This window comes from Manis pentadactyla, chromosome 5 (genome assembly GCF_030020395.1).
Source record: "Manis pentadactyla isolate mManPen7 chromosome 5, mManPen7.hap1, whole genome shotgun sequence".
Taxonomy (NCBI): domain Eukaryota; kingdom Metazoa; phylum Chordata; class Mammalia; order Pholidota; family Manidae; genus Manis; species Manis pentadactyla.
This window is the reverse complement of record NC_080023.1, coordinates 161,732,645-161,804,733: the sequence shown is the minus strand read 5'-3', so window position 1 is coordinate 161,804,733 and position 72,089 is coordinate 161,732,645. Positions and strand designations below refer to the sequence as shown.

The 72,089-nt window shown below is 45.1% G+C and overlaps 1 long non-coding RNA gene across 1 annotated transcript; it reads right to left on the bottom strand.

Annotated features, from left to right (window-relative positions):
• Positions 1-48,772: 48,772 nt before the first annotated feature.
• LOC118920828 (uncharacterized) lies at positions 48,773-65,183 on the bottom strand. The gene is made up of 2 exons (XR_005028089.1): positions 64,799-65,183; positions 48,773-49,019 (listed from the first exon to the last, which is right to left on the bottom strand). It is a non-coding gene; the product is annotated as an uncharacterized LOC118920828 (long non-coding RNA).
• Positions 65,184-72,089: the final 6,906 nt, after the last annotated feature.

The window sequence follows — 72,089 nt, the reverse complement described above, 5'->3', positions numbered from 1 at the left end:
GTCTGAAAGCAACCATGTTCAGGAGCCACTGAGAAGGAGAGAAAAAGGATGCTCCAAGGATTTTGGAGTTCACAATTTTGTGTATCAACACACCAACTTGGGTCTTGAAACTTCATTTTAATTTCCACCCCATGACCCAGTACGTGTGCCAATCACTCTCACTGTCTCTTCAATCCAAGGGTGGTCAATGAACGCCGGACCAGGCTCTCTCCGACTATATGCGAGAGTGCCCACTCCACAGTCGCCAGCCAGCTGTGCCGCTGGAACTGACTTGTTCAGCTGGCCCTCCAAGTAAAGTCATTTAAAGAGTGCAATGTACCATTGAGAGCAATTTGTTTCCTTAAGATTTAGTGCCCCACGTGAAGATTGATTTTGAATGGAAAGACAGAAGCTACTGCAAGGTGAATGATTTTAAGTTTAACATATTCCTCCTCTCTAGAAGCCAAATGCATTAAAATTAGGTGCAAAGTGCTTCTAATTTGTCAATCACTCCTTGGATAATTCTGTTCCCGCATTACCAGGGAAATTGCCCAAGAGACCTGGCTTTTGGCACCTTTCATCTCCACTATTCTTTTAACTTGATCATGGCTGCAATATGCAAATGTGGCTCTACTGCTGGGGCCTGGGTGAAGGGAGACCCAGGATAAAGACGGCCCCTGCATTAGATTTGGCAAGAGGGCAGAAGTGTGACAGGCCTCCTAAGCTGTGTCACATGTCAGGTTGTAGGACAGGGCACTCGGTGAAGCAGTAGACACAGAAGGCGTCCCTCCTCCACCCAGGAGCTAGCGAGTCCCTCCTGTCCGTCGGCCAGCTCTGACCCAGTGTCAGACTCAGCTGAGCCCCTTGGCACACAGGCAGCCAGGGACATCAGAGGGGCCCGAACATCAGAGAAATGCGAAAACCACAGCTGCCCCAGGGAGATACATGCTGCCTCCGAGGTGATCACAGGACACTGAGACCATTGAGGAGGGCACGTCGCCCAGCCGGAGGGGGTCAGGCAAGGCCTCCAGAGGAAGGGGATGATCTTTAAGAATGAGCGGTGAGCCAGACTGTCTGGGTGGCATAGGACACTTTCAGAAGGAAGACCTGGCATAATTCAAGAGTCACACCTGGCATTTGTCAGGTATTCTGACATTCCAGGCATTGTGCTAAGCATTTTACATCTTCTCATTCAGTCCTCACCATGACACTACACAGTAGACTGTTACAATGTAGGGATTATCACTTACGCAAATACAGATGAAGCTTTGAAAGATTAGATAAAAAGCACAAGATAACCCAGCTTTTAAGTGGAAAAGTCAGGATTCAAATCCACTAAGCCTGATACAAAGTCTATGTAAATATATTGCTTTCCATAGACATGGATTATTGGGAGAACTCATAGCTGGAGAGGAGGGAAGTGGTCCCATGGGGTGGCGGAAGCACAGGCAGACCTACAGATGGGGCTGTTCTTGGAATTAGTGAGAGAATGTATGTAAGGCTCCCAGCACAGGACCCAACCTGTAATAAATAATCAATTTTAGGGACAAGGAGGAAGAGAAGTGCTTGCAACAAAGTTCAGGGCAATGGAGCCAGATTCTACAGCAAGTTGGGGGGGGGGGGCGGGTGGCAGGGTCTTAAGAGTCATGGGCATCATCACCCTGAAGGCAGCAAGGACTCATCCTGGGGAAGGAAGCGACGTGGGTTTGGGCATAGAAAAGTGACCACAGTGAAAAGCAGAATTGTGAGAGAGACAGGGGAAGCCAAAGGATCTTGGAGGCTGTGGATGTGCCCCAGGAAGGACTAGAATGGCGGAGGCAGAGCAGGAGCTGGTTTTCAAGGCTTCTCAGGAGTGAAAACGGACTTCACTAGAGATTGCAAGTGGTAAGGAAGGGAAAGATCCTTGCCTTGGGGGATTAGGTGAAGGGTAGGGCCATTCCCAGGACAGGAAATGTGCTGAAGGGAATAGTGGATCCTACTGGGTTGCAACATGGAAGTGGCTTTGGGATGTGCATGTGGGGTTGTCCAACAGGCCTTCAGAAACACACAGAACCCAACACACCTGACTGGCATGGAGTGAAATGAAAATGCCCATCCCTACATGGCTCCAATAGCCATTCAGGCCAACCCAGACTCTGCCCACAGAGCACGAAAGGTGGCCTCTGACACAACCTTGTCCCCTTTGCTGCCTTAGTCCTGGACGCTTGCCCCGGCCGGCTCCTCAGGGAACGGCCCAACCTGCTTGCACTTCTACTGACTTCTGGCTGCTTGATCTGCCCCCTGTCTCCCAGCCACAGACTTTACTTCCTGTCTGTGTAAACTTCAGATTCCCTCTTTGGCTCCCCCATCTTAGGACCACCACCCTAAAAAGACCTAGCACCAACTCCTTATGGTCAGTGCCTTTGGGAATCCTGACCTGGTACCTCAACAGATACAAGAATGGAGCGAAACACGAAGTGGAATAGGGCCTAAGGCCATCAGTTTGATTCCTACCTGAAGTCAACGAAGCCCCAAAGTGGGCTGCCCATGCCCATAGCATGGTCCAGTGCCACATCTTCCATGAAGCCAATCTCTTCAATCTCGGGATGAACCTGGGCATCAATGCTCCTAGACTCAGATTTGGAAATTGTCATGGTTTCTGGAGGGAAGATGTGCACAGGGAGAAAGTGAATTGAGCTTTGCCTATTGCGCCACCTGCTGCTTCTGCTGGGAAATGGCAAGCTGGAGCCGCAAGACCGAGCCCACGCCCTCCACGCTGCTCCAGTCTCAGGCCCATCTCCTGTTCTGTTTTCTTCCTGTATTTTCTAGGAAAATTTAAAACACGCTGCGGTTTAAATATCTCACTTATGCACACACCATGTCTATTTTTCAACATGTCACAATCCTAGGAGGATTCCACAAGGGACTGCCTCCCTGTAATGGACAAGATGGTGACAATTCCTATGTAGGTTGGTGAAGTTGGAGATGCGGTTACAAATACAGCCAACATCCCATGAATACAAGAATGAATGAAACTCCATTTTAGATTTGATATTCAGATTTTTTGGCTATTGAGGTAGGCTCCTCTTGAGAGTGCTCCAGTCTTGGAAACATCCAAGCAGAGACAGAATGGGCAAGCAAACGTGATGCGGAGGGGGTGAGCCATGCATAAACTGTTCCAACTCTAGGAATGTATCTTTCTGTGACTTGTCCAAGGTTGAAAGGCTAGAAAATGGCAGAGCTGGGCCTGGAACCCAGTTCTCCCGCACCCTGGTATCTTGGTGGCAGGGAGATTACTGCCAGGCTACAGGCATTCACTGACCACCACCAGCAGCCCCCCAAAGAAGGAACTGCTGTGCACAGCCAGCATCCTGCAGCACATCATGATTACCATTACCCTGAATTACTGACAATCATTATGTTTTGGACACTTGATTCACCAGTATTAACTCTAGAGGAATCCTCTGTTGCTTTTGTTCCCAAAATACTGCAAATTATTGCAAGTTAGTGAAGGAATGGAAACTGGTCAACGTGAATTGGCTAATAAGCAGCTCCTTACTCTCCATGTGAAAAGCAAGAAAAAGCAATTAAAAACAAGAACCCTAGCCCACCAACCCAGAGACTGCTGGGAAATGAGCCTGGCTAGTGCTTTATTAGAGACAATTGGCACATGGACACATCTGTGTCGGTAACAAAGCACCTGGCATTGCATGCCAACCAGCAAGGCCCCCATCCCACCCTGAAGCCCAGCCTGGGAATGCTTTAGGCCCACAAGGGGCTCTTGTCCCTGAACTGCTGTATCATTTTTTTATGTGTATAGTAATGGGCTGTCAGTGGAGTCATCTTTCCAGCCCTCTGTTCCAGCAGAGGCTTTGCAAGGAGAGATTTGATCATTCCTGGCAGCAAAGTGAGCGCTCCAAGCAAGGCGTGAAACAACAAAGAGGCACATATGCAGCAAAGGCTCTCGGGTGGATTCACTGGCAACGCTGATGCTCAGGCACATCCCCTGATAAAAACCTCATCTTCCTTTAACCACCCAGGAAATTAGCACCTCTAAAACCAGGGAGGCTCATTAGAGAGGAAGTTGGAGGGGCCATGAGAGGGACTGTCTCAGCTCTCAGCCATACTCGAGCTGAGGCCTGTGGCTGAGGCAGCAGCCCTGCAGAGTGTATAGAGGTGTTTATAATCATCTGGAGGGGTGTCCTGCAGTGGTGTGTGCAGGGATTAAGCTGGGAGGGTCGGGAAGTAGAGATGGTGGACAGTGGAGATGGTAAGAACAGTGAACTGGGTTGGGGGCCCTCTGCAACAAGGCCAGGTGCCCCAGGTGGTCCGTGCAAGCTAGTGATTGCTAAGGAGACCTCTTCTGGGGCTATAATTGGCAGCAGAACTGTTAGACAGAAAAAATATTCATGATCAAAAAGGGGCAAGCAGAATATTCAAGAATGGAGCTCAGCAAATGACTGGAGGTACAGACACAAAGACCCCCTGCAGAAAGAGGTCCTGGTGGGGGCTGAGTATCTGAGCCCAGTGAGGTGGCTGACATCCAAACAGACACTCAGATCAAGCAAGGAATTAGAATGCAGCAGGGAAACAGAGGCACGGGCCTACTGCTATGAATGAGGGAAGACAAGCAGCTCAGGAGATGGCAACAAAGTAACTAATGTTGTTCACATCAGAACCTGTCATGTATTTGTTCTACATTTTAATTAAAATATACATAAAGAGCACAAATCTTTAGGGTCAATTAATTTTTAGCTTTGTGTACATCCATGAAACCACCATTCAGATCGAGATATGGTCCATGTCTAGAGTACACTACCCTGGAAGTTTTCCCATGTACATTCACAGTCACAAAGGAACCACTATACTGACTTCTATAACACAGATTAATTTTCTTCCCTTGTTTTTGAAATTCATATAAGTTCAAAATTACTCTTTGGTATGTACTCTTTGGTACTAGATTTTTTTATTCAATATAACATCTGATATCCATCCATGTCATTGCATGTAATAGTAGTTCTTTCTTTTTCATTGCTGCATAGTGTTCTAATGAATGAATACAGTCTATATTCCATTCTATGTTGATTGACATTTGGGTTGTTTTCTAGTTTCTGTCTAGTGTGAATAATGCTGCTATAAACATATTCTTACCTGTCTTTGATATTGGTGTATGGTGGACATAGGCCCTTATTTTTCTTAGGTATGCACCCAGGAGTGGAATTGTTGGGTTATAGGGTAAGGATATGTTTAGCCTTACTAGATATAGTTTGCTGTTGTACTTTATATCTTTGTAGCTCTATCTACTCAACATGTCTGTGCCCTCTGCTATGTGGATTGACCCTTTTATCATTCTATATCTCTCTCTGTCTCTGGTAATTTTCTTTATTCTAAAGTTTACTTCATCAGACATTAATATAGCATTTCGCAACCTGGCAAAAAAAAAAAGACTGTCATTGTGACAGTTACTGGGAAAAGACATTCTCACACATGGTGGTAGAGATATATAATAAAACTTTTTAGACTACAATTTTGTAGTAGCTACTGAAAAATGTAGATTTTTCTACATGCCCATTGACCCAGTGGTTTTAATTACAGGAATCTATCCCTCAAAAAAATAATTACACACATGCAAAAAAAAAAAAAAGCTGAATGTACAAGGACGCTGATTGCAGCATTGTTCACAACACTGCAAAAATAGAAACAACCTAAATGGCCATCAATAGGGAATGGCTTCATAGACTAAGTTGTATTCATATTATAAAGAAGCAATGTGGTGAGAATTAAGCCAATTTCTTAGATGATGAATAGATGGCTAAGAACTTTTGAGAGGAAAGCAGAAAGTTGAAGAATGGTGAACCTTGTATGATACTATTTTTTCTTTTTAACCATAAAACAGTACTCTACTTTCCTAATTGCCTTTGTGTGTTGGCATGTGTGACTACTACACATAGAAAGGCCTTGAAGGGTAAACACCAAACAGAGATGTGGCAGGAATGGAGATAAGGGTCCTGAGATTAGGCTAGAAGGCCCAAGAGAGCTTTAACCTAACCAATACTGCTTTTTTTTAATAAGGAGGAGGGATTTTTTAATGCATTATTTGTATAATTAAAAATTAATAAACAGTATCCATGTTGATTCCTCAGTTTGACAAATATTCCATAGTAACCTAACACGTTAACATTGGGGGATACTTTACAAGTGTACAGGAACTCTCTGAATTATCTTTGTAGCTTTCCTATAAAATGTAAAATTATTCCAAAATTAAAAGTTTATTTAGAAAAATTACTGAAGATAATTAACTGAAATACAAAAAAGGAAGTGTAAATTATAAGACATTTATATTATATATTGCTATGCAGCCACAAAATATAAATCAATAAAATAATATCCTGCCATAGAATGATCCCCCAAGATGTAATAATCAAGAGAAAAAAAGTCAAGCATCGGAACAATGTCTACAGTACAGTCTCAATTATGTGCAAAATTAAATACAGTCTATGAACCTGCCTGGTGTATAAGTAAATAGAAAAAGGCATGAGAGTCCATATTCTAAACCAGAAAACCTCTTCTAGAAGAGCCAGATAGCAAATATTTTCAGCTTTATGAGCCATCTGGTCTTTGTCACTAATTCAACTCTGCCTTTGTAACATGAAAGCTGTCATAAACAGTATGGAACTCAAGGGTACGGCTGGCTGTGTTCCAGTAAAACTTTATTCACAAATGTAATCTGCAGGATAGATTCGGCCTGGGGGCCATAGTTTGCCAAGCCTTGTCCTAAACTGTTAGAAGAGTAAGGAGCGAATTGTTTATTGCTAAAATAATTTGCCAAAAAAATTAATGTATTTTTAATAAACAGAGTCGTTTAAAATATTATTAATAAACAGAGTGTCTTAAGCCAGCAACTAGCTTAAAACAGCATTCAATAAATTTTGCATCCTATCCCCTTCTCTGACCACCACCATCCTAAAGCTGGAATCCCAGAAAGCCCTCATGGTTACCCTGCCAAGCGGTTACAATTACTTTATCCATCCTAGGGTGCCATTAGGTTTTGAGATTATGAACAAGCTTCCTGTGGAGGCAACAAGTAAACAGCAGGTGCCAGAGCTCAGCACTGAAATGAGCTCTAGCTCCCTGCTTTCCCTTCCATGAGGCTTCAGAAGAGGCCCCACCAGGTACAGGAATCTTCCAGAAATCTCCAGGCTCTCTCAGGGAGAATGGCTGAGGAATGTGCTAACTGGCAACCAGGCTGAATGACAGTTATGTTCGGGAATGATTTGCAAATTGCATTCTCCTGGAGCTTATTAGGGGACTCATTAACAGTACAACAGTACATTACTTTCTGAAATTTCGATCTAAGCAGAAAATTTAAATTATTTGCTAAATGACCTGATAAAATTGAATAAAATGTGCTGAGAAAATGAAAACTGCAATAGATCATCCTATGGATTTTGGCCAAAATAATACCTATTTCCTGTCATTGACAGGCAGCCCTGAGCCCTTTGTGCAGCCTGGATGGACCTAGTGCATGGCTCAGAGCCTCAGTGATCCCATCTGCAGAATGGCCCAACAGGCAAGGACTGAACTGGATGCCACCGGGGGGCTGATGACACGATGCAGTATTCCAGGCTGAAAGCATATTTTGCCTCCCACGTGGCCAACCCCTTAAACCCACCCAGCTCAGGCCTACCCACCATTTGTTGCTTCAACCACTTCAGCCACCATCTAACCGATCTCCTTGTCACAATTTCTGTCAGAATGCTCCTTGTAAAATGCAAGTCTGACTTTGCTACCCTCTAGAATGTTTTCAGAACCACCCAACTGTATCAAGATCCAAACTCTGTAGCAGTGATTCCCAATGTGGCCCCTAGACCAGCAGTGTCACCTGGGCACTTGCTAGAAGTGCAAGTTTCCAGGCCCCACCCAGACCTGCTGAATCACAAACTCTCAAGGAGGGGCCCAGCCATCTGAGTTTTCACCTCTAGAGATTCTGAGGCAAACGGGTTTGAGAGCTGCTCTAGGGTGTGGCACAGAAGAGGTGTTGCAGTCTGTCTTTGCTCTTTCTACATCCCCTCCCCCAAGTCTCACATGTACCCAACCATGTTGCCTTCTGACCCATTGCAAAGCGACTGCGGTTTGCATGCGCTGCTCCCTCTGCTGGGAGGCCTCCCCCTTTTGCCTGGTGGGCGCCACATCCTCCAGAGGTGCAGGAGTAAAGCATCAACATATTTTCCCATTTGAAGAGCTGACCTTCTCCCTTGCTCTCACCATCCTACAAGTCGGCTGGTCCAAAGAGCAGCCTTTCCCGAGAGCCCCCAGAGCATCTTTTCTTCCTCACCAGTCCCCTCCGAGCCTTCCAGATTTCCCTTAATGTCTGTTTGCTGCTGGATGCCCTGTCAAGTGTGAGGAACTGGGGGGCCAAAACAGTATCTTCTCAGGACCTCAAGTGGAGCCTGGGAGGGAGTTAGTGCTTAGAAAACACTTGCATTAAAAAAAAAAAAAAAAAAAAACACCTTATCACCTTGACCAAATGGGAAAAGCCTCTAAAAATCAGTCCCATTCACAGACACATTTGGTTTTACATGATCCCAAGGAAAGATCTTCAAAACAGCAAGACCCCTCTCCCCACCAGTGGGAGGGTAGTTCAGCTCCATGCACTGCATGCAAACGATCAATGCTCACTTGTGTTTTTAACACAAGCTAACAGTTCACTCAGCTGGAAAAGATGTGGGTGCAGAGTGTTGCCAAGCGGTAGAAGCAGGGTTTGCAGCAGCTAGCGGGGACCCAAATGTTCAGCAGCCACCCCTTCTGGGTGCTTGAGGCACAGGTGACACAGTTATCAACATAGATACATCTGCACTCATTCCAATTGGCTTAATAAGAATCAAAATCAGCTCTAAATGGAAATATCTAACCCACTTAATTCTTTAATCTTTTTTGAAAACTAATGGCTCTCCTGGAGAACATGTCTGGTTCATAAACCCCAAAACTTTTGAATTGGTACTAACCCCAAATTCTTGATAGTGGGGTGCCTAGAAATATTGGGGGAGGTCATGGGCACCTAAAACCACAGCCTAAGAACTGAGGAAGAGGTTTTTGAAGCCACCCATTCAAATTTCCCATTGATGAAACCTCCACAGCTACATTCTCAACAATGGGCCAACAGTAGGAGCCGAAGCTCCCCAGCTTCCCAAAAGGTAATGTACAGTTTGGCACTGTGTCCTAAATATTCTGGAATGTCTCATCTTTGAGCTATGTGGAGAAACCTTAAGCATCATTTAACTCAGTGCTTATGGACCCAGAGACCCCTGAGCCACTGTCCAAGAGCTACTGTCTTGGTCAAAAGACCACAAAAATCAGATATTTGCCAACAATAAGGCTACCCAGGCTGTTATTAAATTAAACATTGTATTTCTGGAGAAACAATAATCTCTCAAAACATGGCACCCACAGAAAAAGGAAAGTTGAGTAAAGGAGGCCCATTGTGTTGAGGAGATGGATATCAACGATCTGGTTTAACTTGTCTCTTCTTAGAGATGAGGAAAGTAAGACCCCAGTTGAACAGGTGACTCACAGCTAGACGGAGAAGCAAGCAGCAAGAACTCAGGTCAACTATCTCCTAGCCCCAGTGCTTTTTCAACAATACCCCAGCTGTCATTCATAATATTAGTGAACCCATAGGAGAGCAGTTCTCAAAGTGTGGTCCCTGAGAACCGGTGTCCCCTGGAACTTGTTAGAAGTCTGGACCTGCTGAATCAGAAACTCTGGGGATGTGGTCCAACAGTCTGTGCTTTAACAAGTCCTCCAGATGACTCTGATGCGCTGAAGTGTTTGAAAGCCACTGCCATAAGGAAATAATATCTTTCCCACCTGCTGTTTTTCTCAGTCCAGCTTGAAGGAAGCGGCTTGTCACAGCACTGGATGAACAAATCATAGATCATAGTTTGTAAGCTAGAAACCAACTTGGTAAATAGTCCAAACTGTCTCTCTGCACATCGGTCCCCTTATTGCATCCCTAATAGGTGGCCACCCATTTTTGGCTGGATGTCCTCAGGACTAGAAATTCACCACCCGCTATGTCCTTGCCTTTACTGTAAAGCTCTTAGGTCAGAAGCTTCTTCCTAACGGCCATCAGAGCTCTGTGCCCCTGAACTCCACCCTCCCCCTATCTCAGCCATGTCCCCTCTGGGTGGCCCTGCCAACCCTGCAAACATCACCTTCACTGAGGCCTCCAAGATGACCGTTCCACGGCTGCCCCAGTCCCACGGAAGAGCAGTCACTGGGGAAAGTTGTTGAGTCTGTGCTCAGTGTCTCCCTTTCTGGGGGACTTCATTTAAAGGAAAGTAAGATTAAGGAAAAGGGAGGGAGAGAGAGAAGGAAGAAAGAAAAGAGGAAGGATGGAAGGGAAGCCGGAAGGGAGGGAGGGAGGAAGATGGAACTGCTTTTTTTGAACACTTGCTTAGTATTTGGCATTTAACCCATAAAACAACACTGTGAGAGAATAGAGCTTATTCGCCACCATTTTAAAGATTAGGAAGAAAAGTTCCATGAGCACAGTCGGTGGCCATCCTCAGCGTTGCCTCCCCTCCCCGGAGATCCTTTCCCGCCTCCCATTGGCTGCCTAGTGGTTCAACCACCCAGCAGAAGCGGAACACCACTTAGTCTGTTCACAAAAGAGCTGGGAATGGTTCTCATTGGCCTAGCTTAAGTCACATGCTCATCTCTGAACCAATCGCTATGGCCAGGTGAGTGTAATGCTTTGCTTGGCTAGGCCAGGATCATGTCCCCTTGCCTGGTCCAGGGGGTGGGAGGAGCCTCAGTTAAATAAAAAGGGAGGGTGCTATGCAAGCAGAGGAGGGAGGGAACAAGTGCCAGAGAAACAGAAAAAATAAGCACTTCTACTGCCCTCGGGCTGTGGATGATCTGAACAGAAGGGATTCCCATAAATACAGTGAATGTCTCCTGCCTGGTTAAGCTTTTTCTGTTTAAAAAGTCATATATATAAACACTCTGCATTGAATATTGAAGTGCAATAGTAATAGTTAAGAATGAGCCAGAAAGGGAAGGTCTTGAACAGAGAGAAGCTCCAACCAGCACAAATTTATTGTTAGTGCCCATAACCCTGTTCTCCAGTGCCAGGATTGCTCAGTTCTCCTCACGCAGGTGAGTTGAGACTTACCAACTCTCCCACAAAGAAGATATATAACCTTGAGGCTCTTTCCGGTTTATTCTTCCTACATAATTAATCACTCTCTGAGAGTTTTTTAATTTCTTAGATATTTCCAAGATGCTTCATTGGTTAAAGCTCATTGATATCACTTGTGCCCAGAATGCTCAACACTGGCTCAGCTCTGGCCTCCAGCCCCACTGGTATTTCACAGGATGCACCAGTATTGCAGCTTTACAGCTCAAATGCACAGCCAAAAATGCATCTTACAGAAACTGCCAATTCCACGACAATACCAATTACTTGTATCTAGTTACCACATATTTGAAAACTGTTTCACAACTTAGAGCATTTAAAACCACACAATTCTTAATGTTATGAACACATTTTTACTAAATTTCAACTATGAACAGTCATGTTTGAATCTTAAAATTCCCTCTGGGCTTAAACAGAAAGCAACTTGATAATTCTAGATTCATTCTTAGGCTTTAGAAAACATTGGCATATTTGAGCTCTGGTCTAGCATTCCAAGTTTCATAACAGATTGACAATAAAACCCTTATAGGAGACTTCTATTTAATCTTTCCCTCACTAAAATAAGATGCTTTTTAAATTGTTACTTAAATTGTAGACCAAAGGAGGCACTTAATACCTCCTGATTGCTCCCTCTCAACTCCCTTGCCTCATATTTGCTTTGGATAAATTGAGAGAAAAGGAAACAGAGGAGAATGGACCATATTCATTCATTTATTCATTCATTCATCAACAGATTTTTTGGGGGGGAGGTGGCCCTGGGCTGGATGCTGAGACTGTATAATTGTAAGCAAAAGAGATTCATTCCCTCTACCTTCATGAGGTTTATGGTCCAGGGATCAGCAAACAACAGACTGTAGCCAAATCTAATCTGCTACCTGTTTTTGTACAGTCTTCAAGCTAAGAATGGTTTTGTACTTGCTGATGCTGCTGGTCCAAGGACCTCATTTGTAAAAAGATAACGTAGTGAAGAACTTGCAGAGGGCACATTATGATTTCCCTGCAAAGAGACGGTGCTGGTAGTCATGATGCCACTGCTGTTAATCATGGTGCTATTAGTAGTACAACGTTCTAGAACTTAAATTTTACACCATATGCAAGTTTTCTATCAAAATAGTTTCTAACTCGTTCAGACATTGGGAAGATTGTATGCTTTCTGCATTACCACATGGAAAAAAAATTGATGTACTTAATTCTGCCATATGAGTCAGGAACAATTTTGTTAGCTGGAAATATGACTATATTAGAGGCATGCAGGTTTCTGCATCTCAAAAAATAACAATACGTAAGTGCTCCTTTAAAAACCACATTATAAAATTTCTCATTAATATTTATTGTTCATTTAGGGCCTAAAGAAAATTTATGGGAGAAAAACTTAAAATGGAGAAAGTTCCATCCTGAGACCTTGATGTTACTGATGAGTTTGGAAATGGCCACTGTGATGTGATTTTGGTGTTAGAAGAATTTGAATAGCTCAGGGAATTCAGAGTTCCCTGTGGGCATAGTTTGAGGACCAAGAGCACAGTGTGGCTATGCCAGGCCAGTGGTGCAGGTTGAACTCTGTGAGACACAGCACCTTGGCAGGTCCCTCCATGCAGAGAGCTGGAGCTGACCATGTTACTTGGCTGAAGTTCATATCCACGGTCAGACAGCCCTGTCCCCACAGCTCTCTATCCACAGGTTACAACTACTTCCTCCCGTCTTCCTCCCCCTCAGGCTCCAATCTCTTTCCCCACTACTCACCCCAGGATATTGCCTATTCCTTGTGATTGCTCTACACCCTGCCCACACCTTTAGGAAGAATTCTTAAACTCTCTTCAAACTACCCAGCTTGAGTGTCACATTGGTTTCCCATTAGGACCTACCTGAAACCCAACACAGAAGTTCTCAAACTTTTCGTCTACAGAATCCTTAGTGTTGTCTGTAATTTTTTCATGAAATCACCAGGCCAACAGAAATACCTAACAATTAGGTTTATTGAGTAGTTAGGTCCAAATAACCTAATAAGTATTTATGCCCTAACATAAAAATAAGTCAGTAGCTGATTTTTTTAATGCACATAAATTGAAAGAAAAATATTTTTATATCATTCTGAAATAACTATAATTACTTAGTAATGGGGTTTGTGTAACCTGTTGACACTGTAGAACTTCTCAAACATTGAAATCAGATTGGACACCTATCACCTTCATTGAACATTCCACGCTGGTTTACACACTTGATTTTTATCACAGTAACAATTGAAAACCCAGCTTTGTAAAGATATGATGTCATCAAAAGGAACACAGCTCAATCTAATGTTGAAACCGTGTATTACCTTGAGCTCGTAGTTAGCGTGATGGCCAAAGGATGTTGAGTTTCCCTCAAAACGCTGAGAATATCCCAAGGTGCCCCACCAAGTTTGCTGCGGTGCGCCGGGACCTGGGCACACAATTGGGGAACCACAGACATAGCATCATTCTCACTCTCTTGGATTCGGGTGTACTTTATTGAGTAGGAAAGGAAGAAGAGCTGTGGTCAGCTTGACAGGCATTGAATCCAGGAATGTGTCTGAGCGGGGCTGTGTGTGGTGTGTGCATGTGCACACACGTGCCAACAGCTGCCTTCGGGTCATCAGTAGAAAGGAACTACGCCATGATGGGCTGACCCCGCCCACTGGCTTGACTCCTGCACGTGACCTTGGCTCCCAAAGCTGGGAGTACCCCTCCCTCACCCCTGTGGCCTGTCAGGCCCTCTCCTCTACCTGCTGAGAGGTCTGGAACAGCAGCATCTGTGTCGTTCCTCTGTAGGTCTCTGTCTCTGAGAAAAGCCAAGCAGCCATTTGGCTCTCCTGTTCACTGCTCTCAACTTTTTCTCTTGGTCTCTTATCTCCTCCGTTCAAAGCCAATGTCTGTTACCACTTTGCAGGCAACATGGCCAAAGATGAAAGATTCTGTCACTATTTTCCCTACATAACAAATCACAAAGCTGCTTTATCCCATTCCTTGATTGCCTCTGTTTCAAGACTCATTGTTTCTAACTATCAGAGGCACATATGAATTTCCTCTTTATGCCTTTTTGTTTCCATTCCCTGCAAACACGTAGCCATTTATTCATTTTTATCAGCGCAAACATCGGTAACACTTCGGAATAATCGGCTCTACTATGATAGCTCATTTATTATTCATTGCAATAACCTTCAACTCACTCCACATCAATAAAGCAGAGAGGGCACCAGCTCAGCCCTCCCATTCGTGGGCTGGATGCATGCACTCAGCGCTGCCATGGGGAGCTCTCTGCTCACAACACAGGCAAGATGCCTGGACCTTGGACTGCGCACCTCCAGGTTCTTTGGGAAGCAGCTGAAATAAATCAGATGATCTGGGGCTCATGGCGAACCTCCCCATGGATTCTGCACTGTTTCCACTAATACCAGGCTGAAAAGAGAGGGAGCTTTTGTGTCAGACAGCCTGAGTGAATCCCAGCCATGCTGTTCACTAGCAGGTGTCTAATGAGCGAATGCCTTACCCTCTCTGAGTCCTAGTATTCTCACCTGCAAAGAGGCTATTACTACCTACCTCTTGTGAGCCTTGTTATAACAATTAAGCAAACTGTGAACTGCATGATGCTAGCACAGAGTAGGTGCATCGCTATCATTAGGGCCCCTGAGTCCCCCCAATACTAAATCCAGGTTTGCTGGCAGTCTTCGTGGTTACGGCTCCTGCCGCAAAGCAGCTGTACACACTGACTTGCAAGTCAGACACTGGATTTCTCGGGACATTTCCTCACTTCCTGGGTCACTGACTTTGTACAAGTCACTTAAACCTCTCTAAGCCTCTATAAAAGGAGGCTGATAATAGCCCTCCCACATAGAGCTGTTATGGGGATTAAATGTCTCAGTACGCAAGAAACATTAACATGTTGCCTGGGGCATGCTAAATATACAGCAAATGCTCAATGAGCTGTTTTTACAACCATTATTAATACTTGCCAAAATTCCAGGCCAAATCCGTCTCGAAGTAAAAATGGGTAATAATCTCAGTATCTGGGGTATTTCTCTTGCTTTGACTACATGTACCAGTGAAGACTCTAAGCGTTCAAAGTCTCCTCCATAGTGGCGGTGTCCCTGGAAGCACATCTAATCATCTCAGCGGCTCTGTCTTTCACTGCAGGGTGGGCTCTGCTGTAACGATTTCCAAGGCTAGCAAAGCCACAACACTGACCTCTACCCCTGGCTCAGAAGCCACAGTGTGTCAGAGCCAAGAAGTATGGGAGGTCCTCTGCCAGGCCAAAGCCACCAGCATAGCACTTTCCACACAAGAGGAAGACTCCCATACCCTGGCCCCTGGGCCACACGCCAACACACGGGCCCCTGAGAGACCCACCTCTCGCTCCCAGCCCCTCCCAGAGCTGAGCTGAGGCTTCCTTCAGGGCAGCTGCCCATGCTCTGCCATTCCTCCACCCCTGCCTGTGTTGGGTTCTGCTGACTCCTTGCCAATGTGCAAAAAAACAAAGTGTATCCATGTGAGCCACACACACAGCCAGCCAGGATGAGGCACTGCAGAATGTGGGGAAGAACCTGAGATCAGGACTAGCATGGATCAGCACAGAAGGACGAGTGCTGACTCCCTCCCGGGTGCCCCCGGCCCCTGCTCTGACCAGCTTTGGGAGGCTAGGCGGAGGAGGCCCTAGGAGCCTCACAGGCCACTACTCCCATGATAAAGTTGCTCAAGCCTAGGTGTTTAGAAAAGAAGAAACTGCAGCTTCCTCAGCCCCATTAGGAGATGAAGAAAGGGGTGTATATTGCCACTGAGTGCTGCATAACAAATTACCCTCACACTCAGCAGCTCAAAACAACAAAAACTTACTATTTCATAGTTCCTGTGGGTCAGGGATGCAGACATGGCTTAGAAGAGTCCTATCTTCAGGTCCTCTCACAACACTGCAATCAAACTGTGTCATGGTCTCATCTTAAGGCTCGAGTGGAGAAGGAACCACTTCCAAGCTCACCCACCTGGTCACAGGCAGGATTCAGTTCCTTACCGGCTGCTGGCTGGAGGCCTCCTCAGTTCCCTGAACCATGGGGTGGGCCATGGTAACTGGCTTTGCCCAGAGTGCATGAGACAGAGCATCCTAGACAAAAGCCAGAGTCTTTTTTTTAAACGTGTATAAATGTTTCTTTTCTCCTCTTCACCTGTAGCTGTGTGTGAGACATAAACAAGGTAACAAGTGAAGAGCTTAGTTTATGGTAGGAACTCAATAACAGTTAACTCAATTCCTTCTTCCCTAGACACAAGAATCCTGACTGGTAAGTCAACTCAAGGAAAAACAGCTGGATGCTAGCAGCCCCAGGGACCTCTGTTTCCCCATGGCAGTCTTTTTATAAACCTAATCTTGGAAGTGACATCCTGTCCCTTTCGCCATATTCAATTTGTTAGAAGTGAGTCAGCAGGTCAGCAGGTCCAGCCCACACGCAAGGGGAGGGAATGACCCAAGGGCATGGGTACCCAGAGGCAGAGATCAGTGGGAGTCTCCTGGGAGGCCACCTCCGCAAGGGCAGCCTACAAAGCTCCCTGGCACAGAGAATACAGTTGATGAATCATAATTACCAACTAGCTGTACAAGCAAGAAATTGCCAGGTTTGTCCCCCAGAAGCCCTGTACCACAAGAAGGGAACTTGAATGAAGGGTCTGGATGATCTGACTGCTGGAAAAATCTCTTCTCAACCAAAATGTAATCTGGTGACCCCTGGCTCCTAAGTGAGCATCAGCTTGGGAGACTGACTCATGTGGGTTCCCCACCTGCCCACAGGGAAATAAATAAAAGATGGGTGTTTATTCCAGGGCTGCCATCACAAAGTACCTCAGGCTGAGTGTCTTAACAGAAATTTATTCCCACACTTCCAGCCACTGGAAGTCTGAGATCCAGGTGCTGGCAGGTCTGATTTCCTGAGGTCTCTTTCTGAGGTTTGCTGAGTGTCTTCACGTGCTCTTCCCTCTGTGTGTGTCTGTGTCCTACTCACTCTTCTTATATAGACACGGGTCATTGGATTAGGAGCCATCCTAATGACCTCTTACAGACCCTACAGCCAGAGTCACATGCTGAGCTACCAGGAGTCAGGAATTCAACATACAAATCTCAGGGGACACAGCTCAGTCCCTAACAGTGGGCAAGGTGCTTCCAGGGGTGTCGAGTCCCTGGAGCTCACAGCACCCCGCGGACCCTTGGAAATGTTGGCACACCAATTCTGTCACATGAACGCAGGACTTTCCTCCTGCCGCTGAGGGAGTCCCTCCCTGTCAACAGCCCCATCTGTCTCACACTTAGGCAGTCAGCACTCATGCTGGGAACGGCAGGAGAGATGCCTGAAGAGCATCACAGAAGGATGTGAGGGAAGCTGCCCTCCCCCTGCCTGGTGGGACACCCGCCTGTGTTCCTTGGCCCAGGAGGCCACCCAGGGGAGGAAAGTGCTCCAGGGAGCAGTGTGATTGGGACAGAAGTGGTTTGAATTACAAGAGGGTGCAGGGCAAGGCCCATGAGCATTCCCATGCCCGTGGGGGCAGCCACGCCATTCCCAGGGTGGGGCAGACAGGCCTCACAGAACCAGGCTTCTTAGGCCAGAGACGATGCTCCCACACTCCTCAGTGGGGGGCTAAGAAGTTCGAAGTGATTGCAGCAGTGATTATAATTATGACGGCCTCTGGAAAGAGAGCTGGAAAAGGATTCTCTAAAAAGGCATCGAAGAGGCTGAAGAAGGAGCAAAAGGCTGGGAGACAGCCTTGGAGAGGGCGGGCAGGGGTGGGTGTGTGCGTGTGTGTGTGTCAGGAGGTGGCATCAGCAGACCTGCTTCCTGCCCAAGGACATTTCCCCTGCTGAGCCAGCCCTGCAAAGAACAGAGACAGACGCTCACCTGAGATGTAGCCTGGAGCCACACAGCACTTCAGCCTAGTTCCGTGTACCGGGCCTGCCAGCCTCACGTCAGGGCCTCAGGCAGCAAACGGAAGGGGAAGAAACACACTGACACCCGTGTTGTAGGCACTGCTGTGCTTTAACACAGTGCAGCTCGGTTTGATCCTCATCACAGGCGATGCAGGCACGAGCCCATCTTGCAGGGAGAACGCTGCAGCACAGAGAAAACTAAGTCACTTTTGCCCAAAGCTCCATGGTAAGGAAGGGGCAGTGCTGGGACTGAACCCAGGCAGTGCAGCTTGAAGGCCCACAGTCTCAGCCTATGTCGCCTTCCCAGACTGCGAAACTCAAATGAAAGGAATCACGGCATGTAGAGGTCAGGAGACCAGGTGTCAGACCCCATGCTCAGCAGAGGCCCGCAGCGTCCAAGGCCTCAGGGTGGGTCTGAGACGGGACTTCAAGCTGTCAGAGGCAGCAGCAGCTGCTGTAGAAGAGGGCCTAAGGAAGCCTGGAGGGCCCCAGGGAGGCCTCCTTACACCCCCTTGGCCCATCTGTAGCTGCTCTGTCTTCAAGTGGATCCCCGCTCCTCTCCTCTGCCCAAGCCCTGGCTTAGCCAGACTTACTTCCTCCATTCTCAGGGCAAGACCGCCATTTACAGCCCCACAGCCTATGCATCATTCAGCAGCAGCAGGGAGAGGCACTATTCACATCACAGTTTAATTATGCCAGTCAGCCCTGCTCAGAAGAAGAAAGGAGAGCTCTGTATGAAGCATGGAGGTGGGGGTACCCCAGGAGAGGCCCATTAGCCTTTGCTTTGGGGGCCCATTTTATCCAGTACATATGGATGAAAAGCAGAGAAATCATGGGGCATGGTTGACCCTTTCAAATGTTGTATAAAAACAATTCCATGCAGAAGGGGTGGAGCCAAGATGGCGGTGTGAGTACGACAGTGGGAATCTCCTCCCAAAAACATATATACTTTTGAAAATACAACAAATACAACTATCCCTAAAAGAGAGACCAGAAGACACAGGACAACAGCCAGACCACATCCACACCCGCGAGAACACAGCGCCTGGCAAAGCGGGTAAGATACAAGCCGTGGCCCAGCGAGACCTGAGCGCCCCTCACCCCAGCTCTCAGCGGGAGGAGAGGAGTTGGAGCAGGAGGGAGAGGGAGCCCAGGACTGATGAACACCCAGCCCCAGCCATCTGGACCAGAGCGCAGACACAGTGCATGCGTGGGGTCCTGCATACTAGGGAAACAGGGCAGCAAGACCGGTGAGCGGGTCCCCGCAGCCGGTGCCCCTGGGACAAAGAAAAGCAAGTGCTTTTTGAAAGTCTTAAAGGGACAGGGGCCCCACAGCTGGACAGAAGCATCCTGGGACACTTAGCCCAGCAGCTGGAAATCCTGGGGAACTCCAGGCACCCTAACCCCCAGGGCAGCAGCTCTGAGACCCCTCACGGTGATAAACAATCCCCACCCCCACCCCGTCTGTTCCCACTCTGGGGTCCCGCCATAGCAGAGCAGTGGCCTGAGGCTGGCCATGCCCACAGCAACGGAGCTTCCTCCACAGCGGCTGGGCAAGAAACAGACCCAGTCTACACGCAACTGCCCAATACAAGCCACTAGGGGTCGCCGTTGTCCCAGTAAAGAAAAGCCAGGAGCAAGTGGAAAAGGTCTTGGCTCTCCCAGCTGACAGACGAGTCAATAGCTCACCATTGCACCTATCAACATGAAAAGGCAAAAAAATTTGATCCAGACCAGGCTAACCCAGACACCTTCAACATCCTCTACTGAGAAGGAATCTGGGGAGGTAGATTTAACCAATCTTCCTGAAAAAGAATTCAAAACAAAAGTCATAACCATGCTGATGGACTTGCAGAGAAATATGCAAGAACTAAGGAGGGAGAATACAGAAAAAAAACAATCTCTGGACGGACTTCAAAGCAGAAAGGATGAGATGCAAGAGACCATTAATGGACTAGAAAACAGAGAACAGGAACGCAGAGAAGCTGATGCAGAGAGAGATAAAAGGATCTCCAGGAATGAAAGAATTTTAAGAGAACTGTGTGACCAATCCAAAAGAAACAATATTTGCATGATAAGAGTACCAGAAGAAGAAGAGAGAGAAAAAGAGATAGAAAGTGTCTTTGAAGAAATAATTGCTGTAAACTTCCCCAAAACAGGGGAGGAAATGGCCTCTCAGACCACAGTAACACACAGAACTGCCATGACAAGGGACCCAAGGAGGGCAACACCAAGACACATAATAATTAAAATGGCAAAGATCAAAGACAAGGACAGAGTATTAAAGGCAGCAAGAGAGAAAAAAAAGGTCACCTACAAAGGAAAACCCATCAGGCTATCATCATACTTCTCAACAGAAACCCTACAGGCCAGAAGAGAATGGCATGATATATTTAATGCAATGAAACAGAAAGGCCTTGAACCAAGGATACTGTATCCAGCACAATTATCATTTAAATATGAAGGAGGGATTAAACAATTCCCAGACAAGCAAAAGTTGAGGGAATTTGCCTCCCAAAAACCACCTCTACAGCATCTTAGAGGGACTCCTCTAGATGGGAACACTTCTAAAAGAGCACAAAAGAAACACCCAACATATGAAGAATGGAGGAGGAGGAATAAGAAGGGAGAGAAATAAAGAATCATCAGACAGTGTTTATAATAGCTCAATAAGCGAGTTAAGTTAGACAGTAAGACAGTAAAGAAGCTAACCCTAAACCTTTGGTAACCACAAACTTAAAGCCTGCAATGGCAATAAGTACATACCTTTCAATAATCACCCTAAATGTAAATGGACTGAATGCACCAATCAAAAGACACAGAGTAATAGAATGGATAAAAAAGCAAGACCCATCCATATGCTGCTTACAAGAGACTCACTTCAAACCCAAAGACATGCACAGACTTAAAGTCAAGGGATGGAAAAAGATATTTCATGCAAACAACAGAGAGACAAAAGCAGGTGTTGCGATACTAGTATCAGACAAAAGAGACTTCAAAATAAAGTAACAAAAGATAAAGAAGGACATTACATGATAAAGGGCTCAGTCCAACAAGAGGATATAACCATTCTAAATATATATGCACCCAACACAGGAGCACCAACATATCTGAAACAAATACTAACAGAATTAAAGGAGTAAATAGAATGCAATGCATTCATTCTGGGAGACTTCAACACACCACTCACTCCAAAGGACAGATCCACCAGACAGAAAATAAGTAAGGACCCAGAGGCACTGAACAACACACTAGAACAGATGGACCTAATAGACATCTACAGAACTCTACATCCAAAAGCAACAGGATACACATTCTTCTCAAGTGCACATGGAACATTCTCCAGAATAGACCACATACTAGGCCACAAAAAGAGCCTTGGTAAATTCCAAAAGATTGAAATCCTACCAACCAACTTTTCAGACGACAAAGGTATAAAACTAGAAATAAATTGTACAAAGAAAGCAAAAAGGTTCCAAAACACATGGAGGATTAACAACATGTTCCTAAATAATCAATGGATCAATGACCAAATTAAAATGGAGATCCAGCAATATATGGAAACAAATGACAACAACAACACAAAGCCCCAACTACTGTGGGACACAGCGAAAGCAGTCTTAAGAGGAAAGTATTTAGCAATCCAGGCATATTTAAAGAAAGAAGAACAATCCCAAATGAATAGTCTAATGTCACAATTATCAGAATTGGAAAAAGAAGAACAAATGAGGCCTAAGGTCAGCAGACAGAGGGACATGATAAAGATCAGAGAAGAAATTAATAAAATTGAGAAGAATAAAACAATAGAAAAAATCAATGAAACCAAGAGCTGGTTCTTCAAGAGAATAAACAAAATGGATAAGCCTCTAGCCAGACTTATTAAGAGAAAAAGACAATCAACACACATCAACAGAATCAGAAACAAGAAAGGAAAAATCACGATGGAACCCACAGAAATACAAAGAATTATTAGAGAATACTATGAAAACCTATATGCTAACAAGCTGGAAAACCTAGGAGAAATGGAAAACTTCCTAGAAAAATACAACCTTCCAAGACTGACCCAGAAAGAAACAGAAAATCTAAACAGACCAATTACCAACAATGAAATTGAAACAGTAATCAAAAAACTACCCAAGAACAAAACCCCCAGGCCAGAAGGATTTACCTCGGAATTTTATCAGACATACAGAGAAGACATAATACCCATTCTCCTTAAAGTTTTCCAAAAAAATAGAAGAGGAGGGAATACTCCCAAACTCATTCTATGAAGCCAACATCACCCTAATACCAAAACCAGGCAAAGACCCCACCAAAAAAGAAAACTACAGACCAATATCCCTGATGAACGTAGAGGCAAAAATACTCAACAAAATATTAGCAAACTGAATTCAAAAATACATCAAAAGGATCATACACCATGACCAAGTGGGATTCATCCCAGGGATGCAAGGATGGTACAACATTCGAAAATCCATCAACATCATCCACCACATCAACAAAAAGAAAGACAAAAACCACATGATCATCTCCATAGATGCTGAAAAAGCATTTGACAAAACTCAACATCCATTCATGATAAAAACTCTCAACAAAATGGGCATAGAGGGCAAGTGCCTCAACATAATAAAGGCCATCTATGATAAACCCACAGCTAACATCATACTGAACAGCAAGAAGCTGAAAGCTTTTCCTCTGAGATCAGGAACAAGACAGGGATGCCCACTATCCCCACTTTTATTCAACATAGTACTGGAGGTCCTAGCCAAGGCAATCAGACAAAACAAAGAAATACAAGGAATCCAGATTGGTAAAGAAGAAATTAAACTGTCACTATTTGCAGATGACATGATATTGTACATAAAAAACCCTAAAGACTCCGCTCCAAAATTACTAGAGCTAATATTGGAATTCAGCAAAGTTGCAGGATACAAAATTAACACACAGAAATCTGTGGCTTTCCTATACACTAACAATGAACTAATAGAGAAATCAGGAAAACAATTCCATTCACAATTGCATCAAAAAGAATAAAATACCTAGGAATAAACCTAACCAAGGAACTGAAAGACCTATACCCTGAAAGCTATAAGACACTCTTAAGAGAAATTAAAGAGGTCACTAACAAATGGAAACTCATCCCATGCTCTTGGCTAGGAAGAATTAATATTGTCAAAATGGCCATCCTGCCCAAAACAATATACAAATTTGATGCAATCCCTATCAAATTACCAACAGCATTCTTCAATGAACTGGAACAAATAGTTCTAAAATTCATATGGAAACACCAAAGACCCTGAATAGCCAAAGCAATCCTGAGAAGGAAGAATAAAGTGGGGGGGATCTTGCTCCCCAACTTCAAGCTCTACTACAAAGCCACAGTAATCAAGACAATTTGGTACTGGCACAAGAACAGAACCACAGACCAATGGAACAGAATAGAGACTCCAAACATTAACCCAAACATATATGGTCAACTACTATTCGATAAAGGAGCCATGGACATACAATGGGGAAATGACAGTCTCTTCAACAGATGGTGCTGGCAAAACTGGACAGCTACATGTAGGAGAATGAAACTGGATCACTGTCTAACCCCATACACAAAAGTAAACTCGAAATGGATCAAAGACTTGAACATAAGTCATGAAACCATAAAACTCTTAGAAAAAAACATTGGCAAAAATCTCTTAGACATAAACATGAGTGACCTCTTCTTGAACATATTTCCCAGGGCAAGGGCATCGCTTGTCATCAGAGAAATACAAATTAAAACCACAATGAGATATTATCTCACACCAGTAAGGATGGCTACCATCCAAAAGACAAAGAAAAACAAATGTTGGCGAGGTTGCAGAGAAAGGGGAACCCTCCTACACTGCTGGTGGGAATGTAAATTAGTTCAACCATTGTGGAAAGCAGTATGGAGGTATATCAAAATGCTCAAAATAGACTTACCATTTGACCCAGGAATTCCACTTCTAGGAATTTACCCTAAGAATGCAGCACTCCAGGTTGAAAAAGACAGATGCACCCCTATGTTTATCGCTGCACTATTTACAATAGCCAAGATATGGAAGCAACCTAAGTGTCCATCAGTAGATGAATGGATAAAGAAGATGTGGTACATATACACAATGGAATATTATTCAGCCATAAGAAAAAACAGATCCTACCATTTGCAACAACATGGATGAAGCTAGAGGGTATTATGCTCAATGAAATAAGCCAGGTGGAGAAAGACAAGTACCAAATGATTTCACTCATATGTGGAGTATAAGAACAAAAGAAAACTGAAGGAACAAAACAGCAGCAGAATCACAGAACCCAAGAATGTACTAACAGTTACCAAAGGGAAAGGGACTGGGGAGGATGGGTGGGGAGGGAGGGATAAGGGCAGGGAAAAAGAAAGGGGGCATTACGATTAGCATGTATAGTGTGGGGGGGCACAGGGAGGGCTGTGCAACACAGAGAAGACAAGTAGTGATTTTACAGCATCTTACTATGCTGATGGACAGTGACTGTGAAGGGGTATGTGGGGGGGACTTGGTGAAGAGGGGAGCCTGGTAAACATAATGTCTTTCATGTAACTGTAGATTAATGATACCAAAATTTAAAAAAAAAAACGATTCCATGCACATAGTCATGCACCCTACACATTGATCAAGCACCTTCTATGTGCCAAGAGACAATAGAAACCTACACAGCACAATTCTCATGGAGATTGCTGTCTAACAAGTGAGACTGGTATCAGACAATGACATAAATAAATGCAGAATTATAACTGTAGTTAAGGGTAGAGATGGACGGTGACACAGTCCAATGAGAGCCTATTAGAGTAAGCTCTTCCCTAGTCAGGAGAGTAAGGGACAGCCTTTCTAAAGCAGTGACACTTAAGACAAGGTCTAAAGAATAAGGGGATCAGGGGACAAAGATCTCACTGGGCAGAGGGAAAGTGCACTCAAAGGCTCTATAGCCAGAAGGAGTGTATGAGTTAGTTCCTACTGTGTAACAAAATCACCCCCAACACAGAAGTTGAAAAACATAAGCACTGGCATTGCTCACAGGTCTGTGGGCTTGCCCACGTGTCTGCTGTCAGTTGTGGGCCATGTAAGTGGCTCTCCTGATCCTAACTGGACTGCAGACTGGCCTGGCATAACCTCGGTTGGGGCATGACTCTGTTCCACATGGTCTTTCATCCTGCAGCAGGCTGCCCAGGGGCCAACAGAGCCAGAACCAGAGTGAGGCAAACAGGGTGAGTCTTACAAATGTGCGGTTAGATCCCATCTTTATTTTAAATATTTTGATGTTTATATTTTATATATATATATATATTATAAGTATTTTGATATTTTTCTCAACATAGATTTACTGCATTCATTTGATTTTTTTCAAATATTTAAGTATCTGCTACCTTGATTACTGCGTTTTTTGATACCCCCATAAATTTTGCCCCTAAGGCAAGTGCCTCACTCTCCTCACTCTTCTCCCAGCCCAAAAACACAAGCAGCACCCAGTTGCTACCACAAGGAAGACAATTATCTCTACCAGAATAGACATGGGAACTTTCTGGAGGAGGCAAAGCTTGAGAGGTCAGTAGGAAATGGGCAAGTGGACAAGGCAGGGCTCAGCATACCAGGCAAAGGGAACAGCATGTGTGAAAACTCAGAGGTAGGAAACAGCTGGGTCACACAAGAGTGAAAAATCTCTGTGGGGGTTGATTTTGGGAAGGGACATAGAGGTCAATTACCCAGGGCCTTACGTGCCAGACTAGCCAGCTCAGACTCAGCCCAGCGGTGATTGGGAGGGATAGAGGTTTGGAAGCAGGAAGAAGATATCATCATAGAATTCAATTTATTTAACAGCTAGTCATTCAGTAAGCACAGTGGCCCAGGTGCTGCTCTAAGCATGTTACGGATGTTAACTCGTTTGGTCATTGTAGCAAACCTATGAGTTGATTTCTCAAGCAAAGGAGACACTGAGGCACAGAGAGGGAAGTGACTTGACCAAGTCCCCACAGTTAATAAATGGCAAATACAGGATTTAAACCCAGACAGCCTGTCTCTGGAGTTCCCATTATTAAACACTACACTTTGTTACTTCTCTCTCTTCTCATGCTTTACAGAGATTGCTTTGGCCAAAATATGGATGAGCAAGAAGGCAGAAATTGAGACCGAGGAAGAAATGCAGGAGGAGACTGGTGGAGGCCGTTTTAGCTGTCACAGAGCGAGATGTAGGTGGCCTGAACTAGGTAGGGACATTGGTCCAAGAACTCAGTGTGGGATGCATCAACCTTGTACACAAGGGAGAGGCCCAGGGTGATAGCTTAGAGCAGGAAGGGAGGCTGGGAGCCAACCTTAGGTAGGGGGAGCTTGGCAGGAGCTGGGGGGATGGTTAACAGAGGATGAGAGCAAAGTGGGTGGCAGAGTGGGTGACAAGAGCTTCAAAGCCAAAAGGTATTTTGCACAGAGTGGGAGAGTCTGATTCGCAAGTGGCAGTGGAACATGAGGATGTCACTGCTGGTGCCTCCTTGTGGCCATGGGAAGCATGGGGTGTGCAAGGAAGAGCACCCCCTACTGGGCACCCTGGGGAAGAGCCAGGGTCATAAAGGGCAGGGGACAGTGTCCTGCAAAGCAAAGAGGGGTTTGTAGTGGAAAGGGAAAGAGAGCCAGTAGTGGGTCAGGACGCTCATAGGAGGGTGCAGGGGAAATGCAAAGGCCTATCGTCCTACACGCAACCAGGTTACTGATGTGCTGGCACAGTGCCCAGCAGGGCTGTGAGCATAGGTGACAAAAAGCAGAGGGACCCTTAAAGCTTTTCTAGTCAGCACTAGTCATTGTATACACAGGGACTTTAGCTCACCTCTGCACACCGAGGGATGCTTATGCAAACCCATAACTCTGCCCAAAAGTTTTTTCTGGCTACAGGACAGTCAATGTGCCCCCAGAAATAGCCCTCAACCAATGATGGCCTGGAAGTTGGGAAATAAATACCCCATCTTCCTCACCCCTCAAAAAAAGTAGCTCTGAGGTGTGTGTCCCCAAAGTCTCACAGCAGAATGCTACCCCACTGGTCTAAAGGTGACCCTCTTGATGACACACTTCCATAACTTGCTTCTGTTTCTATCTTACTTCCTCATTCCTGCTGGGCATCCTGGGATCCCCTCCCAAATAAACCAGCTGACTTCAAACCTTTGTCTCCAGGTCTGCTTCTGGGGTATCTAACTCAGACAGGGACACTGGGGCCCAGAGAGGAAGAGAGATTTGCCTTTAATCACACAGCTTCTTAGCGCAGAGCCACAACCCACACTCGGGTCTCCCAACACTGAATCCATGAAGTCAGAGAGTAAAAGCACAAAATAAATTGTCACAAAGATCTGGGCTCAGTCACCTGTGTAGGTTACAAGATTCCCCATTCTCTGCCTTCCTGCAAGAGAATTAAATCTCTCTCCCCCTTGTCATTAACCTCAGTACTTCCCTAAGGGAGAAGTAAACTTCTTCACCCCACTGAAAGGAGGCTTGGTCATATGGCTTGTGGCTATCAATGTGAGAAGCGACATATGCCAATTGTGAGCAGAAGCTTGAATAGCCATGGCTGGCTCCACCAGATTTCTCGCTTTTGTTTTCTTCTATCATAACAGCACATTCCAAATAGGGGCTACCCCTTTCAGACTGCATCCTAGAATAAAGACATGTAGAGCAGGGCAATTAACCCATGAGTAGCATAAAATAAAAACCTTAATTATTTTCAAGTGAAAATGAAAAAGCCTTAATTATTTTAAGCCACTGAGATTTCAGGCCCATTTGTTACCAGAACATAATGAAAGCTGACTAATACACTCACCACATACTGCCTTTCTACCTAAAGCAGGCAACTGGGCCTCTGTGAGCCTTACTTTATTTCTCTATAAAAATAGACTAATAGTAATAATGGTATCCACTTAATGGGATTTTTGTGAGAATTACAAGAGATACTGCATGAGAAGACTTAGCACCATGTCTGGCACAGAGTTGGCACCCAATAAATGTTAACTGTTATTATTATTATGTTTTTCTCTACCTCACAAAGAGACTTCCTCAGAAAGTGAGTTCTCCAGAGAAAATATACCGCTCCTGAAGAGCTCACCCCCAGCTTGTTTGTTGAAGGTACTTACTTTCCCCTCCTAACGGCCCTGCTAAGAGCATGTTGCCCCCCCCATGGGCCTAGAGGAGTGCCAGGCGAGGTGCCCACGCCCCAGCAGGCCTGCGTGTGGGAAACCCATAGCAGTTAATGAATCCCCACAGAGAGGTCCAGATTAGCCCTGGCTTAATACCTCGAAATGGCAGGGAGTCATTTATCCATGAGCTATGGCCTCTCCCTGTTGCCTGTGCATTACAAGTTATTTATGAGGCAATTTGCACAGTTTCACACTGGCTGGCCATTATGCTGCTGTCTGCTAACCACTAGGAGGGTTGCTGAACCCGGAGACAAAATGGCCCTCCCCTACCTCCCTTTGCCAGTGACCAGGAGCCAGTGGGTCCTTCCCCGCATCGTCCTCCGCCCACCCCAGTGCAGCACAGTTGGTCTTTAGGAAAGAGGGAAGGACCCAAAGACAGGTGAAGAGAACTCTGCCTCCATCTCCAGCCCAGCAACTCAAAATTCTCCTGGGGGCTTGTGATGAAAGTCCAGCCTCTAGAAAGGGCTGCTGGGAAAGCTGCTGGTTGCAAACGAAGGTTGTTTTAGAATGGACCATAGGAGAAGGTGTACAGGCTGTCATGGCAGAGACACCCACTTGGATTATTGGGACCAAAAGATGACATAATTTTGTCACTTTGCACGTGATTTAGCACATAGAAAACTCTCAGTAAACGTTACCTGCTGCTATCACGGCTCAAACCTGCATCCCAGCTGGTTCGCATCACCTCGTGCATCACACTCGGTTTGATGCCACTGCAAGTCCAGCCCACAGGACAGAAGCTTTTGATTTGAGCTACATGGGCATCATCAATTGAACAGAAGATGCTCCTACAAACAAGCTAAGATCTGAATGACAGCGCGAGAATCCACAAGTTCATACCAGCCCAAAGCGACACCGTATACACAATGCTGTCTACTGCTCACAAATTGTTATATCTGAAGTTCAGCGGCTTATCTTTGAAGTTCTTGAGAACAACTTCTGTGTTCCAATTGCTACTGCAAATTCTGTCTCTAACTACCATGGTGGCCCCATGCAACAAAGGAGTTCTGGAGGTGGGGCTCTGCCACGGGGCTCCACACTCCCTGTCAGAGCAAGAGGGGTTACAGAGCTCCACATTTCAGGCAGGAAGAAGAACATATTTGAACTGAATTCAGTGGGACTCCGATGCCCTTTCTTCCGTGGCTACTTCTGTCTGCCATTCTCAAAACATTCCACTTTCTGCAAGAACTGGCCCCCTGGAGCTTTATTTATTATCTCATTCTACCTCACAGCTCTTGGACACAACTTTGAGTCACTGTTTCTTGTCCCTTTTCCTCCACAATGTCTTCTATTCTGAATGTTCCCCATTCAATTTCAGTAGAATAAATACGCTAGTTATTAATAATAATAGCTAAAATCAGTTGAGTGTTTGCCTGTGCCAGGTACCCTGTGTCTTGCATGCCTTCTCTCTTAATCTTCATGATCACCTAGTAAATTCATATTTCTTATCCAATAAGACTAGAGAGGTTAACTAACTTGCCCATAGTCACACAGCAAGGAGGAAGAAGAATCTGAAGTGTGATTTCAGAGCCAGAACTTGCAGGAGATTCTATAGGCTCCCCACCCAGAGCTCTTTGAGCCTCACCAGTTCAGGCCATGCCAACCTACTTCTGACTGTGTGATCTTCCAGCAAAACAAACTACAAATGCCAGGCCTCAACTAGTGACTGATTTATACCCCAACTCCTTCAGCCTTTGAAGAGGTCAGCTCTGTTTCTGTTTTGGCTCCCAGAATTCCCCAGCAGAATTCATCTCCATTTGCCCACAGGTGATATGCTTGAGAACTCACCCCCTATAGGCTCCCTTCCCTTCCCTGTCTCACTTCCCAGTGTTTCCTGCCAGTGTTTTCTGGAATCCAATCCCAAATAGGAAACTTGCTTTCCAGTGTGTCTCTCAGAATCTGCATAATTGGGGAAACCCAAACTAACACAGTGATCTTTCCCCCAGATCAACTCATTTCCCTTTTGCTAGAACCAAAATGCATTCCTCACTGAAGCTACAAAATTCCTCAGCAATTTGCAGGAATTCTGTTCATCCCATCTATAACTGTCCACACAGAGGGCAGCAGGTAAGCCAAGGGGTTCATCTGTCCTGTGCACACAGAGTGGCCATTCCACATCTTCTTGTAGGACCAGAATAACCAGCGCCACCATTAGAAAAGTTTTCAAAGATGCTGTCTGGCTCACATGTGGTACATACTCACTCAAATGGACCCAAACTACAAGTGATTCCTGCAATTATGATTCCTAAGTGTTCACTTTTCTGAGGCGGCTCATCTTTGTTTTGCTGACATACATCAATGAGGTAACGGGTCTGCTGACAACCCCAGTCACTACAAAATGCAAGGGGAAACTGAAGGAATTTATCCCAAGGAGGAGTAGCTGAGAGGAAGAAACGTTTACTAACTTCAGTGCAATTTATCCCCAAAGACCACAGGTCCCAACAGGAGAAAAGTCCTATTACCAGCAAGAAAACACTGCCCTCCATGACTCCTCCCACCTCATGCCTGTTTCCTGAACCCAACAGCTTCTACATCACAAGCAGCCAAGCCCTGAATAAGTTACTTTACTTCTCTGGGCCTCAGTTTCCTCATCTGAGAAATGGGAATAACCTATTTCATCCATTCAACAACTTCCTATTTATGGCTACCATATGCTGGACACTTGTAAGGCTCAAAAGAGATGTCTGTACACATATACTTGGCACACAGTAAGCACTCAATAACCTTCGATTAAAATCATTATCATTGTTACCTTATTTGGTCCTCAGAACAAAACTATACTGCGGTTGTTCTTGTCTCCACTGTATAAATGAATAAACCCAACCTAAGAGGACTGATGACGTACCTAAGGTTGCACAGCCAGAATGTGTACCCAGATCTTCTGAAATCGAGACCAAGCTTCCTCCACCCCTTGCGATCTTGGGGTCCCTGGACCATAAAAAGAACACTCCCTAAAGGAGCGGAGTGTAAACTGGGGGTTGGCGGCTGTTTTCAGTTAAGGTCCAGATAGCAAACGCTGTGGGCATTGTGAGCCATACAGTCCCTGTTGCACCCGCTCAGTTCTGTCAGTGCAGCATACAAGCAGCCATAACATAACGTACAAGGGTGAGCGTCGCTGTGTTCTAACAAAACTTGATTTACAAAACAGGCAATGGGCAGGATTTCACTTGTAGTCTGCCAGCCTCTGGTGTGAAAAGCCTGAGCTTCTGAGCCAGACAATCCAAGGTTCAAACCCCAGCTCAGACAATACTAACTGTGCGCTCAGGCCAGCTAAACTTCCTAAGCTCCAGTTAGTCGGGCATATTAGCCACTCGTCAAATGGGAGTCATATTTACTTTATCGGGCTTGTCAGGGTAGGGTCTTGGTGCTTAAACCCACCACTCATTCTTTTTCCCCATCTGGGGTTCTGCCCAGGAACCTGGTCACTTGAAGATTCACAGATGAGAAACCGAGGCCCAACTTTACTAATGGCTGGGCACACATACAATGTCCACATGCTAAGGCCTCTAGGAAAAGGGTGGTTGGAGAACACAGGCAAGACCCGAGGTCTGAGTGAGGCCTCCTACCTTCTACCCCCAAATCTAAATCTTGGGGTGAACATGCTCACCTATGGGAAGAAAGCTATGTAACGAGGTCTTCAGAGCAGAGCCAGAGTCTGAGGGACCCCCAGCCATGTGAACTGGGATGGCCAGGCCCTGCTGTCCTGAGGTAGGCAGAGCAGATACCTGGTTGACAGGCAGTGACCTCATTCACTAATGAATGTGGCCCAAAGGATATTAAGCTCTGGCCAGCTGGGTTGCCAACTAGTGAAGGGGTGCAGAAGAGTCTGGAATCCCTCTCTGCAGCCAGGGGGCAGTGTGGGGCATTCCCTCCTCAGGGCATGGTTGTGAGGACCTACCATGGGACCTGGCATGGAGTAGGGTCTGGGGGGCGAGGCCTCTGGAAGCAGAGCCTGAACATTTGAATGCACTGGGGGAATGCTTTCAGGAGAAACCTGTTAGGGAGGAAGCCAAGAAGAAAAGCCCAGTAAGGATGAGCTTTGGGGAAAGTCTAGCCTTGGCCTGATCCACAGACGCTCTGGTGCATAAATTACACTGTTGTGTTGACCTGCCTTGGGGCAAAGAGCTGACATTTTGTACATCTGCAGCCTTTTACAGACAAGGGTTCTCACCAAATGAGAGCCCTCTTTTCTTCCTTACCACCTTCCTGCAACAGGTGCCCCAGGGAATTACAGCACAAAGACCTTTATCATTAACAGAGAAGATTTCTCAAATTTTATCTTCACCCATGTATCACTGGTTGCCAGTCTGACGAGATTTTGAAGAAGGATCAAAGTCTTGGCCTTTGTAGACCAAGGAAACTTGACTCATCCTAATCTTACCCCAAACCCTCACGTTCCCCTTAGAGAGGATGTGGCAGCCTGCTTCTCCACCTGAGGAAGTGTTTCCAGGCTCACCAGGAGCTAGGCAGGATAGGTTTTGCAACCAGGGGGGAAAAAAGGAAAGACAGAAGAAAAACAGAGATTTTGCATGGAGTCTGAGAAATATGAGTATTTATGCACATACTAATGGAGATTGACTCAGTCACCATATGCACACAGTTAAAGGGGCTGGTGTTCTAGACATCGAGACTAAACAAAGTTGCTTTCAAAACATGATGCATTATGCAGGCTCCTGACAGAGCCAAATAATCATTTCTGGTGGTTTTATATTCAGATCAACTCCACAAATATTCAGCAAGCCTCCACTGTGTGCCCAGCACTGTGCAATAGTCTAGAAGACAAAAATGAATAAGAGAGCTCAGGCTGTTGGTGAAAATCAATGCATAAAAAAGCAAATAGAATACAACACAGCTGGCTGCTGCAGAGGCGGGCACCCTGGGAGAAGGGAGCTGTTGTTTCTGCCTGAGGAGCCCATCTCCTGGGGGCTGCTGGTAGAGAGCTGGGTCTACAAGCAGAAACAGTTCACAGAGGTGCTCTAATAGCAAGAAGGCAGGAAAGTACATGGTCTACAAGGGCAAGCAATTTGATGTGGCTGAAGCATCACCAATGTGGGAAGAGGGGAAGATGATTACCATCAGCCAGGACCCAGCTGAAATGTAACCTCCACCCAGAGGCCTATCCTGACCATCCCACCAAAATATTCTCATTTCCTCTCACCCCACCCTATTCAGCTTCCTTCACAGCACTGAACCTTCTCTAACATTTCTTAATTACCAGTTTATTTGGATATAAATTCCTTGGAAGAGCAGGGCCCTTGTCTGTCCTGTTCATCATTATCTTTGCTATTCATCATTGTATCTCCAGCTCTTAGAACAGGGCCTGGTAGTTGCTCGATCAATATTTGGTTTTTAAAAATGAACAGGTAAGTAAATTAATGAAGGAGGGATTTGCAACCTGCGTTTGTGGAGCACTTCAAACTGGTGCACCCATTTCCCATATGACAGCTTTATTACCTAGAATACCACTAGCTGTTACAACAAACCCAGCATTTTCAAATTCTTTACTTAATAGAAATGTATTTCTTACTCCAAGAAAAGACCATCGCACATGTTCCTGGTTGACAGGTGGCTTTCCTCTACATGTTATTTAGGGACCCAGGTGCCTTCCATTTTGTGGCCCCCCATCCCCCAGTGCCTCCGTGCCCTTTGTTCTCAGCCAGTACAAGCAAAAAGAGAGTCTTGGTTCAGAAGTGACACCCATCACTGCCATTCATACCCCCTGGGAGAGAACAGGTCAATGGCTGCATTTCAACACAGGTGCTACAGGGACTCCTAATGTGTGGCTAGACAGGCCCCCCTTGGTGACAACACACTGGAAGGAGGAGAATGAGTGTGTGGTGGACACACAGCTGTCTCACCCACAATAGCCCTGGGCTCAGAAAGGTTGAGCCATTTATCCAAGGACATGTCACGCACAAGTGGTGCCAAGGTCCCTTCAATTTAAGACCTGGACAAGTCCCTCCCTCCTCTGCTTTCACTTATGCTAATTTTCCAAGAACTGAGATAAGATGGTGACATTTCCTGATCTTGCTCCAAGAACCTAAAGAACTCTCCTACCAGAATCTGTAGCCCCTCTAAGCCGAGTTCATTTGGGAGAATGCAAACCAAGTTTTTTAACTGAAGGCCCAAGAGAGGAATCTGCTAGAATTTTTGCCGTGAGTAGAGAGGGAGCTAACAGGTGCAAAAGACAGGGTACCAGAGGAGAAGGCTGAAGGGGAAGCAACACACCCAGGGGGTGCCTAGCGAATTTACCCCCCTCCACAGCAACGTTCCAGGAACACTGACAATAACTAACATTGATTAACATTTACTGTAGGCCAGGCACTCAATCAAGCACTTTATAATCATTTTCTCATTTAATCTTTAGAAAACCTGATATGATCGCTGCTGTTATCCTCATGTCTGCAGAAAGAGACTAAGGCTCAGAGAGGCTAAGCAACCAGCCAAGGGTGACCCAGCCAGTCAACAGAAGCAGTGAGATTGAAGAGCCTGGTACCAGAGCCTACACTTCTCGGTATCACATTCAGCAGTCTCTGCAACCGGTGGAAGGGTGGCTAAGCCTGGAAGGTGGGCCATGTAAGAGCTGTAGTGCAGCAAAGGTCGTCATCTTCAGCGATGGCCTGGCGTCTTACCTCCAGAAGGCCTTCACCTGGGGAGGTGGGACTCTGTGGGCTCTTAGGAGTTGGGGTGTCCTCTCTGTTCTACCAAGAGAATGCGGTGTCTTTAAGCCTGGCGGTGACATCTGGACCATGGCATGGTTTGCCCCACTTGCCCTAACATTCCTGCTCTGCCTCCGACACATGAACATTTTTTTCTTTTGCCCTTCTTGCAGCGAACTGTGCTGTACTTCTAAGCCAAACAGTGTGACACACATTCAAATTACAGTCCTCACCGATGACTGTTCGGGCCACTTAAGTCAGCAATCATCGTGACTCTGAATGAGCTTAATTATCAAGGTACTTCAGTGCATAAATAACAACGTGTCCCCTGTTAGCCAGAGTGAAGGCCTAATTGAATCCAGTAGTCTGGTCTCACCTGCTGGAAACCACTGAAATTTGGTCCTGACACTTCACAGTACATTGTGAGGATGACGGGAGGGGTCAGCACAGTGGGGCTGCCAACCCCCAAGGCCGGACCTTTTGTGCCAAGACTCCAGACTCTTCTCTTCAGAGGGCAATTCGACTAAAAGCAAAAAGAGATGGATTTAAAAAAAAAAAAAAACCTCAGTGAGAACATCCATCTTCAGACTCGGCATCTCATTTGATCCACCCAAGGACTGCAGAGGTGCCGTCCTCCTGCACAGTGCCGGGACCTTAACCAATATCAGTTGAATGAGTGGCGATTCATAGATGAAGAAACTGAGGATCGTAGGTCCCACAACTGGTCCAAGCTGATGCAGTCAGTCCAGGGCAAGGCCTGGCTGTGATCTCAGATGTGCCAACTCAGTCATTGGATAGAGAGTCTGGGACAATTAGGGCAGCCAGCATCCCCACCCCAACTCATCCTCCCAGATCTAAGGCTAGCAGCTTTGAACAACAGAGGCTGGAGCCCAGGCCCTCCCCGCTCCAGCTTCTGCCCTAGAGACCAGGGCAGCCTGGGGACCACGCAGAACAGACTGCAGCAGCCACAGGTGTCCAAAGTTCAGACACTCGGGTCTCAGCACCTCCCAGAGCATCCTCCCGGTTTTCTCTTTGACCAAAACCCCTCCTCTAGACTCGGAGGGTCAGAGTCTCTCCAGCTATCCATCCCTTTCCACTCCATCTACCCAAAGAGTTTTTTGACCTTTTTTATCCAAAGACTGCTTTGGCAATCTGTTGAAGCCTGTAGATCATTTCTCAGAATAACAGTTTTTATATGCATAAAATAAAACAATGAATCAGAAAGGAAAGCAAAGATGATGAAATATAGTTATGAAGTGTTTATCATTTACAGTTCATCAGTTACTATTTATCAAACGCAGTTATCAAGTGTTTGCAAAATGTGGTATGGGAGTATATGCGCTCCTTTATCAATGCATTAAACAATGAGAGGTATCACTTCCATAATTTCAAATTAGCAATGAGCATGAATGACATTTGAGGTGTCTGCAGTAACTACGATGTGAAATAAAATAAAAATATCAGTGATTCTTCTTGGTAACAGAGTCAAGATACTGCTACTATAGTTTGTTGCCTACATTCAAAAATTGAAGGAAATGTTAAATTTCAATAAGGTATTAGTGAAAACAAAAACATAGTATTTTCCCATCTAAGTTTACAGACTCACAGAATTCTGTCCAATACCCTAGATAGCAGACCTGAAGTCCAGAAGCCCTGCTCTAACCCCAGGCTGAACCAGTACCCACCCCACTCTGTGCTTGGAGAAGGAAGGAAAGAAGAGCTTTCTAAATCAGCGTCCTTGCCCCAGTCTGCCCCTGTACCTACACCCGCACAGGGTCCTGGAGCCTCATCACCCCAGCACCCCGCCCCCCACTTGTCCACCCTAGGCTATTTTCTAGAATCTTGGCTTCCTACTTGCCATTGGTTTCACTCTTTTATCATTTCCCTTGTTACCAACTTTTCTCTTATGTGCCCAAACTACACCCCATATTTTCCTTTCCAGCCTCCAGCTCTTATCACGCCTCTTTACACCATCTTCCTTAGGGGGACTCACAATACACATGACACTTTAGACAATCACAATGCCAAGGGAACGCCACCCTCTCCTCTCATTTAAAATTGGCACCTCCAATGCCAGGCTGGGAAGCCTCCACTGCACAATAATCCATCCCTGCCTCAACTCAGAGAGAACCAGTTACTGCTTGGAATTACCCTGAGCATGCCACCAAGACCAGCCCCTTCTCCCTGAGCAGACCCTGCCACACAGTAGGAAGAAGTACGGGCTGTCTTAACATCAATGTGATGTTAATATAGGATGGGGACATAGTCAGCCCTCTGAGCTAGGAAGTATGTGTCCACACACTGACTGAGGCACACTTCAGAATGAAGAGAAACGAGTAGAACTGTGCTGGAGAACTGTTCGTTAAACAATCAGTAGGTCAAGTATGTGTAAAAAAGGAAACAAAGTCGCCTCTAATCCCTGAAGCCTCACCTTCCCCTGCCTCCCGCACCTGTAAAAAGGTACTCATTCTCTTGCCAAAGCTCTGTCCTCAGGAAGGCAGACTGAAAATGAACCATGGAAATTATCTAAACATAGGGCTCAGGGTTTCCAATCCAGCTTTTGCAACTTGCATTTAGGATTGAGCAAGGAGTGGTGTTGATGAGACTGATTCATGAGTTCGCTTGGCTTTTGCAACTTATAGTCAAGGAAACAATGTAGATCCACATCTCTTGCTCCCTATGTTTGCAGATGGGTGTGAAAAATAGCCAGCATCTATTGTTGTGGCTATTATTTGTTTTGAATATGGGATGTGGTTTGGGCATTCAGAGCTGTACAAAAAATTGTTGATTTTTCATTAGGACACTCTTCAAACCATCAAAACTTCATAGCAATGAGGAGGAGGAAGTCAAGACCTCACGCTGTGTGTGCATTGTATCCAGAATCACAATAAAAATAGCTAAGTTACATCTTGTACAGACAATGTTCTAAGTGCCTTATATGCAATGTTTCCTATAATCCTCACAACATTATGAGGTAAGTGCTATTTTATCCTCATTTGACAGATAAAGAAATGAGGCTCAAGGAAGGGAAGTAATTTACTTAAGTTCTCACAGCTAATAAGCTAATAAGAGCTGGGGCGTGAACTCAGGCATGCCTGTTCTCAGTTCTGTGCCCGTAACCATGTATGTATAACATAGTAAGAGAAACCCTTGACTTAGGAGGTTAAGCACCCAAGGTTTAGCCCTAGCTCTGCCAGGAGTTTAAGCATCTGAGCTGTATCCTGACTCGGCTACATACCTGCTGGGTGACCGTGGATAAGTCACTCCCTGTCTCTGGGTGTCACCCAGCCTCACTATATTGATGAGTACAGCCCTCCTTGTGTAGCCCGAGGCAGGGCTCAGGTGCTGTGATCCCCTGAGATCCCCTGACAGCCTCCTGCCAGTCGGGAAGGATGTGAGAGGAAGGAGGAAATGCTGAGATCTGTGGCACTGTGGGAGGCAGAAAAACTTACATTGATATAAAAAGGGATTTTTCAAAAGTAGGATGCTGACAAACGTCTCCGAAACTTACCCATGAAACAAGAGTGCCTCCTCGCCTTGCCTCACCTTGGTGCAAGTGGAGAGGAAGCGGGGTGCTGAGAGCCCCACTGCCACTTGCCCACTGAAACTCAAGAACACTGAGGTTCACCACACCTTGGTGCCCCTTCCTTGAAAAATGATGCTGGTAACCCAAGCAGAGAGCTGGGGTTGTGTAGACGTCTGGTGCACACCAATCTGCATCTGGGGTGGGTCCTCGGGACCCATAATACACGAAGGAGCACCCAAAAACGAGCTGAAGCTGCTACCATCCTAGGACCAAGATGTAGGAAAAGATAGAGGAAAAAGGGCCTTACCAGATAGATCTCTCCCCACTGACTGGTCCTTCGGGGGGGAAATTAAGCTGCCTGCCTATCTCACTCCTTACACCAAAACAGAAGCAAGACAGATCAGAGATGTCAACCTGAAAAGGCTATGCAAAAGAATACCATAAGGACATTTAGGTAAATAGTTCTATAACTGCAGGATGGCGAGGACATTTTTTTCCAACATCAAGGCAAGAATAGAAACCAAACAGGAAAAACTGGCAGATGATACTACATAAAAAATACAAACCTTCTGTTTGACCAGTAAATAAACTTGGAAAAATATTTTCAACATATGTTACAGACAAAAGGTTACCATTATTCATAAAGACAGAAAACTCTTACCTAAAAAATAAGGGGGAAATTGCCACCACCAAAAGGAGAAGGAGTTACCGTATGAGCTAGCAGTTCCGTTCCTGGTATCTATCCAAGAGAAATGAAAACATGTCTGCACAAAAACTCATAAGTGAATGCGCACAGCAGAATTATTTATAATATCCAAAAAGTAGAAATAACCCAAATGTCTATAAATGAAATATGATAGATGCATGTAATGGAATATTGCTCAGCAATAAAATAGAAGGAAGACCCAACATGGATGAACCTTGAAAACATCCTAAGGAAAAGAAGCCAGTCACCAAAGACCCCATCTTACACCATTCCCTTTATATGAAATGTCCAGAATAGGCAAATCTATAAAGACGGAAAGTAGATTAGTGACTGCGCAAGGCTCACAGGATTGGGAAAAATGGAGACTAACTACTAATTAGAGCACAGGGGCTTGTTCTGGGGTGACAAAAATATTCTAAAATTGATTGTGTTCATAGTTATACAACTCCCTGAATACACCAAAACCCATCAAATTGTAACTTTAAGTGGGTGCATGGTATGGTATATGAATTACATATCAATAAAGCTGTGTATTTTAAAAAATCAATGTTCTTGATAGTAAGAACAGAGTTTAATTCAAAGTAAAATGATAGGAAACTGGAAGAAGACAGCCTGCTGGGTGACCGTGGATAAGTCACTCCCTGTCTCTATAATGAAATATAGAAATGAAATTTTTATTCCACATGAAATTATAATGAAAGTTTTATTCCACAATAAAATGTAGACATCTTGGACCTTTAAGTACTAAGTAGCAGGTATCATCAAAATATGTAAAAAAAAAATTGCTGTAAATACAGGAACTTGAAAGATGAAAAAGGGACTTGCAGTTCTTATCCCATGAAATATCAAGGGTACTAAAAATAAGCAGGACTACATAGGACCTGATTAGTAAAATTGGTACGATAGGTCCAATAGATAAGTTTCACCTCTATAAACTCAAAAAAACCATAGTGTTTTAAAAGAGTATGAAGTATCAATGGAGTATTTACAGAAGTTAATTATTAAAGAAAACCTTAGTAAAATCACCAAAGTAAAAATAGCATATAGCACATTTTTCAAAAACAATACACAATACAATAAAATCTAGTAATAAAAAACTAACAGAAAAGTTGACACACACACCAAAAAAAGCCAAATGACTAAGAAACAAAATTCAATTTTTGTTTCAAACAGAAATCAAAACTGAAATTGCACTAAACTACATGTTCCACAAATTCTAAGACCTGGTTACTCCTTTCAAGTATTTTGCAAACTGTATTTTCCACAGAAGCATAACAGGATAAATGCTGTATTTCCCTCCCATAATATGTTGTTGGCTCTAGTTGGTGTTAACACTAACCTGTGTCTTCTTATTTGTTCTTGTACATTTAATTGTACTTTTTTCTTACTTTTTATTTATGTCCATTTAAATTGCTAGGAATCCTACTTTTATATTTTATATACTTACCTAGAAGTTTATTTCCTTCTTCCTGCTTAGTAATTCTAGTATTAAGGGCAATGAATTTTCCAATGAAAATAGCTTTGGTTGACTCCCAGAAGAAAAAACATTTAAAGCTTTTTCCTGATTATAAAAGTAATACATTTTATAAGTAAAAGAGTAGAATTCAGTAATATATGACTTAGATGAAAAAGGCCTCTATTTTCTCTAATTCCACCCCCTACCACTCCCTGCTCCCTTAACTTTTTAAGTTACAGTTTGAATATTCTTTCAAAATGTTTCTAGGCTATTAACAAGAGCGTGTATTTCTATAATCATCTTTTTAACTGAAATCAAATAATGCTTTCATACTTGACAGAAAATTAATTCTTTTCACTTGACCATATAAATGTCAACTTTCTATATTAGATGGTGACATTCAGTTATATGGGCATAACCATGTGTATTTAATAAGTCCACCATGACTGCCCTTTCAGTTGTCTTCACTTTTGGATTTTACGATCACTGCTGCAATGAGCATTCTTACTGATGCATCTTGGCACACGTACAAGTTGTTACTCCTATGCTAATAGGATTTGTGGTTTTCTTGTTATTACTCCACAGATACCAAGCAAGATTCCTGGGACCACACACAATGTTGTCTAGGACCAAAATCCCACTTTGAAATAGTATGATAAAAGAAACAAGAAGTGCCTGCCTGTTGCAGTTTCAGAATAGTTGGCAACAGCAGGCCCCCAAGAGAGATCCAAATAGGAATCCGAATGGAGAAAAAAATAGAAGGACTTCAGGTCTTGTAAATGTGTGAAACTAAATTCACAGTTATCAAAACCTGAGGGACACTACAGACTGACTGCCTCCTACTGGCTGTGGTCAGCTAATGCAGGTTAAAATTCATAGGCACACACAGTTCTACCGGTCCCTGGGGCTGCACGAGGTGATCATGAACTGCGGAGGTAAAGTCTAAGACCCAAACAAGCCAAGAAGACTTCTTCTGGGATGTTCTTCCCACTTCCACTGTTGCCAAGGGAGACTGAGCCCACCTGGAGTGGGGAGCAGAACAGGAAACCGCCACGGCCAAGAAATCCTAACTAGAGGGGGCAGGAGGAATAATTAAAGATAACAGGAATGAATTCATTTGAAAACAAAAAAAGAGCTGAACTAGTTATTTTTCAAAAACTCTAAGAGCTCATATTTCCAAAAATATTAATAATACAAGAGCTAAACCAGGATATATACTATCAGGCTGAGCAGGGTCCACCCCAGTGTATAAGGAGAAATGCTTAGAGAGGAGCAAGGCAAGATGTGATGAGAGATAACGTGGGAAAGGCAGACAGGTGCCTGATCACAGAGCATCCTGGGCAGCACGCTGAAGAATGTGGACTCTACTCAAGGGCATTTGGGGCTGGTTTATGTCTTTTTAAATGGAGAAGTAGCATGATTACTTTTTATTCTTAGAGCAATTGCTGTGGGCAGGAGGATGAGGGAGGGCATTTGAGGCAGAGAAAACTCTAGTAACACTCGAATGAGAGGCAAGAAGGAATGACCCGGCAGTGGCAATAGGGGTGGGGAAAAATCTGGCTCCTAGTGAGAGAAACTAAGGTATGGGGAGAGTACAAGACAATACCCAGTTTTATTGTTGGGTAAATGTTTTTTCATTTATAAAATGAAGACAATATCAAATCAGGTTATTGTCAAGATTATATAAGTGGGTCTGCTTTAAAGTTAATTTATAGCCCATCTTTGTTTCAGAAAAGATTTAATGCCCCTTAAACTAAAATAATAGATGTGGAAACACTGTGAAAGACCCCCACGAATATGAAAGATCGCCACTGACCATTTAGCACTGACACCGTCATGAACATCAGTTGAGTTTAGAGACCATGGGTTTGTGATGCTGCACGGGGCAGGGCAGAGGGGAAGCTCAGTTGACTGGCCCAGCAGACCATTCCAGGTACGACCCTGGGGCCTGGAAGAAAGCCCAAGGTTTATGAAGCAAGTCTGGGAGTTGTGAGCTCAGTGGGTCTGGAATCAGGGGCGCACGGTGAGCCAGACACTGTGCCAGACCTATTGAAACTGTTTATCTCATTGAATCCTCAGAGCAAATTTGCAAGGAAATCATTATTTAAATAAAAAAAAAAAAGACTTTACAGATGAGAAAATTTGAGGCTCTCAAAGGTTAATTAGCCTCCTCCGTGGGAATTCACGCCGACTTTTCTGTTCTTTCCCAGTGATGCATAACATTTCTGTGTCTGAAAGGGCAGAGCTGTGGTTCCATAGAAATATGTCCTCAGCAACGGCCTATCTGCAGCCCTGGCAGGAGTTGAAGGCTGCTGGGAGCGGGTGAGGGGAGGGGGTGCCTGACTAGCAGGTGGTGCTTCAGGGGGAAGAGCAAGCCCTGTGCCCTTCCTCTACAGTTACCCCTTCTCTCTGTTCTTCGGCAACAAGCAGCCCCTGGGTGCCCCCCTTCCCCTGGCAGGCCGCCGCTGGCAGCTCTCCAGCTCTCTCATCCCTGGTCTCATCTCACAGTGATGTGACCTGGCTGTCCTCCGGGGCCTGGCCTGGCTGCAGGTCACAGCGCAGTCTTGTGGCCGCCATGGAACCTCTCTCCTTAGGCTCACAAAACCAGGGTATTGCACTGTGAATTCCTTGCAGGGGGCTGAGGTAGGACTGTGGAGTTGGCACCATCCGTTGTCCCTCCAGCATCAAGTCCAAGGGAAAAAAATGCTGTTGAACCAATAAAATACTTGACAAAATTCCCCAACATCAGTTTTAACTAGTCACCTACTCTTGCCTTGGGCAGCCAGACACCTCTCCAGTTCCCAACTTGGCAAATCCTAAACATGGGGTTTCTGGCTGCCCCAGGAATGGTCCCACTGGGAAAACCCTGTGAGGACCCCCATGGCCCACCCCTGGCCTGATCCCAGGGACTCCTCATCCTGACCTAACCCAACCTTGATTCCACTTCCACTAAGTCCTGTACCAAGTACAGTGGCCCCCCAAGTCCCCCCCCGCCATTCACACACCTTACATGAGACTGGCTGTCCTGGGTGACTACCAGCCACCAGGAACAGGCATCTTTAGGGACAGATCTCAGACAGCAAATTCTACCCAAGACAGCCAGAGGAATGAAAAAAGGCAGATCTGTGGGTTCAGACATGAGGGTGGCGAGTGTAAACCGCTGGTCTGCACTGAAGTCAGGGTCATGGAAACAAAGAGGAAGTAGGGAAACAGAGACAGGTCAGAGCAGGGAAGAAGGCAGGAGAGGCTGAGCACAGGCCTTGAACCTCACTGATGCCTTGTGGGCCAGCAGGTGCAGGATGAGTGGGAGGGTCCTGCCAGATGAAAGGGCAGAGCCAGGGTTTGGTACCACTCATCAGGGGGCACCAGGGACAGGGTACAATCCCTGACTCTATCTGGAGGGTGATGGTGTCTGAATGTATCCATGCCCCTCCCCAAACCTGGGGCTGCCCTCCTCCTGCCTCAGTTCCCACCCCTCACCCATGGAGCAGGGATCAGCATCAAGAACCTGGAAGAGCAGGACTCAGAAGGAAGGGGCTTCTAGAGTCTCAGTAGCAATGCTCAGTAAGGCGCATGCTCAGAGCTCACCTGATGTAGAAAGCCTGCACTTCAGGGAGACCATGGGGCCTGCACATGCTCTGGGCCAGTCACTCAGCCTCCACTGGCCCTTTCACTGTGGTCTGATCTAGAGGAAGCCATGGGGACCAGAGCTCAGCCAGGATCTTACAGATCAGCCTTGGATTGGCTCCATCAGAGGTAGAGGCCCTGGGCATCCTGGCCCCCCTCCCAGGGGTTTAAACCCCCCGTCCTATGAGTATGTGCTCATACATTTGCTGAGTAAATAAATGAGGTAAAGAGACAGGAGAGGCTGTAGAGGAAAAAAGAATGCAATGATCATAAGGAGAAGGGGAATATTTTTGTGTGGTTGCTGTATAACTGACATTATATCCACTCGGCAACTGGGGGTGAGTCAGAGGTGGAGGGTCTTCCTGAAACCCACCCCTGACTGGGTCATTCCCCTGCTTAAAATCTTTCAATGACTCTGTATTGCAATCAAAGTAAAGTCTGAATACCTTAAGGAAGCTTCCAGGGTCATATGTGATCTGGCCCCTGCCTACTTCCAGTCTCTTGCCAGACCCAACCACACACCTCCACCCCACCCCTGCTGGCCCTGCCCTCTGCATTCCAGCTGATTGGACATTAGACACACACTGTTCTGCCACTTGCTTTTTTCACTCAATGCATCATCAACCTCTTGCTAGGCCCACAGGTCTGCATTCATACCCAACACTTTCTATGCATGATCCCACTTAATCCTCTCAGCAAATCTGTGAGATGCGGTAATTACACCCATTTTACAACAAAAGAAACTGAGGCTGAAAGGTTAAGTGACTTGTCCAGGTGGTTGTTCATGCTAAGCCATGCTCCACACCAGCTGTGAAGGTGACAGTAAGCACAGGCAAGCAGGGCTATCACTGGCATCCCACAGCCCAGTAGTTGGGACCCAGAAACACGGGGCGGTGGGAAGGAAAGGAGGACAGGCCTGTCAGACACATGCCTGGGGAAACTGGCCTGGAGTGACCAGCTCAACATGATTTGCCCAGGATTTTCCAAGTTTTAGCACTGAATGTCCCACATCCCAGGAAACCATCAGTCCTTGTTTTAAAACTGAAAGTTCTACATCCTGGGAATACCTACCCTCAGCTCCCAGCAAGTGGGGTCCCTTAGTCACCCTAAATCAGGTCAGATTCCTTGCCCATCAGATGAAGTGCCTAAGGATAGGCAGGCTCAAAGCCAAGATTAAAGCTGCAATTCAGATATTAAAATGTGCAAGATATGCGCTCAGGCACAGTGAGACCCCAGCCAGAAACTGAGGCAGGGGGGAAAGGAGCCCCTGCTGTGGGCAAGGGCTGGCCGGAACCAGGCTGGACCAGGACAGGGGCCAGAGAAGAAATGCCAGTCCAGAGCCCCGGCTGTCTTACTTGCAGCTGTGTCCCCAGTTTCCAGCACACAGCAAGAGCCAGATGCAGGCAAGTGTGCATGCAGGCTCCAAACAACCAGAGGGGATCCTCAAGACCCCGATGCAACCAGCTCGGTGGCACCACAGCTAACGCCCAGGTTGGATGTGTGGGGGCAGGCAGGTGCAAGGAGCCAGGACAGGGACAAACCCATCTGAGACAGGGACAGAGAGAACAGCCGACGGGGGCCTTGCTGCTGGAGGGCTCACTGTGCGGACAGCTCTGGGGGACGGGGGCACCTGGTCAGGACACAGTCATTTTCTTTCTTCTCTTAGGGGAGACCCAGCCTTCAGCAAGCACAGCCAAGACGACAAACCTTTCACTGAGGCCTTCTCCCAAAGTCTTCACTGTGAGGAAGTCTCCATCATTAGCCAAAATTCAAGGCCAGTCAAGCAGGGTATCGTCAGGCAATCACTTCTCTCTTGCAGGGCGCTTTCTACATTATCGCTGCGCGGCCCGCAGGGTCTCGACGGTCAGGCCTGGGAGGCAGCGGCGCCACCTTGTGGCTCTTTCGAGAACACCACAGGGCTGTGTTCAGCCCCTTCACCTGCTGGGGTGTGTTCAGCCCACGGTTTCTGAGAACTCCCAACTTCCGGTACCTTAATAAGGACATCTGCCCTGCTATTTAACAATATGATACGCTGCTCACCCTTTTATAAAGATCAAAAATATAAAATCAATCCTCAAATTCCGTGTGAATTCAAAGGCTTGTAAGTTTTGTGTTTTCAGAAAACTCAGAGCTATAGTAAATCCACTTTTGCTGAGCTAACTGGTATGAAATACCCATATGTAAATTAGAGAAAGATGATACTTCTCAAGCCACATTCTCGCATATGGGGGCTCACCTTTCTTTCTCCTAAGAGGAAACAGGGTGACTGTCTACCATGGTGCTTGTTGGCTAGTAAGGATGTCAGTCTTAAGTTAAATAACTGCTGAAATACCGGTGCCCTGGGGACACTGCTATGAAGGAGGGCACAGGTGCTGTAAGTCAGCGTGATGAGCCAGGGTGTGTGGCGTAGCCCCAGGGGGCAAATAAGGCTGCCCCTATGATGTCAAAGCAGAGAAGTTAAGTCGGAACAAGACAAGACACTCAAAGAGGACAGGACATGAGCGTTCAGTGCATTACATGGACAAGCCTGATGGGAGATGCCTGCTGGGAACTATGGGCTTAGAATTGGCCCCGAGTATTAGGGGTGTTTTAACTGGTTCCCTTTCACGAACCTCCCACCACCATGCAAGACACACATGCACACGTGTGTGCACATTCACACACATACACATGCACAATTGATTTCTAATCTCTGTGTTGAAAAATAATTAAGATACATGCAGATGAGAACTGTAGTGGGATGGAGTCATGCTCAGGTGGGGAAGAGCTTAAAGTCTCTTTAAAAGAAAACCTTACCTCTGAGATTCAGATGAGGTGAGTCTGGAGAATAGCAGCTGAGGCTGCCCAGGGAAGAGTATCTAGACTGAGTCCCCCTGCCAATGGAAGAGAAGATGGGGTCACAGCTCAACACACTTAGGAGACTTCATAGACGCAGAACTTCAGATGCCTTTGGGTCCACTTCTGCTGATGTTTGAAGGAGGCTGCTGGAATGCATGTGAGTTCTGGAATCAGACCAATGTGTGTTCTAACCCCAGCTCCAGCATGATTTGCCAAATTAACTTCTCTGAGCTGTTTCATCATCTGTAAAATGAAATTAAGAATCTCTAGGCTGCAAGGAAGCTCATGCTCTGTTCCGGCCCCCAAGGCTGGACTCCTACCCCCATAAGCCACTGCTCTCTCCTGCCCTGCATGATAGAGGATTGTTTTGCCAAAAATTATTGGTTCTCTCTTGCTGGCAAAAAAAAAACCTTCAAAATTCAAAATGTTTAATTTGTGCTAATCTCATAAAAAATAGATTTTTAAAAACATTTATTTTCCATGCTGGTATAAATAAATCATCGAATAAATAAATTAGGGGGATGAAACAGCTCCACCTTACAGAATACCAGTTCATAAATGTAAAAGGAATGATGGAAATAGAAAATCACCCGTAGGCAAACTTCATGGTACTAAATGTCACAAGCAAGTACCATTGAAAGGACAATGAGAAATAGGATATTTGCATAACTTCAAAGTGTCTCCCCTACAAGGTACTTATTAAGTAAGCACACACAGGAAAATACAACTTTACAGTGAATAAACCTGGCAGACATATGTTAAACCACAAGTAATAAGACATATCAATGTCAGTGATATGATGCCCTGAGAAGGATGGCACATCGTTTCCATGGTATTCCTGCCAAAAAAGCATAACTTCAATCGAATCATGAGAAAACACCAAACAAAGTAAGGGTGTTTCTACAAAACAAATGACCAGTAATCTTCAAGAGTATCAAGGCATGAAGGACCAAAAAAAAAAAAATGAAAGCAAAGACAAAACACTGAGAAACCCTCAGAGATTAGAGACGGTTAAGAAAACATACCAACTTAACACGATGCAGAGCCCTAAATTGGATCATAGACTAAAATAAGAGCATTAGTGGAAAAACTGGTGAAATTCAAATAAGGTCTGTGGGGTAGTCAATCAATGTTGTATCCACATTACCTTTACTGAATCATTTAGCTTTGAAAGGAACTCATGGAGGCAATTTAAACAATGCAGACGAGTGTAAGGTAGAAATTCCTCTCCTGAAGTCCTACCTCTTACAGACAATCACTGTTAATGGTTTGGTGTTTTTTTAATCTTTATATAAAACAACAAAAATAAATACATGTATTTACATGTTTTATATACATGTACATAAATGGAATCCTAAAATATATATTGCTATATTCGCTCAATATATCTTGGACTATATAACTATTTTTTGTGGCTGTATAATATTCCATTATAAAGGTAAACAATTATTTATTTAATCAGTCTCAGATTTGTCTCCAGTTTTTCTCTATTATAAATGATACTGCTATAAAAACTTGTGTATGTGAGTGTGTGAGACATACCCTTATAATACGTAACATATTATCTATGTGTATAATAGAATCTTAGGAGGGTGGTTGAGTCAGAGTATAAGAAAAGTTCAAATTTTGATATTTCCACCAAGAGTGAAGGAAAATAATTATTTCCCCATATCCTAATAATAATCAGCATTTTTAAATTTTTTCAGTAAGTGGGCAAAACATGAATTATCAAATCTTGAGCCTATCTGAATGTCACTCCAAGGCCTCTCCTTATACGTAGAGGTACCTTGAGTGAAGTGCGGTCTCTCCACTTGATGACCAGGTCACTTGAGCTCTCTGTGGTAGCCAGTCTCAAGGAGGTCTCATGTCTACTGGTATTCATGTCCTTGTAGAGCTCCTCCATTATATCATGGTTGGTCTGTGTGACCAATAGAAAATGACAGAAGTGAGGCTATGTAGTTTCTGAGGCTAGTTCATAAAAAAGCACATGGCTTCCCCTTGCTGTCCCTTGGCTCATTAGCCTTGGGAAACAAACACATTAGACTGACCCTCAGGCCCGCTTCAGAGGCCCCACTAGGATTGCACGATGAACTGTGGCCTCCTGTCAATAGTCATGTGAGGGAGCCATCCTGAAAGCAGATTATCCAGCCCCAGTGTAGCATTCAGATTATTGCAGTCCAGGCCAAACATCTCAACCACAACCTCATGAAACCTTAAATTAGAAGCACCCCACCAAGCCACCCCCAGATTCCTGATGCACAGAAACTGCATAGGATAATAAATATTTGTTATTTTAAGCTACTAAATTCTGGGGTGATTTGTTATGCAGCAATAAATTACTAATTCACCCTCTGAGCCTCACTTTCCGCATATGTTAGACAGGAATGATCATAATAACAGTGCCCACTTCAGAGAGAAAGGAAATGAAAGCACCACCCACACACACCCTCCCTTCCCCCACCTGGCCCCTATGCACGAGTGTGTGTCCCCTTCTCTCATTGGGAGGCCCTTGTGCACAGGCTACCAGGCCTCATGAAACAGAGAGGCATGTCTTGAGTTGCAATGCCTTTGACCTTTTATTTAAAATGCATGTCAAACCAGCTTCTAATTCATCTCCAGACACATTATTCTGAGGATGAAGCAGGAGTGAAATTTGTTGCAATGTATTGCCTGCCCTTTTATTTGGTGAAATTACAGAAGCAGACAGTCCAGTTGCTCTGGTCCTCAGAGAGCCACCAGACCCCTCTGAGTGATCAGGGAGTGGCTGCCTAGGACTGTGGCCAGGCACGATCTAGTGCGGGGCGGCTGCAGAGAGAGTGCCTGCCCTAGTGTAAGCGCCAGGACTGGAAGCCACACCCTTGTGTCCGGCAATGTATACATACACATCCAAAAGGTAAACTCCTCCTCCTTTCCCATCTGCTGGGGGACTCCTGGTGGATGGACTGAGCCCAGTGGTGGGGGTAGTGGGCAGGGGGAAGCAGGAGCCATGCTCTCCAGGGGATACTGGCCTCCCAGCGTCCAAGGCCCCTGAATTCTGAGACCAGCCCCTGAGTCAGGGACATAGGACGACTGACTGCTCCTCTCCTCCTGAGCATCACTGGAGCATCCCTGGCAGCCCCAGCCCCTCCGGCTTCCCTCCCACAGGTCCAGTTCCACCCAAACTAGCGCTGCTCTCCACTCTGCCACCTGGTGACTGGAATCAGCAACTTCCACTTTCCCACAAGACAACCACTTCCCGTGGGATGGAGATGCCTCCCTCCACTACCTGTGTTTGCAACTGTTTTTCCCAGCCTGAAGGAGCGACCAGGTTCTTTCTGTTTAGTCCTCCAAGCCAAAGAACTTGGGTGGATTTCCAGGGAAGGAGTCAGAACGTTTTAAATAGACACCATTCTGAGTCTTATTCAAAATTATTTCAGCTTCAGCCCAGCTGCCAACCTGAGTCCAGATTGGGGACTTTGTCCTGCCTCCAGCCAAGCTCCCTACATCCCAAGGACACTTTTCCTGGAAGGGTAAGTGACCTCTGTCCCTGCCTCTGTTCCGTTCTCAATAACTATGTCCACAGCCATTAATACCAACAGTCTTTCTACCCACACCCAGGAGACTCTTGGCTGAAATTCTCTAAGTAGGCATCAAGATGGCCCAGGAAACCTCATTTCATCTGCATATAACAACAAACAGAAACAGTGGACCCCCCTCAAACTTGAAATCTGCAGTAATTAAGTCAAGCCACGGTGGAGAGAAGAGGGCCGTCCAACAAACACAACAGGAAGAAATGTGAACTCTAATGGGCGCTCCTCAGGTTGAGAATGGACCATAGCTTCAGAGCTGATGAGCTCTGAGACCATCTCCACAGGATGAAGGCGACTTTGGAGAACCATAGCTTCAGAGCTGATGAGCTCTGAGACCATCTCCACAGGATTATGGTGGCTTTGGAGAAAAGACAGAGTAGGGAGAAGGAATGACTGGAAAAAGGAGTGCTCCCTAATCACCTCTAAATACTGGTTCCTACCACAGAGGCCACAGCAGGCTTCAGAATACATAAGCCTAGAGTTTGAATTCTGATTCTGTCACTTATCTCAGTGACCTCGGGTGAGTCACTTCACTTCTCTGAGCCCTAGTTTCCTCCTCTAGTGAATGAGTGTGCAGACCTCTGCTCCATAGACTGTAGGGAGTAAGCAAAGTCAGGTATGTGAATGCACCTAGCAAGAAGCCACGTCCCAGGAAAGAGCCCACCTCTGCTGCCCTCCTGCCTTTACCCTATTTGATGTCAAGCAACACAGAAAAAGCATAATCAGGGAGAAAGGAACTTTAAATTTCCTTCTCCAGAACCAAGAAAACAAATGCTTGATTGTATGTATCACCCTTTCAGAAACTAAGTCAATTCAATGTACCAACGTGGTACATTGAGCACCAACGTGGCGTAAAGCCCTGTGGGAGACGGGTGAGAGACGTGTAGTCTCTATCCCCAAGGAGCTCACAGCTCACCAGTGGGGATAGAAGAAATTGCCATATTCCAAACAGGTGGGGGTAATAACAACAGGTAACATTTATGTAACACTTACTCTATTCTAGGATGAATATCCAATTAACACTAAAAGCCGTCCTTTAAGGTAGGTACTGATATCCTCACAACTTTGCATATGGGAAAGTTGAACAATAGAGAGATTAAGAGATGTGCCAGAGGTCACACAGATAAGAAATAGCAGAAATGAGATTTGAACCCAGGAAGTCAGCACTGACAATCCATAAACAACCACTCACTAAATAGCCATACCTGCCTGGCTATACCATCTACCTTTCTCCAAACACGCAGTGATCTGCCACACCTCTGAGCAGCCATTCATACCATTCCCTCTGCCTGCAAGTTCTCCATCCTGTCTGCCTGCCAAAAATCCTCATTCTATTTCTAAGAATATGTCCTGCGTGAAGCCTTCTGAACTCCATGACACATGGCACACACCTTTCTGGCACTTGTGACAGCGTTATAATTATCAGGTTGGTTCCCAGACCCCCAATTACACTGGGCAGGTACACCCGAGGGCAGGCACGAAGCTGTCCCAGTCCTAGTCCTAGGACCCATGAATGTTACCTTTTAGGGCATGAGGTGGGTTTCACTGCGTTCCTCACTTTATACAAGATGACACTGAGATACAGAGAGTGAGAGCCAGCCCTGGACATGGCCCATCCTCATCTGAAGAAGGAGGAAGGGACAGGTGTGGTGGGGGCAGGGTGTAGGAGGTGAAAAACATTCCAATGTAAGATGGAGAGCAGCATTCTCATCTGGGAAACTGGGATGCCGGCTCTCACTCAAAGCGTCCAGTGTGCGACCCTTGGCGATGGCGTCCCCTTCTGACCCCCAGCTTCTTCCATCGAAGCTCAGGGAGGCCAGGAGCGTGCCTAAGCTCACGTAAGCCATGAATGCTGGAATCAGGACCTAAATCCAAATTGACCAGCCCCCCTAGTGCCACCATTTCCACCCCACAGAGAACATGTCAAGGCTTAGCAAACCCTCCTGGTCCCCATGCACAGAAAGCCGTAGGACCCCAGTCATTCTGGAAGGTGAGGAAACTCTGCTCGGCTTCCAAGACCTGGGAAACAGTCATTCCTTCTGTCTTGACAATCGGTTTCAGCCCCGGGCAAGTCCACTATGGATTCAGTGTGACCGAGGAATGACAATAGAACGTTCTTGGGGTGAAAGGGTCATACCCAAGCTTATTCCCACAGTGGCAGGTCAGTCACTAGAATCCCATCCACTCAGAGCGAGTCTGCAGGCAGCAAGCCCATCTCTGCCTCTGGGCCTCTCTGCCTGCACAGCCATCCTCTGGGCCTCTGTCCTCTGCTCTGCTCTCCTGCAGCCCTGCAGCCATGCCACCGTGTTGCCCAGAGCACTGGGCAGAGCTCTTCATATAGTGTCAATAACAACGTATTGCCCACACGCGTGTAGTGAGGCAGCCGACCAGGGCCAGGTGAGAATCCTGGCCATAGGAACCTCCACTTTAACCACACCTTCCTTCCTTCATTCCTTGATCCAGTACCTTCTAGGTCAGCCATGCAGAAGCCTCTCTCTGTTGGACGCTGCAGCATCAGAACAGTGGCGGAGAACTGAGAGGCCACACCCTCGAGAAAGGCAAGGAGGGAAGAGCTGTGGGGCTCCTAGGGGGTGTGCCCAGCTGGGGATTCCCTGGGGGCCACTTCCCTGTGGTCCTCGGAACAACCCAGAGAGACGCAGATTTGTGATGTAGAACCATACTTGCCCTGCTGGAGTTTCCAGAACCACACAATATGCTTGATTGAAAGGCTCCTTTAGGAGCTTGATTCTTTTAACATTAGAGAATTAAATCAATAATGTCACCATTTCAGCTTCTCTGTGATTACGTCCTTTGTGTCCTCTCTATTTAGCAACAAACTCTGTAAAAATCACAACCTGTGTCATCTGTACCAAAGGAAACCAAGGGAAAGGGGAAAGGAAAGGAATTAACAGAAGGTGAGCACTTGCTCTGCACCAGGCCCTGCTCTAGGTGCGTTACAGCCATTGTCTTAGGTCATCCCCACCAGGACCCCAAAAGGAAGAAGGAAGATGTGGCTATAATCTGCATCTCATGAATTAGGAATCTGAAGCTCAGAGAGGTAAGGAGACTTCTCCAGGGTCAAACGACAGAGCAGAGCCTGCATTGGAACTCTCTGGCCTTTTGGAGCCCAAGCGCATCCTCCTCCATTGCTTTCTTGGTTGATTTCCTCCACTCAGAGCCCCCAGCCTAGTGACAGGCCCACTTGGCACCGAGGACCTTCCTCTGGCAGGCAGCTCCCCTGTTTTCAGGCACGGTTCGTGGCGTCCGTGGGAAGGCTCTTCCTGACCACCTGGCTGGGCCCCTCAAGTGGTGCTGGGCCTCCCAAACGGCCCCAGCGATAGGAGGAGAAACCCCAGATCTCCTGTCTACAGAGCGTCAGGACAACAGCCTGAGAAGCAGGGTTTTAATGTGCAGGGTCCCCGGTCTGGAACCAGGAGTGGGGTGGCTATGACAAGGCTTAAATCTTAGAAAAAATAAGTGGTGTCTTAGGACTGACTGACCAGCTGTACAACTGGAGGCTGTCAGATACATCTTGGCTACTCTCTAGCTGGGAGACTTTAGATGAGGCACTTTTCCTTTCTAAGGCAGAGTTTTCAATAAAATAAAACTAATACTATCTTCCACTGGGGTTAGAGTGCCTAAATTACAGGTTAAACAGAAAAGTGTCGGAAGTTTTTCCCACCTGGTGTCCACAGAAGGGGCCAACGTTGTAATACTCTATCGCGGGGCCACTGGCTGACATGGAAGAACAGAAGAGGAACTCAACAGGATTCTGGGTGCAGTGTTCTGGGTCCTCCCTGAAGATGTGTCCTTGAATTGCAGCTCAGTTGTGTGGCCGCAGATACCCAAACTTGAGAAATAATAACAACTTGCATCAATTAACTCGGAATACTTGAGGGAGGGACTCCGGCATGAGTAGTTTTTAAAGCTCCCGGGTGACCGCAGTGTTCCTCTAAGGTTAAGCAGCCACGGCTTCACACCATCCCCCAGGAGGTCTGCCTTAGAAAAGCAGGCTCCTTCCAGCACCTAGCTGAGCCCAGCCAGGCACAATGATGTGCTGCTCCACACTGACTGGGAAACCTAATTGCCTTAAGGTTCTGTGCAGAGCCAGCCGGGACTTAATCATTCCACTCACATCAAAATATTTACTCCAAATAGTCATTACCACCTGGAAGGGGCTTGCAGGTAGCTAGGGAAGAGGAGGTGGGGGAGGCAGCAGAGTTCAGCGCGCCCTGTAAGGCAGGCAGGCTGTTTGCAGAGGCTGCTCTCACCGTCATCCAATGTTCCACTCCTCCACCCCCTGAGAGATGACTTGAGTTAAGTGTTTGCACTTTAATGCTCCAAGGCCTGAATCATCCGATTCTGCCTGGCACAGGTGCTGGAGCTTGGAAACATACGGTAGGTGATTTGCATAAAGTGACTGATTTGCATGGAGTGGAAAATTTGCATGCAGTAAATAGCTAAGAGGAGGATAAAATCGTGGCCCAGAAATGGCCTAAAATAATGTGCTAATTTGTAGCCCCTGTGTAATCTGAATGCTTCTCTGAAAAGCAATTGTCTACCTTCAGAGAGAGCGACCCAGTTCCTGGCAATCAACAGCTCATGTCCTGAGAGTCTGGTGGGACTACAAATGATGGGACCCAAGGATGAGTGGGACCATTGGTGTCCCACAGACACTTACACACCACCACACTCTCCCAGCTCAGTACTGTCCATGCACTTGGTTCATCCCCAGAGGCAGCTCCCAAGAGGTGCTTCTCCACCAGGCTGTGAGCTCCCTGGGGGCAGGAGATTTATCCAATTCAGCTCTACACCCCAGCATCCAGCACAGGGTAGGGCACTGTTCCAGTAGGGAATGTTTTCAGCTGCAGGTAAGAGAAATCCCAACTAACAATGACTTAAACCATAAGAATATTAACTGTTTATGTAACAAATCCATCAGCAGATTGGAGGAGGGTGACCCGGCAGTATCATCAAGAACATCCCCTCCTGGAATCCGTCCATGCTCCCAGCCTCAAGATGGCTCTCGTATTCGGGTGGCTGTCCCAGCAACAAGCTATCACATCCTCCTCACCCTCCTAAGGCAATGCACAAGGCAAGAGGGCTCGCAGCTAAAGGGCTGCTCAATCTTACCAGGGAGGAAGAGTTTCCCAGAATTCCCAGCTGACATCACTTTGACCTCATTGCCAGAGCTGCCCCACTTCTAGACTGATCATTATCAAAAGGGAAGAGAACTGGAGCCAGGCACATTGCCACCTGAACAAAATCAAGATTCTGTTGGCAGGGGAAAATCAGAGAAAGGGTGTTGGGTAGAAAAACAACAATATCTACCAAGGACAATAAATGTCTGTTCATGAAGAGACGGAGCAGCTGCTCATGAAACCTAAGTGGGGTCTTCTCTCCTGCTAAGCCCCAATCCAAATACTGGGACCTTATCGCTACATGACACAGGAACTCAATTCAGTAAGAAGGAAGGAAAGCATGTGGGAATGAGTTCCATTACTTACCAACCAGCAGCATGGGAGTCAGAGAACAGGGGAGAGGCAGCAGCAGGAATTAAATCAGAAAACTGAGAGTTTGTTTTGGCATGAAGAGTGTTGCCATTACCATGGTAATAGTGATAATGTAGAAAAATAACGTTTTTAAAGCACTTACTATATGGCAAGCACTTCTTCTAAACTATCAGTTATCTTTTTAAGTTTTTTTAATTGTCTTAAATTTTTCTAGACTTTCATAGATTTCCTTTCAGACTGCAAAAGCAATTCTGGTCACTGCAACATGCTGATTAATACAGAGGTGTATAAATGAATAGCCAACATCCCTCTCCCCATCAAAATAACCAGTGTGGACGGTTGGGCAGACCATTATGTTTTCACATATGTGAAATACCCTCTCTGCTTTGAGGCTCACGCCTCTAAGGTTGGGTTGTCTTTAGCCCTCATGCCAGGATCTTAAGACAATGCAACTTTCTTGCAGAAGACGCCTCCAACCCTCCAGGTCCTTCTTGACTTTAACATTTACCCTTGTTCCTTTCTCACTGCATTCCTCATTCCCATGATAACTCTTCTTTACATGACTGAGACTCCTTGGCTCCTGGGCCCCTCCTGCCTTTCTCCGAATCATTATTACCAAATCACCACCTCATCTTCTTCCCTCTTCAGCTGGACCCTTGGAACATCCCTTCCCCCACTCTTGCTAATGCTTCAACATCCACCCCTCTGTTCTTCTACCCAACAGGTTGCCAAACTTCAGTCAACTCAGTTATCATCTTTTTCCACTCATCTGGCCAGACAGCCAAGTGAAACTGAAGGAAACAATACATCCCTTAGCTTGGTGCCCCCAACATCACTGGGGCCACTGGCATTGCCCTAGCTGACAGGGCATGTAAGATTGGGGACATGCACATTCCCAACACCCTCCCAAGGTTGGGCCCTGAAATGATAACACAAACAATTTTTGGAGAACTACAACACTTAAATAATTTACTTAAACTAGAGCAGACTCAGGATTACTCCTATCCTGTGTCTCTCACTCATTGATTCCACTATGTTTTTATAAAGGAGAGGGAAAGTAGGTGGAGTTCCTACAGGAATTCTGGTTTACTTTGTGTATAATTCTCTTCCAATTTATTTTGCTTCATAGTAAATGAAGAGTTACTCATAGGCTAATCTCTGGCTAGACAGGTCACAGATTTATTATTATTAATCAAACTCAAATGTTGCTGGGCCACTTTTCCAGTCTCAGGACAGTGTCACATCAGAAAAAATATGGTTCTGATTCTCAAGGCATTGAAAGGCAAATGAATCTTTCCTGAAGTTTTCCTGGAGAGAGGGAGGTGGGCATTCTATCCACGTTGTTCAGCAAAGCTTCTTAAAATTCCCTATTTTCCTGTTCAAGGTGGATAGAGTATTTGCATATGTGACTGAATTAATGCTCACCACACCATTTCCTGTTCCTAGACAAAAGAAAACTATTTCTCAGGCTCCTTTGGTTTTAGTGAATGGAATGTGAACAGATGTGACGTGTGTCACTTCCAACCCCATGTAAGTAAGAGCTGGCTTGCCTCTTAGTTTCTTTTCCTGCTGCAGGAACCTTGGCCGTCACATGCTGAGATGGTACTACCTCAGAGAGTGTGGATCCCTGAAACAGGGAGGAGGGCACCCACAGCCTCCATCAGAATTTGTGGGAACAAAAAATAAACTTCTGTCCTGTTAAAACACTCAGATTTGAGAATTTGATTTGTTACAGTAGCATAATTTATCTTATCGTGATTAATCCAGCTATGGATGCAGATTCTCATGGATCCTGGGGAAAGAAACTAGAACTCTTTCTAATATCAAGAAGTCTCGAGTCCCAGAAGACTTAGCTTCTCATTACCCTTTGCAGACTCCACAGTGCTCAGCAGTTAGTTTTAATCCAGTCTCCTCTGCCTCTCTGTATCTCTGTTTCCCCATATATTCAATGAGAATAATAACAGTGCCTGCTTTCTAGGGATGCTGTGAGGACTAAAGAGATAAGACCTAGCAATTTTACTTTTAGGAATTCATTCTACAGATAAACTCACACCTGTATTTTTACAAAAAAATACATAGAAGGAGTTTTGCTGCCCTGTTTTCTGTAGGAGCAAAGAGCTGGGAACAACCTAAATTCCCCTCAAAAAGAAAGCGGTTTAATTATATATATGACACATTGTTACAAGTAAAAAAACAAGGAGCAGAACCAACTGTATGAAATGTAACCCTCTGTTGTTTTTTGAAGGATATGCCCATGTGCATATCCATGTAAATGGATATACAAGAAACAATGTTTGCTTCTAAGGACGGAAACAGAGATTAGGGTAGGAGGGGAACTTAGATGTTACTGCATATCTTCTGTACTATTTTAATTTTACATTTATCATTTTTAATAAAATAAGTGATATGGTGAATAAAGTGCTTAGCCAGTGAGTGTTAAATATTATTGTTGATGATGATGTTATTGTAATGGATTAATACTGATTTCCTTTGGCTAACATGACAGGTCAGGGGTTCCTGCCTCTGGCTTCCTTGATAGGCCTGTCTTCTACCTTCTTACCTTCTCCCCTTTTCTCTCAGGGGAATGAGAAACAGGAAACTATAGAGACCAAATTCCTATTTGGGGTCTTCCCTAGAAGGAGCAATTCTACCTGGACATGTCTGCACACCAACACAGCCCTTGGCTACCTCTCAGGAAGGGTGTGAGGCTCAGTCAGAGGTACTGGGAATATTGCAGGATTACTCGAGCAGGTGGAATCCTGTTGCCACACTCCAGGAGGGCTCTTAGAGAAATGCTAGTTCTTGAATAGTAGCCCCAACTCCAGAGTTTGTAGGCGATGGTGACTGCCATCACCACTGAGGTATGTTCTGCCACCTGGGACTGGCACAAGGAGGGGAGACTGAGTAAGAACATTCCCTCCCTAATGTGGCCACCCTGCCACATTTAGATCTCCATTCTAGAGTCACCTTCCCAGAAAAGCCTTCCCTGATTGCCCAATGAAACAGCATCCCTCTGTCGTAATACTCACTTCTTGCTCAAGTCTTATTTGTGTGTTAATCTGACTTTTGATCCATCCCTCCCTCTAAAATTTAAGCTCTTTGCATATTGGTTCACCACAGTCTCCCCAGTACCTTGAAAAATGCCTAGCCCATGGTTGGTAACTATGATGGTTCATTTTATGGGTCAACTTGGATGGGCCAGGGGGTGCCAGACCTTTGGTCAAATACTATTGTGGGCGTGTCTGTGAGGGAGTTTCTGGATGAGAGTAACAGTTGAATCAGTAGGCTGAGTAAAGCAGATTGCCCTCCCCAGTGTGGGTGGGCCTCACCCAATCAGTTGAAGGCCTGAATACAGCAAAATGTTCGCCCTCCACCAAGAGAGAATATTTTATTGCCTTACTCTTTGAACTGAGACATTGATGTTTTTCCTGCCTTCAGACTCAAACTGAAACACCAACTGTTCCTAAGTCTCCAGCCAGCACCCTTCAGGCTGGCACTATACCAACTGGCTCTCCTGATTCTTAGGCCTTCCCGTATGGTCTGGGACTACCCCATCAGCTCTCCTATGTCTCCAGCTTGCCCACTCACCCCACAAATCTTAGGGCTCTCAACCTCTATAATCGTGTGAGCCAATTCCTTATAATTAATTAATTAGCTAATTAACTCATCTCTCATATTGGTTCTGTTTCTACGGCAAAATCTGATACTACAGTGTTCAATAAATGCTAGTGAAATGAATGAATGAATGAATGAATGAACAAGCTACTTCATTTCCTCTATATAAGGATATTACATATCCTCTATATAAGGCAGTCTATGTTAGCCAAGCTCAAAACAACAATGTAGACCCCACTGGGGTTGCCTGGAGCCACCCCCAGGAAGCTGCATGCACTTTCAGGTGTCTGGGCAAAGCACAAAGGATGGTTCCCCTCACTTTCCCTGCCCAACACCCCCCCACCCCAGTGAAAGGAAGACTGGCTCTTGGTCAGAGCCTGGGCCTAAATTCCTTCATCTAAACTCTCCCCTCTCCACTCCTCTTCTCCTTCAGGAACAGCACCCCTGGCCTGCCAGCACTTCCCACCATGACTGGATGGCCCACAGGACTATGGTGTAGTTTTCCCAAAGCAACCTTGTGCACGATAATGATGGCTTACCAGCCATGGAGTCGGCTAGACCTGGATCTGAGAGCCAGCTCAGCCAGTATGTCGATGAAACATCAAAAGCTCTCCTGTAAAGTTTACCCTTTCATATTTTTGCTTGAACGTTAGTCCCAAGGTTACAAAAACACAAGTCTGACCCACCTTGTTGAGCTGCCATCTCTCATGCAGCTATTTGTCACAAACCATCCCCATGCAGTGTCCTTATGCAGTGTCCCTCCCAGTGACATGCAGTGACTCACACAGCATCCCCACGTTATCCCTATGCAGTGCCCCCACTCAGTGTTGTTCCCAGAGTCCCTTTTCTAACTTACTTAAAAATGAATAATAACTACTTTCTCTTTTTATTGCTACACAGTCATGACAAAGATTCTCTCCTTGGCTAAGCTCTAGCCAGGCCCATGTGAGACCTGTCCCCCAGCCTCTGTGAGACAGGAAGGGCAAACTGAAACGGGTTTCACATGGACCAACCCCCTTTCTGCTTTTTGTAAGTTTCACTTTCCTGCCTCTACTGAACCCTGCTCCCCCCACCTCCCTAGTCCCTCATTCTCCCCTTAAAAGGCCCAGTCACCTCTGCACAAATCAAAGTGGAGTTCAGTTCACACTGGACTCTTCTCCCTATTGCAAGTTATTACTGATTAAAATCTATCCTTACCACTTTAACTAGTGTCCAGATTTGTTTAGATTTGATACCAGGCACCAAGCTAAGCATTTCCATTACAGTATCTCATTTGATCCTCACCAGAACCCCTATGAGATGGGGTCAATTATTACAGATTGGGAAACAGAGGTTTAGAGCAATCACGTGCTAAAGATCACAGCGCTTGTGTGCAGAGGAGCCTCCATTCCTGTCCGCCACATACTTCCTACCATGGCCATGTTGCAGAAAAGAAAGGAATCATTTGAATCAGAGAACAACATTCTAATCCCAAAGGCTATATGGCTGCAGGTTCAAAGCAGAGATCGGAGCTGTCCACAGGTGTGGGAGCCACCGGCACATTATCCATTAGCAGGAGGAGACGATGCTGGCGTGAGGTTTGCAGTGAGCCAAGTTCTGGGCTTCAGTAGCCAAATCCCATTTCCCTGAAATCACTGCCAAATCTCCTCTGCCTCTCAAGTCATCAATTGTGACCCTGGCACCCAGCCATGGAAGTGATTTTACGGCACTTGGGACTTTTGTGTGAAAACAGATTTAGGCAGCAGGACAGATGAAAGGCTCCCCACCCTCCTGCTATTACCTGGAAGGAATCGGCTTTGCTTCTTTTTTGTGAGATTAGAAATACATTCCCAAGCTCCTGTGAAATCCACCGGGCAAAGAGTGGGCAAGTCCGGTCTCTGCTCTAAAGAGAATCACAGCCCTGTGGCAGATTTGACTGTCTAAAAACAGTTGAGAGAGAAGCCCTGTACAGTACTTGGAATCTGAAGGCTCAGGTGTGAGTCTTGGATATATCACATGATCCTTCTGGGTCTGTTTCCATACCTTAAAAATGGTAGTACTGTCTCCAGCAGCATCTCCCTTAACTGTTGGTGTGTCCATGCTCCATGGAAACGATAGTGGTCAGTCCAAGGTTAAGAGTGTCCTTCTTAACCCAGCAGTCCTTTCACAAGCCAAACAGAACATAATTGTTGAAGGACAGTGTCTTGCCTGAGGGTTTCAGCCCCAGGCAGGTTCACTCTGGATTCCATGAGACCAAAAAATGACAACGGAACGTTCTTGGGGTAAAAGAGTTCACATCCAGCTTTATTCTCGTGGTGGCAGGTCAAGTGGTAGAATCTCGTCCACCTCAGGGCAAGTCTGCCTACAGCAAGCTCGTCTCGGCCCCCGGGCCACTCCGTAGCCTCGCAGCCCTGCAGCCCTGGGCAGAGCTCTTTATACAGAATCACAGAATCACTAATAATTTACTATCCACACATGTACAAGCCTGTGCCTTCACACATCACACATGCGCAGTGGGCAAGCAGACCATGATCAGGTGAGAATCCTGGCCATGGAGAATTTCCATTTTCTCTACAGCCAGCCAGCTAGCTCCCCAAAAAACAGCAATGTGCTGTCTTGAAAGCTCAATTTTTTCAATAGTTTAATTTCTATGCATTTTAACATTGGAGAATAATTTCAAGTTTGGAAGATTCATTATTTTTAATGCAAATTGGCTTTTACTGGGAAAGAACTAAATCAGAGTTCTGGGGTGGGGCCTCCAAGCTTAATGACACATTTGCATATCAATGGCCTCTCACTTCATTTGTTGCCTTGGCCACCCTCCGAGCTTAGATGGCTCAAGACATAATGGAAAGATGGGAAAAATGCTGGTCCTTCTTCCTTTTCAAAAAGTTTAAATATAGGAACAGCTTTGAAATAAAAATTGCCCCATGGGCTTTTGAAGTCAGACTGAGCAGATAAAATAGATAATATTTTATCAAACTTAGCAAGACTGTAAGAGAGTGTGGAATGAATTCTTTTGGAGTTGCATGGACATATATGCCCTTTGGAATTCTCATCAGGCCTCCAAGAAGCCAATCACGCATCCCCAGATATTTATTGAGCACTTCCTGAGTGCCAGGCCCTGTATACTACATGCTGGGCTACCAAGGAGAGGAAGACAGATGAGGTCATTGTTCTGGGGAGCTTGGCAGCAGGGGAGATGGATTGTAAGGAAACACTGAACAAACTACAGAAATATAATCTGTAGTAAGGGCTAAGAGGAAAAAAATAGAGTGTTCTAAGGTTGTATAGCAGGGACCCACCCTTAGGAAAGGGTAGGTGTGAAGGGAAAACACACATGAGGAGAACATGTGCGTACGTCCTGGAGAGCAGGAGAGTTTGGGGCTTGAAAGACTGAAAGGGAGACAGTGTGACTGCAAGCAGAGATCAGGGGGAAGAATGGTGCCTAAGGATGATTTAGGTAAAGGCCAGTGGCCTTAGTACTTTCAAAAGAATACTGAGAATCCACTGAAGGATTCTAGGAGGGACGATGGTGCAATGAGAAGACACGATGGCTGCTCTACGGAGAGCAGATTCCAAAGGGAACCTGTGTGGAAGCCTGAAGACCAGTCAGGAGGCTGCAGCAGATAGTGGTTTAGACTAAGCTGGTGGCAGAGATGATGGAGCAGTGGGTGGATCTGACAGCTGTGCAGGTGGTCACAATGGCAGGTGCTGGCGGTGGACTGGCTATAGGAGGGGGAAGAGAAGCAAGCATCCTGGATCACACCCAGGTTTCTAGCCCACAGAACTGAGCGGTGGGCGGTGCCATTCTTGGAGATGGGACAGCAGAGGAGGGTACCTGGGGAGCCAGCTGGTGTGGAGACTCGGGAGTTCAGGGCTGAACAGGTTGAGTGTGAAGGACCTTTGAGACAGCTTTGAGATTAAAACCAGAACTGGGTTTGGGGCAGTAATCTGGGCTGGAGATGGAATGTGAGAGCCCCCTGAGCCTTGGGTTGGCCTTGGATGAGATGGCGTCAGAAGAGTGAGGAGACAAGAGGAGCTTCAGGCACCTCCAACTCCTGCTCTGTGAACCGTCCCCAGCACACACTTTGGCCCTTGCCCCACGCGTTTCTTCCACATGCCAGGTGTTGCATATTTGTACCTTCCTGATAATACACTCTGTCCCTTTTCCAGTCCAAACTTTTCACCAACACATCAGCCACGTAGTTTGTATTCTTCCCAAGGATATATAATCTGAATCGAAGCACTAAGAAACAATCAGACAACTCCAGATCATGGGGCAACATACAAGACAAGTAGCCTGGCCCCCTTCAGATGTATCAATGCCATGAAAGACAAAATAATAAAGTAAAATAAATCGTGGAGACAGTTCTGGAAACTAGTTTAAAGCAAATGCCATGTGTGATCCTTGAATAGATCATTAACTCTAAAGGAAACATTATAAAGGGTATTTGGTGGACAATTGAGGAAACAAATATAGTACATTAGAGAATATTTATTGTATCTATGCTAAAATTTTTAGGAGTGATCATGATATTAGGATTATGTGGGAGAATATCCTGGTTCTGTGGAAGTCTGTGCTGAAGTGTTCAGGGATGCTGAAAGTCTGCAACTTTCAACTGGTTAGGAAAAAAATATTTAATATACATAGAGAAAGAAATAAAATGCTGGTATATGTTAGCAAATTGGAGGCTCTAAGTGAAGGTTGTATGAGTATTCATTATACTACTCTTGCAAATTTTCTTTAAGTTTTAAAATTCATAAGGTACATAGTTAGGGAAGTTGCAATGACTTCTGATACAACTATTCAGTCAGGCCAAGCTTCACAAGTTAAAGGTGCCACGTTCCATGAGACTGCCTTCTCCTCAGACACTGGCCACAAGTTTGGGGGTCCTCGAGCCACTCTCACACCCGACCAGCTGGCTACAAACTCAGGAGTTCCCCCTAATCTTCCCCACCACCCCAATTCAGTAATTCACCAGAATGACTCACAGAACTCAAGAAAATGCTATAGTTACAATTAGAGATTCACATAGCCAAAGGATGCAAGTCAGAACCAGCCAGAGGGAGAAACACACAGGGTGAAGTCTGGGAGGGTCCCAAACACAAAACTTCCAATGTTCTTGCCCCCTGATGTTAGCACAAGTCACCCTCTCAGCACTGATGTGTGACAATACACAAAGTATTGCCAACCAGGGAAGTCCACCCAAGCTTTGGTGTCCAGAGTTTTATTGCAGTTTCATTAGCCAGGATTGATTAAATCATTGGCCACACCCTCCTCTCCTCAATAGAGGTCAGGCTGAATATCACATGACTCACAGCCCATACCTCTATTCACACTATTGGTCTTTCTCACACGGCCAGTCCACAGTCTGAGACACCTTATTAGCATAAACTCTCAGGGCCCCCCATGAATAACAGACACTCCTACTAGTTGGGAAATTCCAAGGGTGTAGATGTTATCTTTCAGAAAATAAGAACAAAGACCAACCACATTCTTTATTACACAACAATTAAAAATATTTTTTAAAACAAAAATCATTTTTTAATCCCATCAAGAACCAGAGTAAGTAGGCCTAGAGCATTTGAATCAAAAACAACCAGACTACAGGGACATTGTCTCCACCGCAGGCATCTTCCAACAGCAGCACCATCTGTTTGCATCCTGAGCGTAAAGAGACCACTTAGATGGCTCAACAGTCCCCATTTTAAAGGCATTAGGATAAGTCATTTCATGTTTCTGCATAGGGTCAGCTGCAAACAATAATAACATAGTTGTACAGGAGTGAGGAATGGAAGAAAACAATTTACATTTCTCACCCAATACTTCCCAATTCAATTTAATATGCCAAATTCTTATGGTAATCACAGCCTGTGCTATACTGATTAAATCAGATCCTTCTAACTCTCCAACTCAAACAGGGAAGATTCCATGAGCAGTGTGAAAAATCACTGTATAATTGTAAATTAGAACTGTAATCAGCCCTCTGGCCCCTGGGCCTTCTTCCTCACCAGTCTCTGAACCAAAACATCATATTGTGAATGTCACTGCAGTAGAAGAGCTCCAAGGCACAGGACAGAGAGAACTGCCTTATTCAGGCCTCATGGAGTACAGAAGGAACAAATGCTCATGAAAAATGACAAGAGGAATCTTTTTATCCAGCAAAATGGAGGCTCTAGAAACACCAGTATTCTTTCTGTAACTAGTTTGTTTTTAAATATGAAAGTGATATATATTGTACCTGGCAGAAAAGGATAGCAGCATGAGAAGTGAGGCAGAAACCTCCTCCCAAAAATACATATAACATAAAAATACAGCAAATACAACTAATGCAGAAAAATCAACCAGAAAGAAGGCTGCAGCAGATGGCCTACATCTGGGGAAAAGAGAAGACCTCATAGAAAAGGGTAAAGTAGCAAGACCACGATCCAGAAGGACACAAACCCTTCCCCCACCCCAGACCATTGGTGGGAGGAAGAGAAACGGAGCTGGGAGGGAGTAGAAGCCCAGGACTGCTAAACACCCACCCCTGGAGATCTGCTCCAGGAGCACCAACCCGCATTACATGGTGCACTGGAAATTAGTTGGGTTGGAAAGCAAAGACAGGAAGAATATTTGGAGAGACTGAGATTCCAGCCACTTATAGAGAATAGTTACTCCCAACCAGCTGCTCCAGGACAAAAGAAAGGCAGGCACTTTGAAAGACTTCCCAATACTGAGAAGGGCACTAAAGGGGCAAGGATTACACAGAGCCTGCTGATCAGGTGAAAGGACAGGTGGACAAAATTGTCCCAGACCACTCAGCCCAGCAGGTTGGGAACTTTCAGGAGCTTCAGGCTCTCCATCCCCATGAGGCTGGCGATGTGTGCTGAGGCCCTGCACTGCAGTATGCAGCCTGCCACTCCTTCCTCCTGGACGGCACTGGTTCTCAAATTGCTGCCCCTACCATCACACCATGCCAGCCAGAGGATGGCTCCACCTATGGCAGCTACAAGGGCATAATGCAGAGGCTCCTCCCTGCACATTGGCCCACTGGCCATGGCAGTGGAGGCAGACACTGCAGCCAGGAATCAGAAAAGAGCTTTTTCCTCCCAGCAGGCACCGGTGCCATGTGCCAACAACCCCAACCATTGCTCAAGGTGCAGAGTAGAGTTCCTGTGCACTAGAGGGTGCTGCCTACACAAAGTTACTATTCCATAGTAATCATTAGAAATATGAAATAGCAAAAGAAATTGTGCAACCCAAAAATCCCTCAAACACCAGAAAGAGGGCTAAGTGAAACTGAAATCACCAATCTTCTTGATAAAGATTTCAAAATAAACATCATAAACATATTCACAGAGCTACAAAAAAATATTCCATATCTCAGGGAGGACTTCAAGAAAGAGACAGAAACTTTGAAAAATACAGTATCTGAAATGAAACATACATTGGAGGGATTCAAAAGCAGATTAGATGAGGTAGAGGAGATGGTAAACAAAATAGAAATTAGAGAACAAGAATACAAAGAAGCTGAGGCACAAAGAGAAAAAAGGATCTCTAGGAATGAAAGAATACTGAGACCTGTGTGACCAATCCAAACGGAACAATATTCACATTAAAGGGGTACCAGAAGAAGAAAAAGAGAGAAAAATGGATAGAAAGTGTCTTTGATGAAATAATTGCTGAAAACTTCCCCAAGCTGGGGAAGAAAATAGTTTCTCAGGCCATGGAAGTCCACAAATATCCCAACACAAGGGACCCTAGGAAGACAACACCAAAACACATAATAATTAAAATGGCAAAGATCCAGGACAAGGACAGAGTATTAAAAGCAGCTAGAGAGAGAAAAAAAGATCACATACAAAGGAAAACCCATCAGGCTATCATCAGACTTCTCAACAGAAACCTTGCAGACCAGAAGGGAGTGGCATGATATATTTAATGCAATGAAACAGAAGGGCCTGGCACCAAAAATACTTGACCTGGCAAGATTATTATTTAAATTTGAAGCAGGGATTAAACAATTTCCAGATAAGCAAAAGTTGAGGGACTTTACCTCCCACAAACTGTTTCTAAAGTGTATATGAAAGGGACTGCTATATTTGTAAGTGCTCCTAAGGCTAAACAGCTATCACCAGAGAAAATAAAAACACAGTAAAGGAAGTAGACCAATTAATTACTAAGCAAATGCAAAATTAAAACAACTACCCACAAAGTCAGTCAAGGGATTCACAAAGAGTATAGAATATGACACCTAACATATAAAGAGAGGAGAAGGAAGAAAAAGAAGGGCGGAAAAAAAGAATCTTCAGATTGTGTTTACAATAGCATAATAAGTGAGTTAAGGTAGACTGCTAGATACTAAAGAAGCTTCCCTTGAACCTTTGGTAACCACAAATCTAAAGCCTGCAGTGACAATAAATACATATCTATCACTAATTATCCTAAATGCAAATGGACTGAATGCACCAATCAAAAGACATAGAGTTACAGAATGAATAAAGAAGCAAGACCCATCTATATGTTGCCTACAAGAGACTCACTTCAAACCCAAAGACATACATAGACTAAAAGAGAAGGGATGGAAAAAGATACTTCATGCAAATAATAGGGAGAAAAAAATCAGGAGTTGCAACACTTGTATCAGATGAAATAGACTTCAAAACAAAGAAAGTAACAAGAGAAGAAGAAGGACATTACATAATGATAAAGGGGTCAGTCCAACAAGAGGATATAACCATTATAAATATCTATGCACCCAACTTAGGAGCACTGAAACATATTAAACAAATACTAACAGAATTAAGGGGGAAATAGAATGCAATGAATTCATTTTAGGAGACTTTAACATACCACTCACTCCAAAAGACAGATCAACCAGACAGAAAATAAGTAAGGAGACAGAGGCACTGAACAACACATTTAGAACAGATGGACTTAACAGACATCTACAGAACATTCCACCCAAAAGTAGCAGGATACACATTCTTCTCCAGTGCACATGGAACATTTTCCAGACTAGAGCACATACCAGGCACAAATAGAGCCTCAGTAAATTCAGAAGGATTGAAATTGCACCAACCAGCTCTCAGACAACAATGGTATAAAACTAGAAATAAATTATGCAAAGAAAATAAAAAAACTCACAAACACATAGAGGCTTAACAACATGCTCCTAAATAATCAATAGATCAATGGCCAAATAAAAACAGCAATCAAGCAATATATGGAGACAAATGAAAACAACAACTCAACACCCCAAAATCTGTGGGACACAGTGAAGGCCATTTTAAGAGGGGAGTATACTGCAATACAGGCTTACCTCAAGAAAGAACAATCCCAAGTGAACAGTCTAAACTCACAATTAATGAAACTAGAAAAAGAAGAACAAATGAGGCTGAAAGTCAGTAGAAGGAGGGATAAAGATCAGAGCATAAATTTTAAAAATTTGAGAAGAATAAAACAATAGAAAGAATTGATGAAAACAGGAGCTCGTTCTTTGAGAAAATTAACAAAATAGATAAACCCCTAGCCAGACTTATCAAGAAAAAAAAGAGAGTCTACACACATAAAAAGAATCAGAAACAAGAAAGGAAAAATCACTATGGATACCACAGAAATACAAATAATATTAACAATATTATGAAAAATTATATGCTAACATATTGGATAACCTAGAAGAAATGGACAACTTTCTAGAAAAATACAACCTTCCAAGGCTGACCCAGAAAGAAACAGAAAATCTAAACAGACCAATTACCAGCAATGAAATTGTATTGGTAATCAAAAAACTACCTAAGAACAAAACCCCTGTACAGATGGCTTCACCACTGAATTTTATCAAACATTTAGAGAAGACCTAATACCCATTCTTAAAGTTTTCTAAAAAGTAGAAGAGTAGGGAATACTTCCAAACTCATTCTACGAGGCCATCATCACTTTAATACCAAAACCAGGCAAAGACACCACAAAAAAGAGAATTACAGACCAATATCCCTGAAGAACATAGATGCAAAAATACTCAACAAAATATTAGCAAACTGAATTCAAAAATACATCAAAAAGATCATCCGTCATGGGCATCCTTGTCTTGTTCCCAATCTTAGAGGAAAAGCTTTTAGTTTTTTACTGTTAAGTATGATGTTGGCTGTGGGTTTCTTGTATATGGCCTTTATCATGTTGAGGTACTTGCCCTGTATACCCATTTTGTTGGGAGTTTTTTTTATCATGAGTAGATGTTGAATTTGGTCAAATGCTTTTTCAGCATCTATGGAGATGATTGTGTGATTTTTGTCCTTCTTTTTGGTGATGGAGTGTATGATGTTGATGGATTTTCTAATATTGTACCATCCTTGTATCCCTGGAATAAATCCCACCTGATCATGATGGATGATGAATCAGAACAGATTCCAGACATGGTATTGGGGAGGACCCACCGACTGACTAGCAGTCTTAATATACAACAAAAAAGAGGTTCCTTACCCCAGACTCTCAGCTCCACTCCCCAGAGGTAACCACTGTTAATCCTTAGGACTTGTTCCAGAAATGTTTTATGCATCTGTCAGCCTATCTGTGTGCTTATACAGCCCTTGTTTTATATATCCCTGGTTTTGAAAACACACAGTGGTCTGTAGCTTACTTTTTCCTTTCAATCGTGTATCTTACACATCTTTCTACTTCTGCAGCTTCAATTTTGTGAAGCTTGGGCAATGCTACTCAAAGTGTGGTCTGTGCACCTGTGCTCACCCAGAAACTGAGTGCTCTGGTCTGAGAACAGATAAGCTTGAACGAACACATAAACCAACTATGTCTGTAAACATGGGGTATGATAATGACAATAGCCACCATGTATTGAGAGCTTCTTTATGCATAGCTAAGAGCTTTACATAAATTATTTCATTTAATCCTCACAATGATGGTGCCATGAGGTAGGCCTTACTATTTTCTTCAATTTGAAAATGATAAAACCTTTGACACAGAGAGCTTAATTAGCCTACTGCAGGTTATCCAGCCAATAAGCAGAAGAATCAGGATTCAAAGCCAGGCTCAACCCATCCAAAGCCAGCACTCCTAACTATTACGCCAGGGTCCCTCAAGCTGGACTCCATGAATGACAGGCATCAGGATTACCTGGGGAGTGTTTGAAATGTGCAAATCCCCAGGCTCCACAAAAGACCTATTGACTCCAAATATTTAAAAGTGGAGCCCAGAATCTGTACTTCTACCAAGCTCCCCAAACGATTCGTACACTCACGGAAGTCTCCTTCTGTGAAGCATTTACCTGCTGTTTGAACTGCCTGTCATTTGTCTTCATTCACATTGGGATTCACACTCTTCCCTGAGGATAAAGACAGCCTGAACTGCTTGTCTGAAATAAAGTAGCCTCTTGGGCCTTAACCTGGACCTATTGAAGGATTTCCAGGGAAGAGGACTGGCTATCTGTTTATCTAACGAGGTCCCCAAGCAAGTCTTATCTTCAGAGAAGATGGACAAGCACTGTTCTGCTCTTTCTGGCTGCACATATCCTAAGCACTACCTTGGGCCCTATGCAGGTTCAAGCACTTAATCATTCTAAGCTCCATTTTCCTCTTCAGCAAAATATGGTGATCTGACAGAGCTGTTGTAAGGATTAGATATTATGTCAATTAGGAGTAGATTTACCTGCATACAATATAAACTAAGGAACAATGGTTTAAACAAAAGGGTTTATTTTTCTCTCAGGTTAAAGTATGTAGCTAGGCAATCTAGAGCAGGTATGAGCTCTCTAATCATTAGGGACACAGAATCTTGCTGTCTACCTGACTGCTCGTTCATTATTAACATATTGCCTCTTGACACAAAATGACTGCTAAGGTTACAGCCATTTTGTCTATAGTCCTGGCAGAGGGAAGGGAAGAAGGGATGCACCTCTCAGCCAAGTCAGATCCCCTTAAGGAGCATTTCCAGTAGGTCCTCATAACATTTTTGCTATATTGCATAATCAGAAGTCATGCTGTATAGTCACAGAGCCACACCTAGTTGCAAGGCAGGCTGAGAACTAAAATCTTTTAGTTCAGCATCAGGTCTTTGCCATCCCAAATAAGTCAGGCTTCTATTACTTAAAAAGAAAAGACAATAAACATTAGTGTGGCAGCCACAAAAATGTGCTTCCACAGACTACCTACTGCAAGGAGTTGAGGACATCAGTTGCTGTGCTTTGAAATCTACTGGCCATGCTTCCCATGTGCTACACCCCACCAATGACTGAGTTTGGCGGAGGAAAGAGTCAGGCCCAGTCCTAAGAGACAAGGGACTCCTTCCTTGGCTAACTTTGGCTCCAGGACTCC